The sequence below is a fragment of the Pongo pygmaeus genome, chromosome 15 (genome assembly GCF_028885625.2).
Source record: "Pongo pygmaeus isolate AG05252 chromosome 15, NHGRI_mPonPyg2-v2.0_pri, whole genome shotgun sequence".
In the NCBI taxonomy this organism is placed as follows: Eukaryota; Metazoa; Chordata; class Mammalia; order Primates; family Hominidae; genus Pongo; species Pongo pygmaeus.
The window spans coordinates 27034632-27106720 of NC_072388.2; the positions used below are offsets into that span (position 1 = coordinate 27034632).

General features: G+C 36.1%; 1 long non-coding RNA gene across 1 annotated transcript; it reads right to left on the reverse strand.

Annotated features, from left to right (window-relative positions):
* Positions 1-6745: 6745 nt before the first annotated feature.
* LOC134738105 (uncharacterized) lies at positions 6746-34952 on the reverse strand. Its single transcript, XR_010123647.1, has 4 exons — positions 34872-34952; positions 29739-29830; positions 24471-24548; positions 6746-6871 (listed from the first exon to the last, which is right to left on the reverse strand). It is a non-coding gene; the product is annotated as an uncharacterized LOC134738105 (long non-coding RNA).
* Positions 34953-72089: the final 37137 nt, after the last annotated feature.

Genomic DNA, 72089 nt, shown 5'->3' on the forward strand with positions numbered 1-72089 from the left:
CAGAAAAAAAAATTTAGCCATGAAAGCTACTAAAGAAAAGCCAGAAACAGCTTAAGAATACCCTACTCAAATATGGTTCAGAGACGAGGGTGGGGACTTTATTCCATTGGACTTCAGCCCCAGTGACAAGGCCACTACTATTGTGAATTAATATCAGGCTAATTAAACTTAATGTTATTAGGTGTTCTATCCATAAAAATTTTTCATTCAGAATTCATGTTTTTCAGACAACATTCTGGATTGTTATTTAGCTGTCAAAGTAGCTGTGTTCTTACAAAATATATCAGTCAGGGCTGGGTACAGTGGCTCATGCCTGTAATCCTAGTGCTTTGGGAGGCCAAGACAGGAGGATCACATGAGACCAGGAGTTTGAGACCAACTAAGTCAACATGGTAGGACCCTGTCTCTATCCCCCTCTACCCCCCAAAAAATTAGTCAGGCATGGTAGCACGTGCTTGTAGTCCTAGCTACTTGGGAGGCTGAGGTGGGAGGATCGCTTGAGCCCAAGAGTTCAGGGTAGCAGTGAGCTGATCGCACTACTGCACTCTGGCTCATGCAAGATAGGAAGATCCTGTCTCAGAAAAGATTAAAAGAAAATAAACTAATCACACAAATTTCAAATATACTATTTATAATGGTGGAAACATTTTAGTGAGCAATGATCCTGGCCTTTAGTGAGGTTTTTCTCGTAACAGTTAACTTGTCATAAATGAATAATTTCTGGGTAAAACATTATAATTTCATTTTTTCTTTCTTTCTTTATTTTATTTTATTTTTTTTGAAACAGAGTCTCGTTTTGTTGTCCAGGCTGGAGTGCAGTGGCGCCATCATGGCTCACTGCAACCTCCGCCTCCCAGGCTCCAGTGATCCTCCAGCCTCAGCCTCTTGAGTAGCTGGGACTACAGGCATGCTCCACCACGCTCGGCTAATTTTTGTATTTTTTGTTGAGAAGGGGTTGTGCCATGTTGTCCAGGTTCGTCTTGAACTCCTGGGCTCAAACAATCAGCCTGCTTTGGCCTCCCAAAGTGCTAGAACTACAGGCATGAGCCATGGAGCCCAATCTGTGATTTCTTTGCTGTGTACCCACATTTGATAGAAGGATAATTTTTTGGCATGTTGATAAAAGTCAGGGTGTAAAGTATCCAGTATGAGGGGTAAAGCCAGGATTATAATAAAGTTGTCAACTTCAGGTTTTCTTGCTAGCCTTTTCTGTGATACACAAAGTGCACATACAACTACATGGGCAGGAGAATCGTTGAAGTAAGTTATCATTGTTCAAACAATAATTTGTTGGAACCAAATATCACCCACAATGCAATTGTCTACCTTAAAAGAATGGCCATAGAGTCAAAAACTTTCTTTTGAATCCTGGATTCACTATTTATTTGATGTGAGATCACCTTTACTTTTATACCATCAATTTCCTCAGTGTAAACAGTGTATTATTAAAATTCCCTCATAGGGTCACTTCAAAATTAAAATAAATAATTCACATAAATGCTTAGCACTGTGCCCAGAGTATGGACATGAATGTAAAATAATGCCTTAACATTTTATCACTAAGAGTAATAATATTATTATCATAATAAGATGATGTTGATTCAGGATATGATTTGGGCAACAAAATTTTCACAGGGACCAATTGCAGAATACTCGAGATCATATAGTTTCTAGAAATTATTTCCACTCTAATATTTAGATCGATTACAGTCCCGCCTTTGCCATCCTCTGAAGTATCAGATCTTATATTTATTCTTTATAATTCATTATCATTTATAATATTTGAGGAATAAATTAATGAATGAATAATCTTCTAGACTCTCCCAAATCTCTCTCAATGACTTAATACTATCAAGATTTATTATTCCCTCATATCACATTCCAGTGCAAGTTGGGTGAAGAGTGGGGTGAATCTGTTTCATTGAGTCCCATTTAGTCATTCAGGAACCCTGGAAGTGACTCTGCCATTCTTTAGGGCTTTGGAGTCTTCCAAAGGATACACAACATTGGGTAAGGAGGGAAGAAAGCTTATTGGAGAGCCAGCAGGATAATTCCTTAATCCCATTGACTTGAAGTCAACCACATGGCCCAACCTAATTGCAGGGGAGGTGTGGGAATATAATTTAGCTGTGTATTTTGGAGGAAAAAGAAATGGGCTGGCACAGTAGCTCACGCCTGTAATCCCAGCACTTTGAGAGGCAAAGATGGGAGGATACCTTGCATCCAAGAGTTTGAAACCAGCCTGAGCAACATAGGGGTACCATGTGTCTACAAAAAATAAAAATTAAAAAACTAGCCAGACGTGGTGACATGCGCCTGTAGTCCCAACTACTCAGGAGGTTGAGGCGAAAAAATTGCTTGAGCATAGGAGGTTAAGGCTGCAGTGAGCCATGATGGTGCCACTGCACTTTAGCCTGGGTGACAGAGTGAGACCCTATCTGAAGGAAAAAAAAAAAAATGGGTTTCTTGAACACACAGCATTACTTCTGCCCTACTAATCAACCAAACACTGCCACTAACAAAATTAGTTTTACGATTCTTCTGTAAATTTTCAGTTACCTAAAGATGGTGAGGAACTCTTGCCTAGGAAATTAATTTGCACATAGTTTTATAGAACAATATATCTTATATTAGAAAGTCTTTGTCAACAAGGATTGGAAAGTATCACCTTTTGATAAGTCTTTGTTCTATAGGAATTCTCTGGATAACTTTTTGTGAAGCATTTATCCTACTTCATTTCTACTTAAAGCTCGTATATATGACAGAGATTATATCCTTAAATGAGCATTTCCTTGCTTTTATCATCTTGTGTCATTATCCCAACATTCTTTTATTATAGTTGTTATTGAGAGCATACTTTCAGTTTTAGCATAGAGATTAACTGTGAAATAAGTAAATAGTGAATTGTTTAGTTGGAATGAAGAATGCTTTTAAGAGGTTTTCTCTTTCAATTTTAACTGCTATTTCTAAGTGACTACAATACTCGAAAAGAAGTGGATTGACAATCTTAGATTTAAGATATTTTTCTATGAAGAATTGCTGTGACGTTAAACTTTACACAAAATGTAAACTTTACTATGATACTCCAAAATATGCTTTTTCAAAAGTTCCACTTTACTGATGAGAGTTCCCTATATTAAAACCCTTTCAGCTCATGAATTCTTGGGGTCTTTCCAAATGAAAGACTTTTAATGTTTCCATGATGGTGTTTACTCATTATGGTTAAGGAAAGAGATTCATATTGCCTGCTTATTTGACATTTTGCCTAATAAATTCCAAATAATAACAAATAGCACTCTAAACAATTTACTTATTAATACCAACAATCTATTGGAGACTGGTTGTGTATATTTAATGGTTTCCTTTCCACTGAGAGTATTTTCAACTATATTGATACTACTTTGTAAGAAATCACTATTTTAATTATTTTCTCATAATTAATATGCACATATGAAACTGGCATTATATTTTGATATTTTTGAGATCAAAATATCCTTTATTATCCATATTTAATAAAAGACGTGTTTGTGATACATATTTAGATACAGTTTTAAATGGCCATTTTAGTTATTCAGTGAAGTTAAAGACTGACTTTTTTTTCAACTTTTATTTTCGGTACAGGGTACATGTGCAGGCTTGTTACATGAGTACGTTGCCTCCAGTCAGTGAGCATTGTACCCAATAGGTAGTTTTTCCATCCACACTCCTGTCTCGACCTCCCCACTCTAGTAGTCTGCAGTGTCTATTGTTCCCATACGTGTTCAATATTTAGCTCCTACATAGAAGTGAGTACGTGAGGTATTTGGTTTTCTATCACTGCATTAATTTGTTTAGGATTATGGCCTCCTGAAATAAAAGAAACAAAAGACTGACATTCTTTAGATGATTATATATTCATGTACATACTTCTGCTTCTAGTGATTATAGCACTATTCTTATATAAAATATTTGTTGTTTTCCAACTGCTTTTTAGTGCATGCATTTTATAATTTTTCATATAATTACCTGTTTGCAAATTAAAGGAGGCTAGAGAGTTCATTGTAACATCATAATTTTGTTTTTTATGCCAGCCTAACCAACTTTAGCCTTTATTAAATAAATAAAAGTTGAAAATGAATGTTCATAAATACATTATTTAATTAGAAATGCATATTTTTAATTGAACAATTCTGTGAGAGAAAATGTTTGCAAATATACATTAACTAGTAAAAAATGGCATTTTAGTATTTTGTTAAGTAGAAATATATTAAGTATGTAGCCACATAAGAGCTGGGATAAGGCCAGGTGCGGTGGCGCATGCCTATAATCCCAGCACTTTGGGAGGCTGAAGTGGACGGATCACAAGGTCAGGAAATCGAGACCATCCTGGCTAACATGGTGAAACCCCATCTCTACTAAAAATACACACACAAAAAATTAGCTGGGCAAGGTGATGCACACCTGTAGCCCCAGCTACTCGGGAGGCTGAGACAGGAGAATTGCTTGAACCCAGGAGGTGGAGGTTGCAGTGAGCTGAGATCATGCCATTGCACTCCAGTCTGGGTGACACAGTGGGATTCCATCTCAAATAAATAAATAAATAAATAAATAAAATAAAAAATAAAAAGAACTGGGATGAAATATTTTTGGCCTTATGTATTATAAGCTCAGTGATCTTGCATTAGCTATCTTTGTATATAGCTTTTTGTTGACTATATTGTTTGTATTATACAAGTTATTTTCTTGATATTTAGGAATAGCAGTTGACTGATGAAGATGTGGTAGTATTTACTGAGAAAACAATTTGAGTTATTTTACCCTTTACACAACCATCCTAAAATTTTCATTTTCATCTACTCTAGTGAATGTGAGCCTGTTAAAGAATTTTAAAGTTTTCAGCCTACTTGGACATACAAGTTATTGAATATTCATATACAAAATTATTACCTTGAGTGCTGCATGTTCTGTATGAGATTTTATATCATGTGTTAAGTATTAAAAGGGTTTAAGTGCTCTAGACTTTAAACTATTTTATTTCTTTTGTTTCATATCTTAAATTGGCATTATAAATTCTACATTTTTATCATTAAACTTTTATATTATAGAACATACACATTTCAGCTTAAGGTTTTATGCATATTTGACAAAAATAATTTCAATTCTATAGTAGTTATGCAGAAATTATTTTAGCATTTGAAGTTGTGTGTAATGTAAATGTTAATTATAATTCATTGGCAAATCATTTAGGATTTTATGTAAGTTGACTTCAAGACATTTTCTTCCAAAACAGTTGTTATATTTCTCCATGTTTCCTGCATGGTGGATTTTGAATTTAGCATCTGACATGTTTTCTCAACTCTAGTTTATAATGAAAACATGTAGGTACTCAAGGGAATGTGTTAAAAGCAAAAATTCTATGATCCTTGAAAGGTAAATGACAGCGCTGAGATAGTCACATCTGGATCAGAAATGTTTCATTTGTTTATCTAACTAAACAAACACAAATAGAGATAATTAGGATGCTAGCAATGCATATTTTAACAAACAACTTATGGCTTTGATTAGGTCAGAACCCGGTTTTTGGTTTTTCTTTGTTCCCACAAATTTGTAAAAATGAATTGACCTGCAGCATTAAGTGGCTTTGAGTGATTACAGTAAATCTATTATTTTCTATGTTGAAGGCTGAAGATAAAATTAATTCCTGGAATTCAAAGAATCATGTACATTATATATTTAAATATATATTTTTATGCACACACACATAAACACACACACACATAATCATATACAGTATAGTATGCCTAATCATTCACTTCAATTTACCTCACCTTATTTTTATTCTTATTAGAATTGCACTAACATGTTTCAGAATTGCTAAGCTTTAGCTGTGAAAAATCAGTCACACACACAAAAGAAAAACGAATCTCTTGGTAAAATCACAACTGTTTATATTTAAAACGGTTTTTAGCATTATAGTGAACTGTTAATGACTTTTAAATTTAGTTTTGAGTGTAGATTAGTAGGTTGAAGCAGAAATTTTAATGTAAATGAATATTTTCTAAATCTTTTTAGTTTTCTCTCTTAAAAGTATTTTTTATATCCTGAAGACAGGAACTTAAAATATTCTGTTTACATTCTGATCATATAGCTCAATTTTAAATTAGTATAATCATATTTCTTGCTGAGTTGAAATGTTTTTTTAAATTCTAGTCAAAAGCTTTTTATTAAATTAATATAATCATACCCTCTTGTTCAGTTAGGAGTAAAGTAGTTGTTTAATTAAACATGATATTTGTTTATAATGTAATGTTTCAGAAATACTAGTTCAAAAGATAGGATAAGGATTTATATCAAATGTTTCAATCTGACAAGTAAATTACATTTCTTCCACCATAAAAAGGTAAGCAGAAAACTGTAGCAGCAATGAAAAGACATATTCTTACTATCTAGTGATATGATATGCACCAGTCTGCAAAATATGACCTTTTCCACTTTCAAGATTCAGCCAAAGTTTTACAACCACTATAATAAGGATCTTAGTTTTGGCTTTTAGTACTTTTAACGTGATGTTAAAACTGCCATTCCTTTTATTAGTCAACTCAGAGGACAAAAAAAGAACAGGATGGGTTTCTATATGAAAATCTGAATATATTAAAATCTAAGTTATTACACAAATATGAAAAATGGTAAGTCAGTAAATTCTATGCTCAAGAATGAAACATACAAAATGGCCCCCATTTGCCAAAGCAGAATCAAGAGGATAATGTACATTTTTAATAGGTTTTATTTCAATAAGTGGCCTTTGTTTTGATTTCTTCTTTCCATATGCTTTTGCTTTTATACCAGTTACCATTGCTGTTACATCAGTAGAAGGTATTCTCTTTAGTTAAACCTATGAAGTGAAAATAAACTCAATAAGAATTATATATGTAAAGTAAAATATTTATATAATGATTAATTTGCATGGAAGTCTGGATAATCTAAATTTGATGGAATTAGAAAACAGATTTTATATTTTGACTATTTTTGATATAACAAAAGTGTTATACATTTTTAGAGAACAATTTCCTGTATTTGGTTTTCCCGTTGGAATTAGAACACTGTACAGAAAAACTAAAAGGTTACAAAAAGTTTTACATAAATTTGTACTTTATCAGAACAAGACAAATTGACATTACTATGTCACAAAACATAAAAAATTGGAATTTCTTTCTTTTTTTTCCCCTGAGACAGAGTCTTGCTATGTCACCCAGGCTGGAGTACAGTGGTGCGATTTTGGCTCACTGCAACCTCTAACTCCCGGGTTCAAGCAATTATTCTGCCACAACCTCCCAAGTAGCTGGGATTACAGGCGCCCCCCACCACACCTGGCTAATTTTTGTATTTTTTAGTAGAGACGGGGTTGGTCTCAAACTCCTGACCTCATGATCCGCCCTCCTCGGCCCCCCAAAGTGCTAGGATTGTGGGTATGAGCCACTGCACCCCACCAACAATCTGACTTTCTCATGTTTGTTCAAAGTTTAGCTATCGTGAGCTTGTTAATGCTGAAATATTGCCTCCCTGTTCTATGAAATACAAAGTGTGTATAAACGCTTATTCCCTCAGTCTCTAATTGATTCTTTGTGCATTCCTCTGTTAGGTTTTCAAAATTATTATGATAGAAATATTGATATAACTAATGTTTATTTTATTTTTAAACTAGTATTTATTTAGTGATTATTATGTGCCAGACACTTACATATGTTTACTATTTGGATAAATTTGGTCACTTCTTTTAGCCAAATACACACAGACACACACACACACAGTTATATTCACAATACACTTGCATTTCATTCAGTAGGTTAAAATTATATATAAAAGAGAAATTGGGGACCAGTCCTTTTGAAATTAAGTTAATGAACAGGGATGTTAAAGTGTAGTAAAACCAATCTGGTATTATTTCATGTTGGCAGTTATATTTTTTCTCCCCTCAATGAACCACAAAGAAAGAAGATGGGTATGATTTGTACAGGGGTGAAATAGGTTGTCTGTCAGTTGGGGTTAGGCGACAGTCTGTCTGCAAGCCGTAAGATGATCTGCAGAGCGCCAGAGGAAAGCAGGCAGGATTCCTGGCTTTAAGAATAGATATTGATCTACCTTAGCCACCTAAACAATGCCTCACCTGTTTGCCTTGTCCATACCTTATTTTACGCAGTCTAATGCTTGTTTTGTTTGACTTTTCTTTTATTTCTCTGGATCTGAGCTTTGATACACTTTGGGGAGTACATAAACATAGTGTTGTACTTGAACATCACCATACTTCTGAGTCCTCTGGTAGTTTAAGACCACCCCTCCCTCTTGAATAGCTCTGTTATTGAAAATTATGAACCAGAGCTAAATTACTAGTCCGCATACAGAAGTGGCTGATCCAGCAGTCTAGTGTCCAATAACACTGAATGTGAGATGCTGCTAATTACTGCCCTATAGACCTCGTTTAAAATTTCTTAAATTTCAACTAGTAAAGGACTTTATTATTATTAATTCTTTCTTTCTCCAGCTGATAGTTGAAAGATAAGTTACTATAGCATTTAGAATTCTATCCACTTATTTTGGAGCAAAAAAGAATGTTACTATGTACTGCCTCAAGCACTAATGAAATACAAAACTACACTCAGCTTCCCAGTAAACTATAATATAAATATTTTACCAGCACTTATTATTAGTTTGCCATTTCCTGCTGACAGCTATTCCAACTTTGCCAGCAGGCACTGGGTCTCACAATTGTATTATGTTTTGAACAAATAGTGACAAACAAAAATTCTCACAAAATAAATGAACGAGATTTCCTGGGGAAAAAACCTATTCCAATGTTAAATGAATATTTCTTTTAAACTCTGACATGTAATATTATTTAATTTTCATATTGTGCATTTCACTTTTACTGGAAAACAATTAAGTTAATGAGGAACTAAATAATGTGCACCCAGAGATAATTTAATATTACTGGTTGTCTGATTTTAAGTTTGTTTTTTAACTTTCTGCTATTCTAGAGCAGCCACATCATAATACTTTTATTGATAATGGAGGACTCTGATTTTCAAATGAATCAATTTAAAGACCTGCAGAGAATAAAAGCAACTATTTTAGAACCACAAAATGAAAAGTTTCACATCAAACTGTGTTTTTTCCCCCATGCTGTTTCCCCATGCTATCAAGGAATACCATAAAACACAGCAACTGATGAAATCCAAAGATGCTTAAAATGTGTCTTGGTTTTAAACTGGTGTGACCTTCTAAAGACCTTATGTCAACGATAATCACTTCCCTGAAAACACCGCCTACCTCTTTGCTCCACTCTTGCTTCATTATGATCAACTGGATAAAATACAACTTTTGTTAAATCAAACCCTCAACCTACTCTGCATTTGCCCACTTGCAACTGAATGCAATTAGAGAAAAAATACAAAACAATACTGACCTCACCTTAAGTTTAGAATCACTCATCTCAAGTGGCTCCTCTATGCTGTCTAGCAATCACACTATATTTTTCTAGCTCCTTCCTAAAACTTAGATGATTATTTTATACCTTCTCTCATCAAATCTCCTACACCTCTTTCCCCATCCTTATCCTAAGTGGTTGACCATGATTTCCACTTTACTAAGAAATTTGAAGTAAACAGAAGAGACTTCACATGAGCTTCTGTATCGACATCTATTGACCTAAGTGTATTTGTGCTAATTTACTTGAACTACATTCAAAATGTATCCCAAATTCATCTACTTTTTACATCCACTGTTATTGCCACAACCCAAGTCCACATCATCATATCTTGCCTGGATTTTTACAATAGGCTACTTTCTGCCCTTGTCGTTCTTTAGGTTTTATTCAACTGGTAGCAAGTAAATGTTCAAATCTGACGTGGGTAATGTCATTTTTCTGCTCGACTTCTCACTATTTTTTTTTTCCCCATCTCACTCAGGCTAAAAGCCAAAATCATTGCAAAGATAGGCAAGACCCTACTTAACTTTCTGACTTTGTGTTCATTTACTCTGTTTCTTCATTGCTCTGTCTGGCCACTTTTGCCTCCTTTTCTCAAGGATATGCAAACTGTTCTTGCCTCAGGAAACTTGCATTTCCTGTTCTCTCTGCTGGGAACACTTCCCCTTCCACAGGCATATGAACATGCACACACTCCTCCTTTCCCTTATGCAGATACAAATGCATCATTCTCTAACCCACTATCAAATATTCAACCACTCCTTCGTGCTTCTAATGACCTTTCCTGTTTTATTTTTCTTCTTACCATTTAACATATATTTTATTTATTTGTCTTGTTTATTTTTGTCTCACTAGAATGCATGCTCCATGATGTCAATAATTTTGTCTTTTTAATCTTATTTTGTCAGTGATAAACTTCCTTGTTTGAAATTATAATTGGAGCCTGGCGCGGTGGCTCACGCTTATAATCCCAGCACTTTGGGAGGCTAAAGTGGACGGATCACGAGGTAAAGAGATCAAGACCATCCTGGCTAACATAGTGAAACCCCGTCTTTACTACAAATACAAAAATTAGTTGGGCGTGGTGGTGGGCGCCTGTAATCCCAGCTACTCAGGAGGCTGAGGCAGGAGAATCGCTTGAACCTGGGAGGCGGAGGTTGCAGTGAGCCGAGATAGCATCACCGCACTTCAGCCTGGCGACAGAGCAAGACTCCATCTGAAAAAAAAAGAAAAGAAGAGAAGAGAAAAAATAATATGTATAGTTGGAAGGAATGTGTGAATATGTCTTTCCCCTCTAGACCTTTGCACCTACTTTTCCCTTGGTACTGTGTACTTTTACTCCTTTTTCAACTTTTCAACCTCTGTTCTTGAAGTCTCAGCACAGATACTTTCTTAATAATCTTCTGACCACTTCCATCAACTGCAGGCTTTGTTAATTGATATACTTACCCGTACTCTGACACTTATCATACTTTGTAAAAGTATCTTTTTGTTTTTCAGCCTCTTATTACAAACACACTTTAAACCTACTGCAGGCAGGGTGTTTGTCTTATTCTGTTTTGTATACACATCATATAATTTAGTCCCCGAGGTATGAACATTAATAAGGGTCTACTCTGCTAGGCATGACCCCACCAGGGATGGGACTTCAACAAGGGCTGTGTCTACTTTGTTCATGCTTACATTTTGTGCTTGTGCATAATAAGTACTTAATACATGGATGTTTAATAAATGCAATTTTACATTGGAAAATTAAAAATGAATATAGGCACATAAAAACATAATATTTCTTCCTATGATCTTTAATGGTAAGATTCAAGAGGATTTCAAGAACCATCATCTGATAAACATATTCTGTTCTCATAAAGTAAGCATATCCTAGATTATGGATACTGTCCTAGATTACTGATACTAGACTATGGACACTGTCCTAGATTTTTGGTAGTTTCCATCATAAAAATCTTTATTTATTTATTTTTTTTGACTCTTGTTTCCTCCTAAAAGCCTGAGAATGTTTTTCATGAAGAAGTTGTATTCCTCTAGGACACTTTGAGGAAAATCCTTTTCCCGAAAGCTAATCTGAAAAAGCCTGATTTGTCAAATTTGCTTGTTTAATTCTTCAGTTTTAGTAGACAATTTTTTATTTTGTCATTACTGTAGCATTTTAAGAAATATCCAATTTTTTTTCTCTCTCAGCTCCCTACTATACTTCTGTAGAGTAAGGGGTAAGGAGTAGAGGAGACAGAGTAGAGAATGTGGAGATATTAAGGGGCATTAAAAATTTCTTTCCACCAACTTCCTATTGTTTGTGCTATCATATGAAAACCATCATAGCACTCAATTGCAGGAATTGGATTTGCTGTTGTTCTGTTCTTAAGAGCAAGTAGTTGCTGGATGAGTAAACATCCTCCCTAAATTCATACAAACATTGCACACACACACACACACACACACACACACACAAAATCACTTCCTACAGCTCTAGTCTAAAAATATAATTATATTAAATGTTTAGGTTAAAAGCATATTCTAACTCCTAGGTTAGGAGAAAATATTTATCAATTACATATATGTTAAGGAACATGCATCCATAATATGTAAAGAATTTTTACAACTCAACAATAACAAGTAACTCAATTTTAAAATGGGCAAAAGATTTGAATAGATCTTTCTCCAAAGAAGATATTCAAATGGCCAATAAGCACCATGAAAAGATACTCAATCTTCAATATCAATAGTCATTAGGGAAATGCAAATCAAACCATAATGAATTATTACTTCACACATACAAGGATGGCTAACATAAACAATAACAATATTGAGAAGGATGTAGAGAAAGTGAAACTCACACATCGATGGTGAGATTGTGAAGTCATACAACTACTTTGTAAAACAACTTGAAAATGTCTCAAAATACTAAAAATAGAATTATCATGGGACTCAGTATTTCCACTCCTAGGTTGTACCCAAAAAAAGTAAAAATATATGTTCATGCAAAAACATTATTTATAGTAGCCAAAAGGTGGAAACAGCAGAAATGTTAATCAACAGATGAATGGATAAACAAAATATGGTATATCCACACAAAGAAACATTTGGCAATAAAAATAAATGAAGTACTGATATATGCTGTGTATCAGTGTCTCAATGTTCAACATGTATGAACATGAAGGCATTGTGCTTAAGTAAGCCAGCCACAAGTGACCACATACTATGTAATTCCATTTATGAGAAATGTCAAGAATAGGTAAATCTGTAGAGATACTGAATATATTATTGGCTGCTAGGAGTCAGAAGAGGAGGGAATAAGGAGTGACTGCTAGTGGGTGTGGGTTTCTTTGTGGAGTGATGAAAATATTCCAAATTTAGATAGTGATGATGGTTGTACACAACTCTATTTGTATACTAGAAACACCAAACTGTAAAGTTCAAAAGGATGAATTTTATGATACATGAATTTTATCTCAATAAAGCTATTAAAAAAACAACATTCTGTGGTTATGTTTTTGACTATAAGTACTGTGTATAGCTTTTAAGTGTATGGCCCCTTGATTGCATTTACTTTCTAATACAACTTTTTGTTTTTCCTAGAGCTTGGTTCATAATTACATTACTTTACATTTGTTCAGTTTTTTTTTTTTATGTGACCATTGTTATTTCAGAGCCAACTTTCTACCAAAATTATAAATCTTGTTTTTTGTACCCAAATACATTACATAACATATGTATTTCCTTTTTTTATTATTGTTTTCTGAATATATCTATTCTTCTGGCCCAGACTGCTCTATGGCAGTTTTGTTTAGTTTAGTCAAGGCCTACTGTGTAGCTGTTTTTCTCAAACATTTTTTCATCATCCTGGAAATTACTTTTTTCTCTTTCCTAAATGTGATTCCCTTTTTCCTGGATTTGATATTCATTGACTTATTTCTTTGATTTGGTGGAGTATATCCTTTAATACCTTCCTGAGAATGAATGGCTACCTAGAAGAAAAACTATTTTAGGAATTACTTAAAAATGATTGTATTCTACTCTTGCTCTTGATTGATAGTCTGGTTGGAAATAATTTTCTCACAGAATTTGAAAATTATTGCTCCATGGTTTTCCACCTTCTGTTAAGAGTGATGCTATTGAGATGTTAGATATGATTATGTTTCTTGATTCTTTGTATATGTTCTATTTTCTCTCTTTTTCTTTCTCAGGGTTGATTCTTTTTTTTAGGATTTTTTAATGGTATTTTTTTCTTTTTAACTTTTACTTTGGATACAGGGTGTACATGTGCACATTTGTTACATGGGAATATTGCAAGATACTGGGGTTTGGAGTACCGATCCCGTCACCCAGAGAATCAGCATAGTACCCTACAGGGAGTTTTTAACCCAAATCCCCCACCCCCACTCTAGTAGTCCATAATGTCTATTGTTCCCATTTTAAAATTCTGTAATGCTATGTGTCTTTGGTGTGGGACTTTTTCATTAATTTTGCTCAACTCTTGGTTGTGACTTTCAATCTGGAACCTCATGTATTTTGGGTCTGGGAAATATTTTTGTATTATTGCCCTGATAGTTTCCTCTGTCATGGTTTTTTTTTTTTTTTTTTTTTTTTTTTTTTTTTTTTTTTTTTTTTTTTTCCTGTTTTGGAAATCCTGGTATTTGGTTTTTTACTTTCCTGAGCTGACTCTTTGATTTTAGGATTTTTAAAAAACTATTTTCTATCTCTTTGCCTTTTTGTTATGCTTTCTGAAAGACTTTTTCTTCTTTCACATACAGCCAAACTTGAATTTATGATAGTCTATTTTGGCTCTCTTACTTAATATTTCAGAGAACTCTTTCTTGGTCTCTGAATGTTTCATTTTTGGTTTATTGGTGTAAATATTTGCTCATCTTTCTCAGGATATTAATTATAGTAAAATTTTCTTCTCCTTGATTTTGTTTCCTCTCAGTAATACTTTTTTCTTTTTGTTGCAATTGTTATATTTAATATCAGAGGCTTTTCATTAATATTTGAGAACTAAAGAGCACCAAAATGCTGTTTGAAAACTGTATATTTGGGGAGTACTGTGTAGTGAGTTTCACATCAGTTGATAATGTAGAGATTAGGGCACTTCTGTGGGAGATCCCCAAATTTTAGTATTCTTTATGGAGGAAGCTTGTAATCTCCTACAAGAAGGGGCCAACCTGGGTTGTCAGCAAAGAAGAGGAAGCAGGTATGCAAAGTTTTAATTAATCACTCTCTTTTTAGTTCAGCAACTCATCTTGGCTTTGGCTCCATTGGATGTCTTGCATGTAGTCTAGCAAGTCAGTTTCTACCATCCTATTCTGTCCGCAATTTCTAAATTTCATTGGTATATTTTATCTTTTTCTTCTCCCATCCCATTGATCTTCTCATTAATAAGATTTTTGAAGGGAGCAGAAATACACATATGAATTCAATCAGATAGACGTGCATGTGTTAACATGAAAGTTATCAGTTATTTTAAGAAATGAAACCATTTTTAAGCATCTTCATCATCATCCAGAAATATATATTGAAAATTTTCTGTGTGTAAAATCCTGTTCCGGGCAATGTAGTGATGCTAAGGAACAAACATATCATCCCTATTTTAAGGGTTAGGATGACCAAAGTATTAGAACCTAAATATTTATAATAAGTAAATGTATGAGTGTTATGAGCAATGATACTAGAGTTAGACCGTTTAGGTTTAATCTTTAATTATTAATTGTGATCTTGGACAGATTACTTAAGCTCTTTACATCTTAATTTCCTCATTTATAACAAGAATGTATTAATGCCACCTATTGCTAAGGACACTGATAGGTAACAGTAAAAAAAATCTGTTATTCTCATATTCCTTGTTAACAGAGTCCTAATTTTGTTATGGATAGGTACACAGCTAAAAAAATCTGTGTAAACTCTTTGTCCCTTACAGCTAGCTGCGACCTTGTGACACAGTTGTGGCCAAATAAATTTAAGTAGAAGTCACTAGGCAAGGCTTCTAGTAAAGTTTATTAGAGCAGGAGGGTTTGGCTGGCAAGTGCTTTCTTCTGTCTCTCTTCCCTTCTGCTTGACTGAAATGTTGGATTTTGTATCCAGGCTCCTTTGGATTTGAAATTTTTCCATTCAGCCTTTCTTAACATGCCATTTTTGTTCCTGTGTTTGTCAAACTGAATTCTACTTGGTAGAACCAGGGAGTGCTTCCCAAAGAGGATGAAGTGAACTAGGTCTTCACATCTGAGGAGACATTAGTGAGGTAGACAAGATGAGTAAGAAAGCTCCAGACATAGGGACTGAACATGCAAAGTGGCAGAAGTGTAAGAGCTTTTGGCAGAAGATGAAGCTGGAGAAGTAGTCAAATGCAGTATCACGAAAACCCTCAGAGGCCATTTTAAAAGGTTGAGACTTTTCTTGGAGGGGATGATGAGCTATTGAAGTATTTTCAGCCAAAGTCAGAAGATCAAATTTACATGCTTGATAGAAATAATTCTGGCAACTGTGAGGATGTTTGCTAGGAGGTGATTCAAAGCAGAAAAACAAGCTAGATAGCTTTTGTAGTAGACCAGGCTAAACATTTTTGATGAGGGCCTAAACTAGGGTGCTGGCAATGGGGGTATTTAAAGTCACTTTAAAATAAATTTAGAGGTTGATTTGATAACATTTTTGACTTTATGCATTGTGGGTAGGGAAAACAAGAGGTGTAGGATGACTTCTAGAGATAAAAAAAATTAAATAAAAGATGATGAACTTAGTTTTGTGAAGTTGATTTTGAGATGCTCTTATGATATTTAGGTGTCAAATCCCAATGAGCCTTTGAACTCAAAAGAGAGATCTAGACTGAAGATAAATGTTTGATAGTGATTAGTAAATAGGTACTATATGAAGCTATGAGTACGGATAAGATCATTCAATATAGCTTTGTAACACTCCACTTCATATTCTCTGAATTCATTTGTAGTCCCAATGGATAGTTTTTATTATCACTGGCAGGTTTCTACTTCAAACTCTTTAATCTCCGCTTCTCTGACCAAGAGCTTCTTCCAATGCCATAAGAGCTTGCTCAGACATCATACAGGGTAGCTGGAATTTAATGTCCTTAGGGGCAACCTTAGGAAATGAGGATGAGAGGCAGGGGATAAACGCTCAGGTTCTCTCTCAGTTGAACAATTCTGAGACATACTCTACATGATACATTAAAGAGTTTTTAATGGATTCGGCTTCAATTTCCCACAGTGGAAACCCATTAATCCACATATTCTTTTATGTTTTGCTTTTTCCATTTTTTTTTAATTTGTGCTTTCTGGCATTACTAACAAAATAATTTGTTTGCCTTGAAGTAGCTGACTTAGAGTCTGCAATGGTGAAAACCAAATTAAGACATAAAAGAAGAATGAATAAAGTAATAAGCAAGAAAACCTAAGATGGAACTATAGGAAGTACCAATTGCAGGATGAGCAAAGAAAGAAGGGCCTATGAAGAAGGCTAGGAAAAAGCAGTGAGAGTAGGAGGAGAAAAGGCAGGAGAAACATGCATTGCAAGGCCTATGGAGAATTTCAAAAACAAGAGCTTAGTTAGCCTAACCATGATGAGATCAAGAAAAGTGAGGTCTAGAATGATTTAGCTGACCAAAATGAGAGAAATTTCACTGGAGTGGTAGTGAGAAGTGAGGGACACGTCTGGTAGTTGAAAATAAATTGAGTTGAGCAAAGCATTTTTAACTATATTAGCCCTATAAGGCACAGGTCATAGGTCCTATAAGCTTTTTAGAAACCTTCCAAAATGTTTGAAACAGAGAATCTGGTTAAAATGTCTACCCATACGCCCCACCAAGTGACCTGTTCTCCTCCAGAGATAATACAAGTTACCAGTTTCATCTGTGAATTTTCACTCAAATTAAGGAGTTTGTACCTAATTCATTTGGAAAACTGGGAGCCATTGAAGGTTTCTGAGAAGGGAGGCAAGATGACACAGACTTCAGGATAAATTAGAGTAATGAAAGAACTGGAGTCACAGATATCAGCTTTAAGGATGAAGAATGCTAGCTGACTACATCAAGGATGAAGCATGAACCCAGAGAAGCATAGAGACTTGAACAAAGCAACATGAAAAGTAAATAGCTTAATTGGCTAGAACCACTAAGGCCAACAGATTAAAATTAGTTGGTGGTAAACTGTCATTCCTTATAGGAAGAATTTTCTAGAACCAAGAGCTGCACAGAAAAATGGAAACATTTTATGGTGGTAATATCTTCTCCAACATTAGAAGGAATCAGACATACGATGGGGTACAACCTCTCAGTGATGTTATGTACTAGGAAGTGCGTAAATGAACTTATAATTTCTTTTTTTCTTTTCTTTTTTTTTTAAGGTGGAGTCTCACTCTGTCACCCAAGCTGGAACGCAGTGGTGAGATCTCGACTCACTGCAAGCTCCGCCTCCCGGGTTCACATCATTCTCCTGCCTCAGCCTCCAGAGTAGCTGGGACTACAGGCGCCCCATACCAGGCGTGGCTAATTTTTTTTTTTTTGTATTTTTAGCAGAGACGGTGTTTCACTGTGTTAGCCAGGATGGTCTGGATCTCCTGACCTCGGGATCCGCCCGCATCAGCTTCCCAAAGTGCTGGGATTACAGGTGTGAGCCACTGAGCCTGGCCCATTTTTTTTCTTTGTTTACTTGTTAATATTGCAAATGTAATTAATGCTCCTAATTCTTCTAGGGCAAATCTACTCATTTAAAGTGAGATGGAGTATTTCTGAAATAAATGGGGACATAGGATGATTTAGAATCCAGTTTAATACTTGAGACAGTGTATATTTCTGAATAAATTTATCCGATAAAAACAATCTGACTTTACTAAATTTTGCTTAGTTCATTATTAATAGAATTTCTTATGCTATACATTAGATACAATTCTTATTCTTAGAATTGTGGGCATATCCTCAAACTACAAAAATCTTAGAAGAAAACCTAGGAAACACCCTTCTTGACATCAGCCTTGGCAAAGGATTTATGGCTAAATCCTCAAAAGCAATGAAAACAAAAACTGACAAGTGGGACCTAATTAAACTAAGGAACTCCTGCACAGCCAGAGATGCTTTCAGAGCAGTAAACAGACAACCTACAGAATGAGAAAAAAGATTCACAAACTATCCATCTGACAAAGGCCTAATATCTGGAATCTATATAGAAATTAAATCAACAAGCAAAAACCAAATAATCTCATTAAAAAGTGGGCAATGGACCTGAACAGGCACTTTTCATAAGAAGACACACAAATGGCCAACAAACATATGAAAAAATGCTCAACATTACTCATCCTCAGAGAAATCCAAATCAAAACCACAACAAGATACCATCTCATACTAGTCATAATGCATGTTGTTAAAAAGTTAAAAAAGTAATAAGTGTTGGCAGAGCTGCAGAGGGCGCTTATACACTGTTGGTGGGAATGTAAACTAGTTCAGCCATTGTGGAGAGCAGTTTGGAGATTTTTCAAAGAACTACCAGTTGAACTACCATTCAACCTAGCAATCCTATTACTAGGTTTGTACCCAAAGGAACATAAATTATTCTACTAAAAAGACACCTGCACCTATATGTTTATTGCAGCACTAGTCACAATAGCAAAGAAATAAAATCAATTCAAGTGCCTGTCAATGGTGGACTGGATAAAGAAAAGCAGATACACATAACCATGGAATACTACACAGGCATGAAAAGAACAAAATCATGTCCTTTACAAACATGATGCAGCTTGAGACCATTACCCTAAACGAACTAACGTAGAAACAGAAAACCAAATACCACATGTTCTGACTTATAAGTAGGAGCTAAATGTTGAGTACACATGGACATACAGATGGAAACAATAAACACTGGGGAATACTAGAAGTGAGATGGAGGGAGGGGGCAAGGGTTGCAAAACTACCTATTGGGTACTATACTCACTTCCTGGGTGACGGGTTCAATTGTACTCCAAACCATTATCTCATGCAATATACCTTTGGAACAAACCGGCATATGTGCCCCCAGAATTTAAAATAAAAGTTAAAAGGGGGAGGTGGGAAGAATGGTCAGATGAGACTTAACACATAGTGGTGGATCATCAACTAAAATGAAATCCTCTTCTGTAAAACTATTTTCTTTACAATTACGGCAGTGTCATTTTGTGAAAAAACAAGCTTTCAATCACCAAAGTAAATGATCATGAAACAGAAGAGTAGATCTCAGCTAACTGCAACCTCAGCCTCTTGGGTTCAAGTGATTCTCCTGCCTCAGGCTCCCAGGTAGCTGGGATTACAGGCATGCACCAGGACACTCAGCTAATTTTTGCATTTTTAGTAGCGATGGGGTTTTATTGTGTTAGCCAGGATGGTCTCAATCTCCTGACCTAGTGATCCGCCCACCTCGGCCTCCCAAAGTGCTGGGATTACAGGTGTGAGCCACCGCACCGGGCCAAGAAGAGCAAATATTATAAAGAGAAGATAATTTTTTAACTGACAACCCCATTTGTTTATATTTATCATATAATTACCTCACCTCCTGCAACACTTTGTGAAATAAAGGATTGAAGAAATTAATTGGATTAATTCAGTCAAGGTAGTTGCCAATTTTTATTTAAATTGTTTCCAAAGGTTTTCTACCGGGTGAGAGAGTGGGTGGGTGAAAAGACATTATTTGTCCTCTTACCCTGAGAGTATATCAGAACCTCAGCTATAATGTTGAGACGATAGCTTTGTGTGGGTATGGGGAGATGGGGCATGCATATATTTTGTAAAAGATCCCCAGGGGATTCAGATTCTTCTGTCCTTATCATAATCCTGGTTAGGACCAATGCGGGCTTGACTTTTACTTTACAGTAGCCGTTTTTCTCAGCATTTCAATTGCTTTATAACAACCTAGCACCGCTACTCCCCCCACTTCTTCATTTTTGGAAGGGCAAATGATTGTGATGAAATGAGACATTTTGTAGTAAAAAGGATACAGTTTTAAATACCTTTAAAACATTTCAAAAAGCAATACAATTAGCTAAGCACTTATGTTTTATTAGTAATAGCAAGCAAAATTAATAAGTAAATTCAACTAAAAATGATTATGTGTCAAAGTGTATAGTTTTTACATTGACATTTCACATAATCTGACTTTGCTTAGAAGAGAAATCACTCGGCTGTTAAAATTACTTTTAAAGAGCTGTCAAAATTGGAAAACCTGCTGTCAAAAATATGATGAGAAAAGTTTAAAAATGGTAAAGTATGTTGACTTAGACAAAAAACATTACCTTCATGAAGGAAAACTTGAATATTTATCATTGTCTTCAAAAGAGATGATCTTATCTTCCTGAAATTGGACATCTTGGTTTAAAAATTTACATTCTGGGGCTGGGCCCGGTGGCTCATGCCTGTAATCCCAGCACTTGGGAAGGCCAAGGCGAGCGGATCACCTGAGGTCAGGAGTTTGAGACCAGCCTGGCCAACATGGTGAAACCCTGTCTCTACTAAAAATACAAAAATTAGCCGAGTGCCCTGGTGCATGCCTGTAATCCCAGCTACCTGGGAGGCTGAGGAAGGAGAACTGCTGGAGCCCAGGAGATGGAGGGTGCAGTGAGCTGAGATCACACCATTGCACTCCAGCCTGGGCAACAGAGAGAGACTCCATCTCAAAAAAAAAAAAAAAAAAAAAAATTCACATTCTGACACTATGTTTTCATTTTCACAGCAACATGAATGAAACCATTTACATTGGTACCAAATGAGAACATCTTTAAGTGCTAAAAAAAAACTAAAATCTTAATGTCATCTATAAAACAAAACGAAATAAATATTGGTAAAAACAAAGATAGATGGCATACACTTATTTTCAGCTTCTCTTATTTTATGTATAAATATATTAATGCTTATTAAGTAAGATATGTTAACTAATGGAAGAATGTAAATCTATGTTTTCTGGAGAGTTTGCTAAAGATTTCATATTTTTATTCTGCCTATTTAAATTATAAGCCATATCAGATGCTCAATTATACGCCATTGAGAATTTGAATTCCGAAATAATTTAGTTTTGAGGCTTTACACTAAACTTCAGCTTCTGAAGTTTATTTTCAGCTTCTCATATATATATATATGCTTATTAAGTAAGATATTTTAACTAATGGAAGAATGTAAATCTATGTTTTCTGGAAAATTTGCTATGAATTTTGTATTTTTATACAGCCTATTTAAATTATAATCCATATCAGATGCTCAATTATATGCCTTTGAGAATTTAAATTCCAAAATATTTTAGTTTTGAGACTTCACACTAAACTTCACTTAAAGATTGATTCTTCTGTCCCTGTCATAATATAATTCCAAAAGAGACAAATCTTAGAGAGCATTGCATTTAAGGACAGATAGATTAGTTAAAAAAAAAAAAAAAAACCTCTCTTAAACTCTTTCCATTTTACAATGAGCAAAATATATCAATAATTTAAATCTCAAAAAGTTCCATTTCTCTTTGAAATAGAGAGCCAATAAAATTCTTCAGCATATCCTAAGCATTCAATTGTCAGTTCTCAATAAAAATGCATAGGTGTTTACCTCTAGATGAATAAAATGTGTGAATATGAAATAAAACATAAGATTTCTCCCCTAGTCTTCTTCATCTACTACAAACAATGTAGGACTTTAATGTTAATATCCTGGGTGACTACTATATTGCCAGTTTATCATTGTTGTGTGACCTTATGTGTTTGCATCCTTTTCCATATATAAAATACAATTGTAGTTATCACTCATCTGGCACAGTCACAAAAATCTTATGAATATTAGTATATAAATGATTGTAAAATTCTTTGTAAATGTAAATGTTTAAGTAGCCCTATTTTGTTTATAGAGAAGAAATTCAAAATAAAAATATAGCTATAATGGGATACATTATTTGAGCTAGAATTAGAGAAGAGAAAAATTTTCTTTCAAAAAATAATTGCCCATCTTTAACAAAGAATATTATTGTGTGGCATCTATTATTTTACTGTTTATGTGAAAAAATTTGGGGCTGGCTACTAAATTTCCTAATTTTCAAATAAGTTTATATTTTAACATCACTATATTTAATCATCAAAGTTTTTAAAATTAAATTTCACATCCACATGACGTGTATCCTAAAACATGCAAGCTAAAGAATAAAAATGCTTACAAACATTGCCACAAATAAGATCAGTGTGACTTTTAATGAAATTGATCTAAAATGCCAGCATATTTTTAGGGAATGTCAACTAAATAGAAAATTAAGTTTGAAGGTAGCAAATCTAAACACAGCTGAATGTGACTATATAAATCTTATTGTTCTCAGAACCATGTTAATATGCCCTTATTACACAAATACACAGTTAAGAAACTGTAAATTAAAGCTCTAACCAGTAATCCAATGTACAGTGTGTGTACGTTGGAGAAAAGTTTGTGTTGCTATGGGAACTTTGGTTTTTGTTTATATTATATGGGAAACTATATTATGTGCCTTGGTTCACCTTAATGACTACCTTCATATATTGCTAATTATACTATTTTCCCTCATTCACTCTGATGATTAACTCCTTAAGGTTAATATTGCTCATCTTTATTGAGTTAGTTCATATTTTTCTTGAATACAGAAATATGAACTCATATTTAACTTCATTTGTGAAAATTGCATTATGCATGCCACCATCACCTATTCATTACATTATGTAAAAGGAGTTTTAGTTTTTATGAGATTTGCAAAATTACATTTATGAAAATTATAAGCTTGACCTTGTTTGCCTATAGACACATTTCCAAATTGTGGAAAATAAAATTTGTGAACACATTTTTGTTTTGGGCAAAAAATGTATAATTTCCTTTTCCTTTTTTTTTTTTTTTTTTTTTTGAGATGAAGTTTCACTCTTGTTGCCCAGGCTGGAGTGCAGTGGCGCGATCTCGGCTCACCGCAACCTCCACCTCCCAGGTTCAAGCGATTCTCCTGCCTTAGGCTCCCGAGTAGCTGGGATTACAGGGATGCGCCACCACACCCAACTAATTTTGTATTTTTAGTAGAGACAGGGTTTCTCCATGTTGGTCAGGCTGGTCTTGAACTCCCAGCTTCAGGTGATCACCCACCTTGTCCTCCCAAAGTGCTTACATGCGTAAGCCACGGCGCCTGGCAAAAAATGTATAATTTTCTTATTCAAAATCGCCTACAGCATTTTAAATGGGGAAACCTAAACTATTAAGAAAAAAGTTGTTCACAATTTCAATGCATAGGCAAAGACGTGTCGAAATATTCATTATGTGTGTACAGAATTCCCTGAGTTAGTAGGGCTCTACAGAGACAGTTAGTAAGTGAATGCATTACACTGTCAATATTAGGACTTTTTTTCTAAAGGAGATGAAACTATCACGTATGATACTCAAGTGATGGATACACAACAGCATGCATTTGTCAAGACCCATACAACTTCATAGCACAAAGTTTGAATTTAATATACGCAAATTTAAAAAATTATTTGAAAGGTTGGGAGTTCTCAAATGAAATGCATACTGTGACAAAAGAATCTAACTGCATATCATGTACAAAACAATCTCACTAAAAAAGTAAGGAGAAAAGGTTCTGGCTTAAGAAAGTTTGAAAATGAGTGGAGTCTGTAAGACTAACAGCAAATAAACTTCATGTAAGTATTGAACTTTAGTTGATATTTGTTTTCTGTGGTAGAATGGGTTAACGATTCTAAAACCACTACACATGTATATTAGAATTAAACATTTAAGTCAATGGATGTTTGAATGATGGAAATCATTTTCTCACTGTTGAAGCTAGAGGATACAGACAAATGAGAGAAGGCTGGAATGATCCATTGGGTAATATAAACATCAGCATGAACTCATTTTTAGCTTAATATAGATTCAGATGGATACACCTAGAAATATTTACAGATATATGTATATACAAAGGTCAATATACTCACGTATATTTCCTTATTCTATTAGCTGAGAGGGTCTAGAAACAAGGATACTCAGGAGCAACAAACGTACCTCAGATTCAAATACTGGTTTCTAGAATTATCCAATTAGAGGAAGTAGGGCCTCTTAAAGAAACGCCTGATTCTAGGGCTGAAGCAGAAAACATACAAGATGAACTGAGAGAACCTTGTAGTGTCAGAAAGTAAGAAAGTGCTCAAGACACACACACACACACACACACACACACACAGAGTCAATCAGTCAATGACGGGAGTAAGTCAAGAGGAAACATAAAAGTTCCCAATGGGCAAAGCTGGAATGATTTCAGCAACAAAATTAATACAATAGTATTGGATTATAGCCAAAAGTATAAGATAAATATCCAGGAGTCCATATTGATATAAATAAATGAGTAAACAAACAAATAAAGAATAAACAAATATTCTGTGCTAATAATTTATGTAGATACTCTACCTTCAAGGAGATGGAACATAACTCTTCCTCAGTCCTTAAGTGTGAACTGTGCATAGCGACTTCCTTCCAAGGGGTACAGTATGTAAACGGGGGAAAAAGAGTAACTTTATGGCCAAGAAACTTGACAAACAGCTAAGTGATCAAGATTAATATTAACAGAGACAACTCATGTTGATAATACCTACTCTTGATATGATGTAATGAAAAAGGCAGTTCTATGCTCTTCCTCTCCAAAACACATAATTCCAGTACAATTGTAAGAAAAACATGAAGCAAATCCCCAAAGGGGGACATTGACAAAATACCTGACCAGTACTGCTCCAAACTGTCAGGGTCATTGAAAACAAGGAGTCTGAGTAACTGTTACAGCCAAGAGGCGCCTGAGAACATGTGACAAATCAATGCAGCATCTTCGATGGACTCTCAGTCCCAAAAAGATCATTTGATGAAAACTAAGGAAATTTGAATAAAATATGGACTTTAGTTAATAATAATATATCACCATTTATTTATTAATTGTGATAAATGTATCGTACTAATAAGATGCTTATAGTAGGAGAAACAGTATGAAGTATATGGGGGTTCTCTGTATTACCTTTACAACTCTTAAGTAAATTTAAAACTATTCTAAAATAAAAAGTTTATTTAAACAAACTCTTATTAAGCACTCTACTTGCTACAATTCCTGCATTCTACAATGCCAGACTGAGTTTTCCAATTTTTTATTTTCAGCGAACCTCTATTACTACAGGTCTAGCTCAGTCAGAATCAACTCTCACCAGCTTAAGGATAATGTGAGAGCAGCTTAAGCTGACAGAATCAATTGCTTCAGGTTGTCTTTGCAAAAATCCCTGGTGTTATGTATCTGTCCTGTCTCTTCTATTTGTCTACCTCAGCTGCTATATAATTTCTTATTGCTTATTTACTTGTCATAGAATATTTGCCAAGATCTACATCTACAGCTCAAATAGTGACTATTTGCAGACTTCAAATGCATCATATGGTTTATTTAAGTAGGAGTGTATGTGTGTGTGTTTGTGTGTGTATGCACAGATGCACACACGTGAACATTTTGCCAATGCTTTGTTTTTATTTTTGTTTTTAATTTTTATAGATTCAGGAAGTGCGTATGCAGATTTCTTATAAGGATATATTATATAATGGTGAGGTTTGGGTTTCTGGTATACTCATCACCCAAATAATGAACATTGTATCCAACAGGTAATTTTTCAATTTTCAATTACCTCCCCTTCTTTCCGCCCTCCCTCCTTTTGGAGTCACTGGTGTCTATTATTTCCCTCTGTATGTCTGTGTGTACCCATTGTTTAGTTCCCACTTATAAGTAAGAACGTGACGTATTTGATTATCTGTTTCCAATATATTTCCAATGCTTTATTTATTTAAAGTAGGTCTCTCTCCAACCTCGCTCCATGACAAACCCCCACCACAAATTTGAAATATTTTTTTCTAATTTTTATTATCTCAACTTCGCCAAATAGATATGTATCACTCTATGTTTTCATATAAAACTTTATGCCATAGTTTATTAAATTCTTGATATGAAAGAGAAGAGATTTAGTGCAAGTAATGTATGCCCCAAATATTGTTTCACTTCACATTACATTTTTTAGTTTTATTATGTTATTATTATTATCACAGTATTATTTACAACATTGACTATTTGTCACATATTTGTAAATGACATGATACCAATATATTTTTAATTTTTTAATTTTGAAATAACTTCAAATTTACAGCAATGTTGCAAGAATATTACAGAAAGCTCCTAGATATTCTTTTCCAAGCTTTACTGATTTAAGAAATTTTAATAATTGCATCAAAAACAATACATTGGTTAGGAATTAATTTAATCAAGGAGGTGAAAGATCTGAACACTGAAAACTATAAGATATTGAAGAAGACACAAATAAAATGGAAAGCTATCCTATGTTCATGGCCTGGAAGAACTACTATTGTTAAATGTCCTTACTACCCAAAGTGATCTACAGATCCAATGCAATCCTTATCAAAATTTTAATGCCACTTTTCATAGATATAGAGAAAACAATTCTAAAATTCAAATAAAACCACAAAAGGCCCCAAATAGCCAAAGCAATCTTAAGAAAGAATAAAAAAGCTGGAGATGTTATACTTCCTGAATTCAAACTATATTACAAAACTATACTAATCAGAACAGTATGGCACTTCCCTCAAACAGATACACAGACCAATGAAATTGAATTGAGAGCTCAGAAATCAACTCACACATATATCATCAACTAATTCTTGCCACTGTTTAAAGAATACACAATGGAGAAAGAATAGTCTCTTCAAGAAATAGTTTTGGGAAAACTGGATATCCACAAAAATGAAACTGGACTCTTGTCTTACACTATCCACAAAAAGGAGCTCAAAATGGATTACAGATTTGCACATAAGACCTGAAACTATAAACTTCTAGAAGAAAACATAGGGACAAAGTTTCTTGACATTGGTCTTGGCAATGATTTTTTTGGATAGAACAACAAAAGCTCATGCAAGAAAGGCAAAAATAGACAGGTGAGATTACATCAAATTAAAAAGCTTTTACACAGCAAATGAAACAACCAATGGGATGAAAAGGACACCTACAGAATGGAAGCTAATATTTGCAAACCATATATATAATAACGAGTTAACATTAAAAAATACAAGGAGCTTATACAATTCAATAGCACAAAAACCACTCATTTAGAAAATGGGTGAAGAGCATGAATATACATATTCTCAAAGAAAACATACAAATGACCAACAGGTATATGAAACGGTTCTCAACATCAACGAGCATTAGGGAAATGCATATCACCTCACACTTGTTAGGATGGCTATTATAAACAAGACAAGAGATAAAAAGATGTAGAGATGGTATGTTTCCCTTGTACACTTTGGTGAAAATGTATATTGGCACAGTCATTGCGGAAAACACTATGGCGATATCTCTAAAATTTAAAATAGAACTATCATATGGTCCAGCAATCTCACTACTGAGTATATGTCCAGAGAAAATGAAAACAGTATCTCAAAAAGATACCTGCACTCCCATGTTGGTTGCAGCATTATTTACAATTGCCAACATATGAAAGCTACCTAAATGTCTATTGATGGATAAATGGAAAAATAAATTATGGTACATATTGTATATACAATTGAACATTATTCAGCCATAAAAAAGGAAATCTTGCCTTTTGTGACATCATAGATGAACCTGGAGGACATTATGCTGTGTGAAATAAACCAGTCATAGAAAGACAAATTGTATTATCTCATTTGTATATTAAATTTAAAAAACTCAAACTCACAGAAGCAGGGAGTAGAATGGTGGTTGCCAGAATTTGTTTGGGTCAGAGGTGGAAAAAGCGAAGATGTTGGTCAAAGGGTACAAACTTTCAGTAATAAAAGGGACCTAATGTATTGTGTGATGACTACAATTAATAATACTGCATTGTTTACATAAAATTTGCTAAGAGAGTATATCTTGAGTGTTCATACACAAGGTAACTGTGAGATGATGAATGTATTAATTAGCTTGATTGTGGCAATCATTTCATAATATATAAATATATCAAATTATCACATTATACATCTTAACTATATGCTGTCTTGTCAATTATACCTCAATAAAACTGGAAAAAAGAAAAATAAATTTTAACATTTTAGTACATTTATTAAATTAGTAAATGTAATCTTAGAACATGTATTAGTACTTGTACAATTAGTAACACCACTTTCTCTATCTGTAGAGATATATGTGTATGTATAATTTGTATTTATATGTGATTTATTTTTCTTTTTTGTTTCTATAAATTTTATTTGAAACATTGTTGATTCTTTACTTAAATGTTTTGTTTTCCAATTTAAGAAAATACTCTCTTTTAAGCTATGTATAGTTTACAGCAATTTGGTTAAGTATACTTTTGTGAAAAAAGGTGGAAGCATTTTCTTTTTGTCCTGATTCCTTCAAAATTTGAAAATAATTTATGAATATTCTTGTGGCAAGGTGGTTTATCTATGTAAGCCCAATAACTAGTTGTGATTTAATTTTCTAACTCATTTGAGAGTCAGTTGCATGTATTAACACTTTTTCTCACTTAAAACTTCAGTAGTTAGAGTTGATATCCTAAGAAAAAGATATTCTCTTATGTAATCAAGGTGTAGCTATCAAATTTAGAAAATTTAACTTTGATAGAAAATTCTTATGACTTTTAACAAAATATTGCCAATAATGTATTTTGTAGCATTTTAAAATACAAGTACAGTATCTAATCCAGGATTACATATCACATTTAATTATCATTTCTTTATTTTAAGCTGAGAACTTTCTCAAACATACACAAATCTTTCATAACATGGATTTATTTCTTTTTTTCTTTTCTTTTCTTGTCTTTTTTTTTTTTTTTTGAGACAGAGTCTCACTTTGTCATCAGGCTGGAGTGCAGTGGTGCGATCTCAGCTCACTGCAACCTCCGACTCCCTGGTTCAAATGATCCTCCTGCCACAGCCTCTCGAGTAGCTGTGAGTACAGGCACAGGCCACCACGCTCAGCTAATATTTGTATTTTTAGTAGAGACAGGGTTTCACCATTTTGGCCAGGATGGTCTCAATCACCTGACCTAGTGATCTGCCCTCCTCGGCCTCCCAAAGTGCTGGGATTACAGGCGTGAGCCACCGCGCCCTGCAACATTGACTTATTTGAAGAGTACAGGTCAGTTATTTTATAGCGTGTTCCTCAATTTAGATACGTTTTATGATTAGACTCAGGTTAAGCACACTTGGCTTGACTAACACAAAAGTGATATTGTTTTTACGGCATCATGTCCATAAGCTCACATTATTGATATTAATTTTGATCCCTTGGTCCAGATGTTGTCCAGTCCTCTACTTTCTGGATACTGTTTCCCCTCATGCAGCTAATAGGCATTCTGTAGAGAAACATTTAAAAACCATGTAAATAACCTGCTTTTCATTAAAATTTTACTCCTACATCCAGCATCCATTGATGATTCTTGTCTGACCCAATCTTAACTATGATACTTGAAAAATAATGATTTTTTAACTCTATCAATCACTCTCTTCATATTTGTCAGTCAAAGCTTACTATAATGAAGATCCTTTTCTTCCTCTTTCCTTCCTTCTATCTGTCTTCAGTATAGACTTATGGATTCCTATTTTAATCTTTGGGTTACACTCTATTACCACCTTATTTGTTTTGATGCTCAAATTTTCCTGGATTTATTCAGTGGAAGACCCTACAGGCTGGATTCTATGGGTTCTTGACATCACTTTTTAAGCACTATCCCCCTCACTCAACAAGATCATCCAGACTCATGTTGAACTTCCCCTTACCTTCCTCTGGTATCTTTAGTGGAAAATAGCATTTAGAAAACAAGATCTGGGCAGAAATTTTGTTCATTATTGGTGTGTTATTACTTCTTGACCTCTCCAACAGACAGAGCTATGATATTTATATGCATGTGTGAATGTATATATCTAAGTAAAGTAAAAGTTCATATTAATACTTTCAATTGCAAACCAAACCTACAAGATTTTTCTATATTTCTATCTCCCTGCCTCCACAGTGGAAACCCTCACTTGCAATAACATCAGCTCATTTGTTCAATCATCTGTACTACAACAAACCTACTAATAAGAGTTCAAGATTTCTTAACAGTTCTGTTTTTTTTTTTAACCTGGATTGAGAGTATATAATCAAAATACTTGTGATCAAAAGTTACTTGTATTGGTTCTTTTATTTTTTCTTTTCAGTGTATTTAGTATTTTTTATTTGGAATTACAGTTGGGTTCATTTGTTTTTGTTTGCATTAGTTTTAGATCTTTTCCCCATTCTTGTTAAATATTGATTTAAAGTTTTTGAATATGAAGAATACTTCCAAAATGAAAATTATTCAAAAAGACATAGTCAGAATAGTGTTACTTCCTTTCATATCCCTTCCATCTGCTTCTTTACACAACTAAACACAACAGATTTTAATGTTTTCTTTATATTATACTTAACGCTGTACAAACTTTATCTTATACTTACTCTATATGGTTCCTTTGACGTGACTGAACCATGACTGATACACTTTTATCACAGAGTATCTTCAAATAATATTATACCATTTCCATCCCACCCTTTTTTGTGCCATTTTTGTCTCACATTTTATTTCTATATAAAATTTCAATCAATTTTGTTTCTATATTTGCCTTACATACTCAACTTTAAAGAAATTAAAGAAATCTTTAAAAAGAAAAGTACATTCATCAAAATATTTACCCTTTCAAGTACTCACCATTCTTTTATATAGGTACAAGTTTCCATTTGGTATATATATATAGATGATATAGATATAGATATAGATATGTGTATATATATATATGTATTTTGCTCCCTGAAATCTTTTATTAACTTAAAAAATATATAGATTAACTCTTTGCCTGAAGAAATATCCATTTTCCCTTTAATTTTGAAGGACTTTTTTTCTGGGGATATAGAATTGTAACTTGAAATGATTGTTTTTTCTTTCAGCACTTTAAAATGTTTTGCTGTCTTCTGATTTCAATAGTTTCTTACTGGAAGTCTGCATTCATGTTTGTCTTTGTTCTTTTGTATGCAATGTGTCTATTTTCCTCTGGGTGCTTTTAAGATTTTCTTTTTATTACTGGTTTTAACAACTCCCTCCTGTTGTACTTTGGTATGTTTTTCTTTGTGTTTATCCTACTGGAGTTTATTAATTTTGTTCCTGAAGATTTCTTATTTTTATTAAATTTGTGAATATTTTGGCTATTATTACTTCCAATATTCTTTCTGACCCTCAGTGTCTCACCTCTTCCATGAATTCCAATTATACTAATGTTACAGCAGTTAATATCATTTTCCAAGTTACTGGGACTTCATTACTTATTCTTTTTTAGACTTCTTTCTTTCTGATCTGTACTTAGGATAGTTTCTACCACTGTCTTCAAGTTCATTGATATTTTTCCTATCATGTCTAATCTACTGTTAATTTCATCCAGTGAATTTATTCTTTAATACATTTATTTCTCCAGAAGTTTGACACTTTTGTCCTACATTCTATGTGTTCCTTCATTATGTTCATGTTACTCTTTACATGCTTGAGCAGTGTTTTGGTAGGTTTTTGAAAGTTGGTGTCTGCTAATTTCCTCATTTCTGTCATTTGTGATCTATTTGTAGTGACTGGTTTTTCTCCTAGATGTGGATTTAATTTTCCTGCTTTTCCACGTATATAACAGTATTTGATTGAGTGCTGGACATTATGAATTTCATGCTGTTGAGTGTCATATTTTTTGTCTTCCTTCAAAATATGTTTCTCTGTCAGGTAGTTAAGTTTCTTGCAGTTCAGTTTTGTCCATTCTAGCCTTTCTTTGAGGCTTTAGTAGGGTGAGTTTAGAACAATCTTTACTGTATGCTTGCTATAGCCCTCTTGGTATTTCTACAGAAAGTTCTGAGTATTTAGTGAATAATGTATAATCTGGCTTCTGGGAACTTGAACTTTTCCCAGACCTGCGTAAGAGCTGGAAATTGACACACGGCTTCCTTTTTGCTTTTTGTCTTGGCCTATATATGCATGACTTAGTGTTCAGCAGCTGACTCCGAGATGATGGTAAAGATTTCCTGATTTACTTATTTATATGTTCTCTCCTTTCCTGTTGTCTTCCATTCAAAATTTCAGGCTCAAAAATTCTAAGCACTCTGATCTCTGTCTACACAACTCAGTGTAACCACCTAGCTCTGCTTGGAATCTACCTCCTGACAATGTGGTTCAGAAAGTTCTTCTGCGGAGAAATCCAGTTTGATTATAAGACTCACCTAAGCTGTTTTTTTTTCTCTTACTGACTATAATCATATAGTACGTGTTGTAGGATGTCTGCAAACCCTTTATTTGCATTATGTTTTCTATTTTTCTAGTTGGTTATAGTGCACAATTAAGTCTTGCTCCATTCACCCTATCATGACAGAAGTATAAACCCCTTGTACTGTACTGAATTCTGTCATAATCAGTGACAGCTTTTTTTCTTCTAATTCTTTTCCAAATCCTGCCAGTTTGCAATTTATTTTCTTTTATTGTTTCGCTGTCTATTCTTTGAGTTCTGTCTTTCTGCTTTGTGTCTTCCTTCATAGTGGAGTTTGCTTTATAAAATATTTTTAAATGCTTGCTAAAATATTTGCTATGATTTTACTTGCTCTGTATCACGCTTTCCTGTTAAGTATTCTTCTCTTTTGTTGCCTATACTTTACTTTCTTCCTCCTTTAATGTCTTCCTGATTTTCAATATCTATTGTTGAATTATTTTGTGTTTCTTAAACTATGTGCAAGAGATTTTTGTGCCAGAGAACAGTAGGAATTGATATGTAAGTTTTCTGGCTTTCACAACAAAAAGTCTCCTTTCTACTCAAATACCACAGAAAAACGCCTTTAGAACATGTGCAGTGTCTGTGTCATTATTTGTATATTATTGCTTCCTCTATTCTTGGAACCAGACTGGGTCCAGTAATGCTATTGCTGCCAGTCTATCTTACTCCAGTTCATGCACCCATAGCAGAAATAAGATGATAGATTTTTGCATTTCTGGGCCTATCCCTCCTCTTCAGGAAGTATATCTTTTGCCAGAAAATTTGGAGATTTGATATTATAAGGCTCCCTCTTTGCTTATATTCCTCTCTACAGTTTTTAATTTTTGCTTTATCCCATATAGCTTTTGTGATCTCTTTCATCAATTTGGAATCTATAGATTGTAAATGTCTACCAATTTGCCAAAAATTGGAGTTTCACATGATTATTAAAAACTTTTTCCTATTTTCAATTATTTTTGAGAAAAGAAATGCAGAATCCTGATTTATGCAGCTATATTAACACCAGAAGTATTATTCGTTGATTCTTTAATGCCTTTATACAGTTGCAACTTAGAGAATTTTTACCTCCATGGAACTTATAACTTGAATGTACTGTAGGAACTGGATGATCAGTGCTGTGAGATTAAAACTATAGATTCAAATATCTCAGATAGAGATTTGTAATCACTTGCATAACCAGGATGAGTACATTGTCAAAAATGAGGGAGAATGTTAAGGATACTGGTTAAAGAGGAACAGAAGTGTCAGAGTTGAGTGACTGCTTAGAAACTGAGAAACATGCAGAAACCAGTTATTCAGATGGAGCAATTAATCCAGGGCAGGTAAGAGGCAGAGACACTATGCTAAAGATGAGAGAATCCTGGCCCGGCGCGGTGGCTCACGCCTGTTATCCCAGCACTTTGGAAGGCCCAGGCGGGCATATAACCTGAGGTTAGGAGTTGGAGACCAGATATGACCAACATGGAGAAACCCCGTCTCCACTAAAAATACAAAATTAGCCGGGCGTGGTGGCGCATGCCTGTAATCCCAGTTACTCGGGAGGCTGTGGCAGGAGAATCGCTTGAACCCGGGAGGTGGAGGTTGCAGTGAGCCGAAGTCGCGCCGCTGCACTCCAGCCTGGGCAACAAGAGCGAAACTCGGGAAAAAAAAAAAAAAAAAAAAAAAAAAAAAAAAGACAGGAGAATCTTAAAACCGAGAGAAAGCCTGCTCTCTCTCTCTCTCTCTATATATATACATACTTATTTTTCTTCTTTGAAACGGAGTCTCTCTCTGTCGCTAGGCTGGAGTGCAGTGGCATGATCTCATCTCACTGCAACCTCCGCCTGCCTGGTTCAAGCGATTCTCCTGCCTCAGCCTCCCGAGTAGCTGGGACTATAGGCCCGGGCCACCACACCCGGCTAAATTTTTTTTTGTTTTTTTTAGTAGAGACGGGGTTTCACCATGTTAGCCAGGATGGTCTCTATCTCCTGACCTCGCGATCCGCCCGCTTCCGCCTCCCAGCGTGCTGAGATTACAGGTGTGAGCCACTGCGCCGGGCTGAAAGCCTGATATATCTTTCTACCATAGCAAGAACTAGCAGCACCTTACCCATTATGAGACCGACACAGGTCTGCCTTAATATATATACCTTAATATATACCTAAAACTTTTTTTTTTTTTTTTTGAGAGGTAGTCTCGCTCTGTCGCCCAGGCTGGAGTGCAGTATCGCGATATCGGTTCGCTGCAAGCTCCGCCTCCCGGGGTCACATCATTCTCCTGCCTCAGCTTCCGGAGTAGCTGGGACTACGGGCGCCCGCCACCACGCCCGGCTAATTTTTTTGTGTTTTTAGTAGAGACGGGGTTTCACCGTGTTGGCCTAGCTGTTCTCAAACTCCTGACCTCGTGATCCCCCTGCCTCAGCCTCCCAGTGCTGGGATTACAAGCGTGAGCCACCGCGCCCGGCCAACACTCTTGACAACAGTGCTGTGCTAAGAACTTGGGGGACTTCAAACAGTTCACTAGTTCCTGTGTCCATGGTAGGTAAACATTTTTAAAAGTACCTTTTAATTTATCTTTTCATATATTTATTTCGCTCTGTCGTAACAATAAGCTGTATACTTCATATGTACAAGTCAGTTGCCTTTTGGTCTGATTTTCAGACTAATAGAGTCATATCAGATTCTTACCTTATGATATTGCTCAGGAAGATTAGCTGAAGTTCAAGGCAAGAGCAAGTTAAGTAGGACGGATCTTTGAAAGATTTTTCAAAATCCATAGGAACAATAACTCAAGTAAGGTAAATCTCTATAAAATTCTGGAAGATGTGTGTCTATAATTTAGGAGGCCAAAGGCATTTTTAAGAGAAGGAAATAAAACTCTATAGCTTAAAGTTTGGAAGCCTCAGGAAAAAAGTCTATAATTTCAATGGGATTTCTTAATAATAGCATTTTAGAGAACAAGTTTACAGCTACCTTTAGACAACATGAAAGAAGCTCACAAGTAATCTCCCAGGAGATGACATTGAATAGATTGGGACACCAAGGAAGATACTTAACTTTAACGAGTTTAAGTATTATACATATTTACTTTTAAGGTGTTCATTTCTTTAAAACAATGTGATGAAAATATAGCATAATAGGAATATATGTCCTATTTTAGAAGTAGGGCAAAGCAGGCTGTTCAATACAAAATTGTTAGTGAGATAATTTGAAGCTAAGAAAACGTGAATACAGTATGAGCCCACATACCGTGAAAAGGTAACAAATAGGGAAGGGAAACAGCGGGGAAAACCCCAGAGCATTTAATCTTATTTTATGGTGGCATTCATGTACTGAAAAGAGTGAAAGAACAGCCCCCACACTTCCAGAAATGAGTCAGTTTCATGTCTCAAGCTGATTATAAACCATTCAAGGGCGGTAGCCTCCCACAGCTGACTTTAACTGTGATTAGAACAGAGGATGGTCGTTAGTTTGGGCATGCCATATGTGCCCTGAAGTCTCAAAGCCTGATCATCAGGTAAACTTGAAGTTTCTCTAGGACCAGCTTACAAATAACTTTTCATATATGTATCCTGAAAAAGACAGCTCATCAACAGGCCGGTCACATATGCTTAAACCATACTCCAAACCATTTGGCATGCACTAGAGCAATTTTACAAGTTTAGAAACTCCATCTTAATTTTAAACCACTTCAGTTCTCCAATCCTTTTCCCATCACAAAGAAAAGTATTCCATCTGATGAACGTAGGTCATACTGTTTCGTACAAATCCCCAGACTCTTGTGAGAATCAGAATTTTTATCAAACAGTATGGATTCAGGACCGCTTATGGTCTGAAAGAGGAAAAAAAAAGTCCTAGTTAACGTTATTGTCTTTGATTACAAAGCCCCGAGTGGAGGTGCTTGTAAAAATCATTTTTTCTTATTTTTTTCTTCTTTAATAACACAAGGGATTTAATACTTAGAGAAATCCTTTTAATCCTTTCATTTGAACAGAAGTTTATTTATAATACCTATAATAAAGCATTTAAAATTTCTGTTTGCAGGGTGAAAAGATTTTCTACATCTTTCTTTGACTAGAAACAGAAGTCCTGAAACAAGGTATTCCCAGTTACGTTGCACATTTTCAAGTATTTAGATGCAGCTATGAAATAACTTTTTTAATTCTGTGGTCAAGTTTGATTAAAATAATTATGATAGTATCAGAACCACAAGATAGTGTGTTCTCTCTTAGCTGGCAGACAATTAAAAACAATATATATGGGATATTTTTATATTAGGTATATCCCAGTATATACAACAGATTACTAAAATTATAAATTGTAGATTTAAAACATTGCAGACTGTGATTAAAGAAAAAAATTTCCTCTTCCCAAAGTTATCATCTTATTTAAAACAAAATGTGGAAACATTTCCCAGTATAATTTATGACTACTTCATATTAACAAACAAATATACTTACTTATTTGTGGAAAATTAATTGAAAAAATGGAATGTTGAATTTAAGATAAATAGAACTTAGTATTTTAAATAATTATCTTTTTCCTGAGCTCAATTTAACCTGTTAAACCTCGTTTAAAATTGATACATTTGAAATAATTGTAATGGAGGATTTGGAAAGAAAAATCCTTTTCCTCCCACACTTACAGAAGTGCAAACCATAATTAAAAGAGCATGTAACCCAAAGTTGCATAGTGATATATTCAAAAGGAAATTTCAAAATTTGAAGATGTGGATCATAATACAGGAGTTATATGTGTTCATTTTTCACAGTATTTCCTTAGCTTTGCTCTCAGATAGATTTTAAAAGTAAGCTGAATTATTAAGGCTGCAGGATGCTTCCCACTCCAACCTCCACTATCATGACAATAATGAAATCTACTCCAATACAAATTCGCATTCCATTTTCTCCTAGGATGTTTATGGCAAAATTAAATTTTAACTTATTTTTCATGTGAAGTAAAAAGTAAGAATGGTCACTATGCCACTTCATTTTTCTTCCAAAGAAAAACAAATACAGCACATAATTAATCCAGGACAAGTAATCCAGGATTAACATAAGTGGCACTACGCATTTCTGAAATGTCCTCCCAACTAAAGGTTTATAATGAGTGAGACAAGAAATTATAATTCACTCTATCAAAAATCTGAAGAGGGAGGGAATATTTTTGCTATGCACAAGCTGAATCAAGTTAATGAGGCATCTAACATTGCAAAAAGAACGTTGTCTATAAATAAATTCAGTCTGATTGGGATGTATTAGTTGTCTGATAATATTCTGTAGCCTACAGATGCTTTGGGTGGAATGTAGATTTCTTAAAAGAGAAAGGCCAACGGAATTACTTCAGCAAAGCTCCAGGTCATTTTCTTTAAATGGCATTAAAAGAAAATGTCCCTTTAAAATATTTTGCAATCACAACAATATTTTCAAAGTAATACATTTAGCATAAGACAAAATATGCTCAGCAGCTGAAATCCACCGGAACTTTAGAATTTGGAAAAAATATCTTCTCACTCACTCATATTTTTTTTCCATTGAAATCTGTCTCTTAAGGTACTACTCATGGGCAACATACCTAAACTGTAGAGAATAGGAAGAACATGCACTTAGAATCTCTGCTGTTGCTCAGCCTAGACCTAAACCTAGTACATGTACTTATGCTTATTGTTTATGGGAGGGCTAGACTTTTATTAATGAGTACAAGTTATTTCTGACTAGTTACCAGATGTTCCTACAGAGTGGTGAGAATCTAATTGTTCCAATCAAATTTAAAGTTCAGGTTAATGGAACTTGTTTTTTTAATAGGATTGTAGAGTCTAGAAGTGGAATACATTTTATATTGTCTATTCTGTTACCTCCTTCTTAGAGAACTGTTAATTTGCTTGTTTACTCAAATTTATAATAGCTCTAAAGATATGTCTCCTTTAAATCATTTTCCATATATTCAGCATAAAATTACTTTCATCATTTTTATCCCTCTGAAATTAGTTTTAAAATGTAAACTGCATGAATCTTTACTGAAAAAAGCTCAAAGAGTAGAGAAAGGTATGAAGTGAAATTAGAAGTACTCCCTTTTCTACACACCTAACCCATCTCCTAAAATTTTCAACTATTAACATTTTCTTGTGTATTATTTCAGAAATATTTTCAGAATTCTGTGAATTCTCAAGGAGCTTATTCTCATGATCATTTCCTCACATCCTGTTTTCCCTAAATTAGTTTCCATGCCTCATTCTTCCCTGTGTTTTAGAATGAGTCCTTGTAGGTAAAGGTTGACTGGTTATCTCTCTGCCTACATGAAATCAGGGGACGTATGTATCAACTCTTGGAATTCTCCCTTAATTTTACTGACAGATTTTACAGGTTTTTGACTTGCAGTTCTGGGAGTTTTATGGACTTTATAGATGATATTGTTTTTCTATCATTTTATTATTTTTTTGTTTTATATTAGTGTCAGACTGGGGAGTAGAATAATATCTTCATATTGACATCTTACACTTAATAATTACCTTTATTCTCTTGGATAAAAGTTTGCTAAATTACACATTTTTGTTGTTCAGAAGTTCTCTCTAGCCACACTCAATTCACCTACTCTTTTCTGTCTTCAGATTCTTTCCAAATGGAACCCCAGATCTTAGGGTTGAAAGATATTTTTAAAGTATATAATCCAGCTTTCAATTGATGAAGAAATCCTTCCTGTGATATTCTCCGTAACTGTTTTCTATTCTCTGTTGGACAACATCAAGTGATGAGAAATGCACTACTTCATGACATGTGCATTTTATTGTCGGCTTCTCAATAACCACCTCTTATTGCTCCTAGGTACACCTTCTTGAGGCTTACTTGGTGAGTCTAATTTGTCTTCTGGCACCACTGTGAATTTGAAGGCTTATGTCTTCTTCCCCGGTCATATGTTTTCTATATGTCAGGGTAAAACATTTCTATTTCTTTTAAACATTTGTCAAATGTAATAGCTGTCTATCCCTTCATGATTTCAGTTCATTCAACAAATCCTTCATTGAATAGCTACTATTTGAATGGTCTATGCTAGGTGTTAGGTCTATAATGACTATATAGACTAAAAGCCCATCTTGGTCACTAACAGTTTCCACCTTCCGGTCTAATGCAAGGGGCTCAGCAGAGGGTAAAGCAGCATAACACGTTTCTTTAAATATTATGAGAATAAATAGGATTGCGGCCAAATACATTTATTGTCAGGCTGACTATTTCAATGGCTTCTGTTTCTATTTAGAACAAAAATCCAAATTTCTTTTGGTGATCTATTAATTCCTGTTTGATATGGCCTTTGCCACCTTCTACAACCTCATCTCTTACTGTTCTTATGTCCCTACTATACTTTAGGACTATTAGCCTTTTGTAAATTCTTCTAACAAGCCAGCTTTTTCTTGACTCAGGCCTTTGCATGTGCTCTTTCTTTTGCCTAGAAGACCTTGAATTTGCTGAGGGTTTAATGCATATTTATTGAATGAATGAAAGAATCAATCAATTTAAACATAATTTTCTCCCTTTAAATCCAGGACTTTGCAGAACTTTTAGTATGTAACTAGACAAGCTAAATTTCTAAGAGAATGATATAGTATGTAATGACTCCCAAATTTATTTGACCATAGTTTTTTTCATGCAAATCTCTAAGGACAAATTTATCATGTACAGACTTTAGGAATTATGGAAGAGCAAAAATCACATTGAATCCTGGCTGCCACCAACTAATTGATGTAATCTTGGGCAAGACACTTAATCTCTCACAATCTCATGTTTGTGCCTCTGACAGAGATCAGCAGAATCTACTTTTATTTTTCCAGGTTTCTGGAAAAAATAATAAATAAAATAACTGCCAGATAGAAATTAAAACATTTTATTTCTAATGAATGTCAGTGGGAGGACAGAGCTTAGTGTGAAAGATAAATGAACCTGCAAACTGGACCCCAGAGACAGGTTTGGTGGACTATTTCAGGCTGTGCACAGTTTTTTCATTTATGAAGTATTCTATCTGTGGCTGGAGAAAACTGCCCATGGGAAACTCCAGCCCAAGTGAAACATTTTATACCATCGCAAGGAAGGAAACTTACTAAAGGGGAAGAGACTTTCTATTCTTAGTTTTCTCATGTGTGCAATGTTGAAACTACCCTATTATACCTGTTCTAAAGAGTAAATAATCTATGTGGAGGACCTGGAATACTTAACGGAGGCTACTTTGTAAGCATCAGTTCCCCTTCCTTCTGATTTTACACATTCAAATACCTCTCTAGGTAGAATTTCAAGAACTGGAAGCCTTTAAACTAAGTCCCTCTCATCAAATACTGAATCTGAACAAGTCTTACAGAAAATAGGTTAGAAGCCATTACTAAATTTAAGTGTGCTGTCCAGAATTTTGTAGTTTTCCATATATATATGGCATATATATGGCATCTGACCTTTCTAATGTACACCCTAGGCACCAAAGTTCCAACTAATAAACAGCTTTTTCTCACCTTCCTTGGGTTTACCCAATTTAGACAATTAGCTTTCTGTCTTTATATCTTGTTTAGCACATGATTTCCATTCTAAAATTTGTCCTGGTATATTTGTTATTTAATGTGGTCTTGATCTTCTTAATCTCCATATCTGTAGATAGTTATAAAATAGTTTTGAGGAGGAGATGACATAATTTAACTGTGATGTTTAAGTGATAATTGGAAAAGTGGTAGCTGGTAGATGCTGATGGTGAATAGTAGGTCTCCCTTCAAAAGTTAATCTCTTCAGAAAGGCATTTATGACCATCCTATCTAAAATAGCTCTACATCTTAAATCACAGTCTACCTGCATGCTCTGTTTTCTTTTCTGTTTAAGAAGATATTCTCTGCCAAGCGTGGTGGCTCACACCTGTAATCTCAACACTTTGGGAGGCCAAGGCGGGTGGATCACCTGAGGTCAGGAGTTCGAGACCAGCTTGGCCAACATAGTGAAACCCTAGTATCTACTAAAAATACAAAAATTAGCTGGGCCTGGTGATGGGAGCCTGTAATCTCAGCTACTTGGGAGGCTGAGGCAGGAGAATCGCTTGAACTTGGGAGGCAGAGGTTGCAGTGAGCTGAAATGGCACCACTGCACTCCAGCCTGGGCGACAAGAGTGAAACTCCATCTAAAAAAAAAAACAGCAACAACAAAAAAGAAGAAGATAATCTCAAGAAACATATTTTATTTCCTTTAATTTTTATATCATAATCTGAGAATATATTATTGATTCGTTTGCTTATTTATTATCTCCTGTTATAGAATATAACGTCATGAAGCCAGAGGCTTTGTCCTGCCTAATGCGTTATTTCCAGACTGAATAAAAGCACCTGAGTCCTGATAAGTGCTCATATGATTGGCTCAATAAAAGAATAATAAATGAATTGGAAAGGGGAGACAGTGAAGGATATAGGAGATGTACCTGATAGCAACTTACTGCCTCTCAGCACAAAATTCACCCTTCAAAACCTTTTCTACACCAACAGATAGAATTCCTGTCAGCATTTCTCTTTTATGTTGAACACAATGTTAAGCTTCCTCAGTGAAGGACCCTAGATGGACATTGCAGGAAGAAGGGACTTCCCCTGTTGGACCTAGAGGTTGTACCAGCATTGTAGGTGGGAGGACATCCACTGGCTCTTTGCAATAGCCATGTGTCCATAAAGTATAGTTCCTCAGCAATCTCATTGCCCAATCTAGGCTTGGCAATCACCCTCCTGCAGCCTTATCAACACATTGTTCCAAGCCTCAAGCCCACATGGCATCCTCTCACTCTGTATGTCCTCATACCTGACTGATTCGTCTGTGCCTCATGTGTTTGCTTCCTGCTTGCCTAGTAACTATAGATCAGTTCTGTCTTTGGGAAATCAGAAAACTTCTGTGCCTTCCATTGGGATGCTTCTATGCCTTCTCCAGTAAAGTGTGAAGTGTATTTTTGTGGATAGAGCTCCTTTCCATGCTTTTCCTTATTTTGGTCCTCTCCGTCAGGCCTAGGGAGACTTATGGTATTTTTAAAAATCTTATAGTTACTCTAACTTTGTCATACCTCAGTAATTATTTATATTAAACTTATGTTTAAATCACCGCAGGCATTTTTTTTTTTTTCTGAGACAGGGTCTGGCTCATCCAGGCTGGTATGCAGTGGCTTCAGTCATAGCTCACTGCAGCCTCCAACTCCTAGACTCAAGGGATCCTCCTGCCTCAGTTTCCCAAGTAGCTGGGACCACAGGCATGCACCACAGCATCCAGCTAAATTATTATTATTATTTTTTTCTGTAGAAATAGAGTCACACTATGTTGTCCAGCCTGGCTTGTACTCCTGGACTCAAGTAATCCTCCCATCTTAGGCTCCCAAAGTGCTTGGATTACAGATGTGAGCCACCATGCCTGGCTGTTGTTTGAATCTCCTGAATACATCCAAACTGATTCACATTTGATATCAGAAGTGGTTGGGCCGCAAGAGGTAGATCTTTGAAAATGGCATTTTGAGATTGTTTGGCCATGCCCTTGAGCTTTAGCATGGTGCTGAGCTTCCTTTGCCAATGGGAAATGGGTGCAATGTCATCACAGTTACTTAAGCTACTAGCTGTGGATTGAGATAAAACACCAACTGAAGCACATGCTTTGGGAATTCAAGTGGTTATTAAACATGAGCAAATGGCAGGACTGAATCCGATAATGACAGGAATGTGGGATGAAATTTTGTTTTGTGTGCACATGAGTGCTTATAGAGTAAAAACACCAATCCCAAATCCATTATTGTTCAGCTTAAATCACAGCCTGAGAACTAGAATGCTTTAGTAATATTTATAAAAGCATCTTATTTCTTATAGCCACAGGACTGATATTGGTGAAAACCAAACACAAAATTTAATTGTGTGCAAAATTACATTGTTAAATTGTAACGATAGGTAAATCTACACTATTGCTAACTTTCTCATGTAAAAGTTAGAACACTGACAGGAAAAGAATGGGATTCCAACATCTGCAATGGAGACATTTTGTTGGAACCAAATGAAACTGACAATCTTGAATCCACATGCCATTCCGAGCCTCTCTTATCAGTGAAAGTGGCTTGTCCTCCGGTGTCCAAGGAGACTAGCTTTTTCCTGCTTGAAAAGCCATGTGATAACCACACTTAGATGCCCTGGGAGGGAATGCTTATTCTCTTCAAGATTATTTCATAAGATGTCTATTTCATTCAGGCATTAATAGTAGTGAGAGGAGTACCTACAGCCTTGAAAAGCTTTGTGCTTGGTCTCATTTTTAGACCCAATATGACTGGAAGGAATTTCAACATTGGGATGGGCTCCCTAATTTTAATGGGGATGATGTAAGCCCAGAATAGCTAAGCCTAAGGGGCCACACAGTTGTCAAAGACAAGATATGGATGTCAACTAATAAAGGGCAGCAGAGACTTACAAAAAAATTAAAATGTCTTTGCTCATAGAGATCTTTGTTAGTGACTAATTGATCACAGAGTTCCTGGGAAATAAATAGATAGGCATCCTATCAGACTATTTCTTGAGCTATGTAATGGGAAAGACTCTAAGTCTGGTATCCAAACATCTGATTTGAGTTGTCATAGTTTTCTCACCCAGTTTCAAGAAAGAAGTCAGTTCACAGATTCAGAAGCCCTTAATTGAAAGATAAGCCAGCTCCCTTTGAGGAAGGACCCTGCACCACTGCTACAAGTACATACTGTAAATCTCCCTCCAAGTTTTCTCCAAAGGGACCAGCAGCAAATATCCCTTTACAAAACTCAAATGTTACATATTTGAAGAACCAGAGGACAGAGTTTAGGGCAACCATGGCTACTGGAAAGTAAGGAGAGAATGTACTAGAAGAAAGCAGCTGGAGAGGGTAACCCCAAATCAAATTTTGCATAAAATTTGCATAAATCTTTGGCTGATCCAAGCACAAGGCAAATTCCAAGCAAAATGAGACATGATTAAAGGGAGAAATAGACAATTTCATAACCATAGGTAGAGATTTTAACTCTCTCTCAGCAATTGATAAAACAGACAAACATCAGTAAAGACCTAGAAAATTGGAACAACACTATCAATTGCCTTTATCTAATTGGTACAAAACAGGGGTGTAATACACAATCTTACTACTGTACAGAATATGTTCACCAAGGCAGACCCAATGCTGGGATATAAAAAAAAGTGTTAATAAACTGAAAAGGATAAAAATCTTACAAAGTATGTAAATAACAAACTATGTAAGCATAGTGCCTAGAACATTTTGGTACTTAATTTTAAAAAATCTGTTGATTGAGTGAATTTACGCATGAATAGATCAGGGATCTTGGTTATGTTAATTAACCTTTTGGCACAATATAAAGACACAATATAAACTGTGGGAGATTTGGTAATAGCAGCCATGTAGTGGATGGTATGAAGTGATGCCAAGATCCCCCTTCTGGAATGAAGGCCTTAGTCCCTCTGCTGCTATAAGCGCTGCCAGGAAAAAAAAAAAAAAAAAAATCCCTCAAGAGATCACCTCCACTGTAGAGAGTACTCTTGTTCAAATTCTGATAAACTCAATGACTGCTTGAAGTGACTATTTGGGTGTAAAGATCCAAACCCTTCACCCTGTCTCAGAATAATTCTGATGGGTCATTCAGCTTCAGAATTCCCTGTAGTTTTCACTGAGGCTTCCATTTAGACTCCATTAGAGTTCAGTTTCTCCCACTGATCAATTCTACTTGCTTCCATTGCCTTCTGCAGTGTGGTTACCAAGAGTACTCCTAATAAACCTTTTGTACACTAATCTCCATCTCTTTCTTTTTTCTTTTTCTTTTGTTTTTTTTTTGAGATGGAGTCTCGCTCTCACCCAGGCTGGAGTGCAGTGGCACAATCTCGGCTCACTGCAAGCTCTGCCTCACGGGTTCACACCATTCTCCTGCTTCAGCCTCCCGAGTAGCTGGGACTACGGGCACCTGCCACCATGCCCAGCTAATTTTTTTGTATTTTTAGTAGAGACGGGGTTTCATTGTGTTAGCCAGGATGGTCTCGATCTCCTGACCTCGTAATCTGCCCCCCTCGGCCTCCCAAAGTGCTGGGATTACAGGCATGAGCCCCCCCGCCTGGCCACTAATCTCCATCTCGTTCTAGAGACAACTTGCAACAAACCCTTAAAGAGAAAAGTGCTAATTGACAGAATTAGTGTATCTTCAATGGAGAAGATACACTAATTCTGTCTGTCCTTTGTAGGGACATGGATGAAATTGGAAATCATCATTCTCAGTAAACTATCGCAATAACAAAAAACCAAACACCGCATATTCTCACTCATAGGTGGGAATTGAACAATGAGAACACATGGACACAGGAAGGGGAACGTCACACTTCGGGAACTGTTGTGGGGTGGGGGGAGGGGGGAGGGATAGCATTGGGAGATATACCTAATGCTAGATGACGAGTTGGTGGGTGCAGCGCACCAGCATGGCACATGTATACGTATGTAACTTACCTGCACGTTGCGCACATGTACCATAGAGCCTAAAGTATAATAATAATAATAATAATAATAATAATAATAAAACAAAAAAAACAAAAAACAAACAAAAAAAGCAACAATATTTTGTGAATTGCTAAGTAATGCTGCTAAATAAATAAAATACTCTTTTCTTTGAAAAAAAAAAAAGAATTAGTGTATCTTCTTGTGAATTATCTTCCACTTTCCTAGCCATTATGTTGTTGTTGTTATTGTTGTAAATTCTTTGCTTCTGCTCTAGATCCTTGAAGTTTCCAAAGAATCTTCTGAGCAAGCCTTGGTCTATTGGTTTTCGATCATTGCCATAACAAATTACCACACATTTAATGGATTAAAACAGTATACATTTATCACCTCACAGTTCCATAGGTCAGAGGTCTGGTGGGCTCAACCAATTTCTTTGATTTCACAAAGCCGAAATGAAGGTAAAAGCCACTCTGGGTTCTTAGCTGGAGGCTCTTTCCACTAAGAATCAACTTCCAAGCTCATTTGGGATGTTGGCAGAATTCAGTTCTTTGTGTTTCTAGTAATGAAGTACTATTTCCTTGCTGGCTATCAGCAGGGAGTCTCTTCTTAAGGCTACCAGCATTCCTTGTCATGTTTCCTTCTCCATCTTCATATTCTGATTTGTCCTGCTGCATCTCCTCTGGCTTTAGCCAGAGTAAGTTCTTTACTTTTAAGGACTCATGTGATTAGATTTGACCTACTGGAGTAATTTAGGATAATCTCTCTGTCGAAGTCTGTAACCTTAATTACATCTGAAAAAAATTTCTTCTGCATGTAAATTAACATTTTCACAGGTTCTGGAGATTGGGGCATTGATATCTTCCTGGGGCCGTTATTTGTCCTGCCACTTGGAATAGGTGCTTATAAGCCATCTCTAAGATAATGTATAACTTGCAATTTGATCCGTGATTTACATAATGTGTATGTTTTTCCTGTTTGCAAAGGCATATGGCAAGGGAGTAAAGCCAACCTTTTTACCACATGGCAAAAATAATTGTATTTTGCAACAGACTAAAAGCTTAATGCTATACAGACTTTGGGTTGGTGGAGTTACTTGAGGATTTACTCCAGCAAAACAAAAAAAAGAATGAAAGAAAGAGAAAGATAAAAATATGAAAGAAGCAACAGACCTATTCCAGAAATGTAATGAAAAAAGGCCACAAAGTTTGACCACTATGTATTAAATTTACAATCAGTCCAAATTAGACTGGTAGTCAGATTGATAGGAGAAGTACATTTTCAAAAAGATGTATTATACCAAATAATATGAGTACAAAACTCTGGATGATTTTAGTAATAATGTGAAGACACATATTTCTTTTGACAATTAAAAAAAAAGAAGAAAATGAATTGGAAACTCCAGGAAACTTCAGAAAAGACAAAATGCTCTGTAGGAAGTAATTGTCTAAATGAGAGGTGAAGCCAGCGGGACTTCCTGGATTGGGTGGGGACTTGGAGAACTTTTCTGTCTAGCTAAACGATTATAAACACACCAATCAGCACTCTGTGTCTATCTAAAGGATTGTAAACGCACCAATCAGCACTCTGTAAAAACACACCAATCAGCACTCTGTAAAAATTCTGTGTCTAGCTAAAGGTTTGTAAACGCACCAATCAGCACTCTGTTAGAATGCACCAATCAGTGCTCTGTGTCTAGCTAAAGGTTTGTAGACGCACCAATCAGCACTCTGTAAAAACGCATCAATCAGTGTTCAGTGTCTAGCTAAAGGTTTGTAGACACACCAATCAGCACTCTGTGAAAATGCACCAATCAGCACTCCGTAAAGTGGACCAATCAGCGCTCTGTAAAATGGACAAATCAGCAGGACGTGGGCAGAGCCAAATAAGGGAATAAAAGCTGGCCACCAGAGCCAGCCAGTGGCAACCTGCTTGGGTCCCCTTCCACCCTGTGGAAGCTTTATTCTTTTGCCCTTCACAATAAATCTTGCTGCTGCTTACTCTTTGGGTCCGCACTACCTTTATGAGCTGTATCGCTCACCATGAGGGTCTGCAGCTTCTCTCCTGAGGTCAGCGAGACCATGAACCCACTGGGAGGAACAAATGACTCCAGAAGTGCCACCTTTAAGAGCTGTAACACTCACTGTGAAGGTCTGCGGCTTCACTCCTGAAGTCAGCGAGACCACGAACCCACCAGAAGGAAGAAACTCCGGACACATCTGAAATCTGAAGAAACAAACTCTGGACACACCATCTTTAAGAACTGTTAACAATCACCGCGAGGGTCCCCGGCTTCATTCTTGAAGTCAGTGAGACCAAGAACCCACCGGAAGGAACCAATTCTGGACACATAAATATGCAGCAAAATACAATATAGTATGATTTTGAGCGATTGATGAATATGTAGAAAAATTACTCAATCCTGATGTTTGAAATATGCTACTTTGAATAGCAGTCTCGTAGTGACCTAAATGTATTTCTGTAGATACAATTGAACTATGTGGTACTATAGTGAATAATGTGTGTTACAATATAATAGCATGCACAATTGTATACATGAAGTTTAGAACACTTCTACATTTTAATATATGTAATATGATTATACTCATATATGTGTAATCAGATTTTAAAACATAATAAAATATAAATGTTATTGTTTGTTGTTGTCTTTCTAGGAAGATGGTGAGGTTTTTTTTTTTTTTTTTGAGTCTCACTCTGTCACCCAGACTGGAGTGCAGTGGCATGATCTCAGCTCAATGCAACCTCTGCCTCCTGGGTTCAAGTGAGTCTCATGCCTCACCCTCCCTATTAGCTGGGATTACAGGCGTGTGCCATGACACCTATCTAATTTTTTGGTCTTTTTAGTAGAGACAGGGTTTCACCATGTTGGTGAGGCTGGTTTCAAACTCTTGGCCTCATGTGATCCATCCACCTCGGCCTCCCAAAGCGCTGGGATTACAGGCATGGGCCACCACATCTGGCCGATCGTGAGAATTTGAATAGGCCACTGAAATAGATAAACTTTAGTAAAACTGATAAACTAAAAACAAATTATTTAGAGTCTGTTCAATGTCAGAATCAAGAATACAGAGGATGAAAGCACAGAGCATAAGTTAAGGAATTTACCTGATACTAATTCTGGTAGGGACTTTGCTTTGAAAGCTTCAGATTTCTAGATTGAAACTCCAATTAGAGGAAAGAAATATTTTGGTTAGTATGAAAAAGTGTTGATAAAATTAAAATAACATTATTGTGTGAGTTAAAATGACCACAGAATTATCAGTATCTGATTTAGGAATGAGAGGAAACTGCTTGTGCATGAACTCTCCTTGGATGATCATATAAGCCACTTGGCACGTGAATGTGTGGGATTAGGAAGGTCAAGAAAAGGGCAATCTCATTTGCTTCAGTTGAAGTTGAAGTTGGAAACGGATCATGTTGGTGAATGAGATAAGCACTAGTATTTAAAAAAAAATAAATTCATTTTAAAACTAACCCCTTTATTGAATTATTTTTAAAGTATTCACGGCACTAACCATTTTTCCTTTTTTTCTTTTGACTTATAACTTCTCTAAAAAGAGAAGCAATAATTTCAAATGAAAAAGTTTCTATTTGCAGTAGAGGAATTATACCACAGTCTGTTGGTACAGTGGTATGTACTGTTGACATAAATCAGTGCAACTTCATTCTTTGAAACAAAAAGCCCTGATGGTATTTCTCAATACAGGTTAAGAATTCTTAATTTAAAATCTGAAATATGGCCCACATAGCATATTATGGATTTACTAGCCTCCATAATAGTGTGAACCAATTCCTTATAATACTCTTACACACATACACACAGAGACACACACAAACACACACATATATCCTGTTGGTCCTGTTTCTCTCGAGAACTCTGTTTAATACAGAAGGTCATATAGGTTCTTGACTAGAAGACAATTCAGAGCAATTGTTGCCTATTAGGATCATCACCTTCTTGAGGTTGGCGATTGGTGTCTTTCTTCCTCAAGTTTTCTTTTTATTCTTTTTAATGCTGCAGTCATCAGCCTTCCAAAACCTCTATGATAAATGCAAGAGTAATGTTCTGAGGTCAAAAACAAAACAAAACAAACCTTCCTTCCTTCCTTCCTCCTTTCCTCCCTTCCTCCCTTCGTCCCTTCTTTCCTTCTTCCCTTTCTAACTTCCTTCTGTTTTAGCTTGTTTTTATTTAGCACTCTGAGACCACAAAGGTCTTATTACTTTTCTATTACCCTTTTTTCTACAGAAAGAAATCATTTTAGTGGATATTGACAGCTTGTATATAATAATTTATATAGACAAAATATATTCTAAGTATGTGCCTCCTTTTACTTCCTGCCTCATACATTTTTGTTTCCTTCTTCAAAATTTTAGGACAAATGCCATGGACTCATTCATGATTTTGAATTACTTGAATTCAAAATAGACTGAAACAAATTTTTGTGTTTTTATTTGTGTGATGAGATACTGCTTTGCCTGGGGTGCATATAGACAGGAGGATGAGGGAATATGAAGAATGTGGGCAGAGAAGAAAGGAAGAGAGAAGAGTTAGGAAGAGATAGAGAAGCAGGCAATTATAAACAAAAACAAGTTTGAAATCTATGAAGCAAAAAATGGGTATGTGAGTTAGAGATGAAGAGAGAGAGTTTATTTTTCTAAGAGATGGTATCCCTTTGGTAGACATGTGTGGCTATCCAGAAGTGCCATGAGTATCCACTTGAATAAAGCCCCATCCCAGACTCCCTTCCCACTACCATAGACTTTTTCATAGGTGCCTTTGAAGTTTTTTCCTATACTATGTAACCACCTCAAAATGACTTTATCCATTAAAGCGTTTATCCTTCAGTGTTTAAAGAAAATAATAATGATTAAAATTTTAATTTAGTCAAATTTTATGATGTGTAAATTCTTTGAGGTTTCTTTGCATACCGTTAGATTGCCCCCAAATAACTTGACATTTGAAGTATTTATCGAGGTCTGTTCCAAGATGGCTGAATAGGAACAGCTCCCGTCTGCATCTTCCAGCATGATTGACACAGAAGACGGGTGATTTCTGCATTTCCAACTGAGCCTCCCCTGGTGATACCCAGGCTAACCGGGTCTGGAGTGGACCTCCAGCAAACTCCAACAGACCTGCAGCTGAGGGGCCTGACTATTAGAAGGAAAACTAACAAACAGAAAGGAATAGCATCAACATCAACAAATAGGACATCAACATCAAAACTCCATCTGTAGGTCACCAACATCGAAGACCAAAGGTGGATAAAACCACAAACATGGGGAGAAACTGGAGAAGAAAAGCTGACAATTCTAAAAACCAGAGCACCTCTTCTCCTCCAAAGGATCCCAGCTCCTTACCAGCAACAGAACAAAGCTGGATGGAGAATGACTTTGACAAGTTGACAGAAGTAGTCTTCAGAAGGTTGGTAATAACAAACTTCTCTGAGCTAAAGAAGCATGTTTTAACCCATCACAAGGAAGCTAAACACCTTGAAAAAAGGTTAGACGAATGGCTAACTAGAATAAACAGTGTAGAGAAGACCTTAAATGACCTGATGGAGCTGACATGGCAGGAGAACTTCATGACGCATACACAGGTTTCAATAGCCGACTTGATCAAGTGGAAGAAAGGATATCAGTGATTTAAGATCAAATTAATGAAATAAAGCAAGAAGAGACATTTAGAGAAAAAAGAGTAAAAAGAAATGAACAAAGTCTCCAAGAAATATAAGACTGTGTGAAAAGATCAAATCTATGTTTGATTGGTGTACCTGAAAGTGATGGGGAGAATGGAACCAAGTTGGAAAACACTCTTCAGGATATTATCCAGGAGAACTTCCCCAACTTAGCAAGGCAGGCCAACATTCAAATTCAGGAAATACAGAGAACACCACAAATATACTCCTCGAGAAGAGCAACCCCAAGACACATAATTGTCATATTCACCAAGGTTGAAGTGAAGGAAAAAATGTTAAGGGCAGCCAGAGAGAAAGGTCGGGTTACACACAAAGGGAAGCCCATCAGACTAACAGCAGATCTCTTGGCAGAAACCCTACAAGCCAGAAGAGAGTAGGGGCCAATATTCAACATTCTTAAAGAAAAGAATTTTCAAACCAGAATTTGATATTGATCCAAACTAAGCTTCATAAGTGAAGGAGAAATAAAATCCTTTACAGACAAGCACATGCTGAGAGATTTTTGTCACCACTAGGCCAGCCTTACAAGAGCTCCTGAAGGCAGTGCTAAATGTGGAAAGGAACAACTGGTACCAGCCACTGCAAAAGTATGCCGAATTGTAAAGACCATCGACGCTAGGAAGCAACTGCATCAATTAACAGGCAAAATAACCAGCTAACATCATAATGACAGGATCAAATTCACACATAACAGTATTAACCTTAAATGTGAATAGGCTAAATGCCCCAATTAAAAGACACAGCCAGGCAAATTGGATACAGTCAAGACCCATCAGTGTGCTGTATTCAGGAGACCCATCTCATGTGCGGAGACACACATAGGCTCAAAATAAAGAGATGGAGGAAGATCTACCGAGGAAATGGAAAGCAAAAAAAAAGCAAGGGTTACAAACCTAGTCTCTGATAAAACAGACTTTAAACCAACAAAGATCAAAAGAGACAAGGCCATTACATAATGGTAAAGGCATCAATTTAACAAAAAGAGATAACTATCCTAAATATATATGCACCCAATACAGGAGCACCCAGATTCATAAAACAAGTCTTTAGAGACCTACAAAAAGACTTAGAGTCCCACACAATAACAGTGGGAGACTTTAACACACCCTACTATCAATATTAGACAGATCAATGAGACGGAAGGTTAACAAGGATATCCAGGACTTGAACTCAGCCTGGCACCAAGTGGACCTAATAGACATCTACAGAAATCTCCACCCCAAATCAACAGAATATACATTCTTCTCAGCACCACATCACACTTATTCTAAAATTGACCACATAGTTGGAAGTAAAGCACTCCTCAGCAAATATAAAAGATCAGAAGTCACAACAAACTCTCTCTCGGACCACAGTGCAATAAAGTTAGAATCCAGGATTAAGAAACTCACTCAAAACTACACAACTACATGGAAACTGAACAACCTGCTCCTGAATGATTACTGGGTAAATAATGAAATGAAGGCAGAAATAAAGGGGTTCTTTGAAACCAATGAGAACAAAGACACAACGTACCAGAATCTCTGGGACACATTTAAAGCAGTGTGTAGAGGGACATTTATAGCACTAAATGCCCACAAGAGAAAGCAGGAAAGATCTAAAATCGACACCCTAACATCACAGTTAAAAGAACTAGAGAAGCAAGAGCAAACACATTCGAAAGCTAGCAGAAGGCAAGAAATAACTAAGAGCAGAACTGAAGGAGATAGAGGACACAAAAAACCCTTCAAAAACTCAATGAATCCAGGAGCTAGTTTTTTGAAAAGATCAACAAAAGTGATAGACAGCTAGCAAGACTAATAAAGAAGAAAAGAGAAGAGAATCAAATAGACTCAATGAAAAATGATAAAGGGGATATCACCACTGATCCCCACAGAAATACAAACTACCATCAGAGAATACTATAAACACCTCTAGCAAATAAACTAGAAAGTCTAGAAGAAATGGATAAATTCCTGGACACATACACCCTCCCAAGACTAAACCAGGAAGAAGTTGAATCTCTGAATAGACCAATAATATGCTCTGAAATTGAGGCAATAATTAATAGCCTACCAACCAAAAAAAAGTCCAGGACCAGATAGATTTACAGCTGAATTCTACCAGAGGTACAAAGAGGAGTTGGTACCATTCCTTCTGAAACTATTCCAATCAACAGAAAAAGAGGAAATCCTCCCTAAATCATTTTATGAGGCCAGCATCATCCTGATACCAAAGCCTGGCAGAGACACAACAAAAAAAGACAATTTTAGACCAATATCCGTGAAGAACATTGATGCAAAAATCCTCAATAAAATACTGGCAAAGCGAATCCAGCAGCACATCAAAAAGCTTATCCACCATGATCAAGTCGGCCTCATCCCTGGGATACAAGGCTGGTTCAACCTATGCAAATCAAAAACGTAATCCATCACACAAACAGAACCAATGACAAAAACCATATGATTATCTCAATAGATGCAGAGGAGGCCTTCGACAAAATTCAACAGCCCTTCATTCTAAAAACTCTCAATAAAGTAGATATAAATGGAACACATCTCAAAATAATAAGAGCTATTTATGACAAACCCACAGCCAATATCATACTGAATGGGTAAAAACTGGAAACATTCCCTTTGAAAATCAGCACAAGACAAGGACGCCCTCTGTCACCACTCCTATTCAACTTAGTGTTGGAAGTTCTGGCAGGGGCAATCAGGCAAAAGAAATAAACGGTATTCAATTAGGAAAAGAGGAAGTCAAATTGTTCCTGTTTGCAGATGACATGATTGTATATTTAGAAAACCTCGTTGTCTCAGCCAATAATCTCCTTAAGCTGATAAGCAACTTCAGCAAAGTCTCAGGATACAAAATCAATGTGCAAAAATCACAAGCATTCCTATAAACCAAGAAGAGGCAAACAGCCAAATCATGAGTGAACTCCCATTCACAATTGCTACAAAGAGAATAAAATACCTAGGAATACAACTTACAAGGGATGTGAAGGACCTCTTCAAGGAGAACTACAAACCAGTGCTCAATGAAATAAAAGAGGACACAAATGGAAGAACATTCCATGCTCATGGATAGGAAGAATCAATATCATGAAAATGACCATACTGCCCAAGGTAATTTATAGATTCAATGCCCTCTCCATCAAGCTACCAATGACTTTCTATACAGAATTGGAAAAAACTGCTTTAAAGTTCATATGGAACCAAAAAAGAGCCCTCATAGCCAAAACAATCCTAAGCACAAAGAACAAAGCTGGAGGCATCACACTAGCTGACTTCAAACTGTACTACAAGGCTACAGTAATCAAAACAGCATGGTACTGGTACCAAAACAGAGATATAGACCAATGGAACAGAACAGAGGCCTCAGAAATAACACCACACGTCTACAATCACCTGATCTTTGACAAACCTGACAAAAACAGGAAATGGGGAAAGGATTCCCTATTTAATAAATGGTTCTGGGAAAACTAGTTAGCCATATGTAGAAACCTGAAACTGGATCCCTTCTTTACACCTTATACAAAAATTAATTCAAGATGGATTAAAGACTTAAATGTTAGACCTAAAACCATAAAAACACTAGAAGAAAACCTAGGCAATGCCATTCAGGACATAGGCATGGGCAAAGACTAAAACACCAAAAGCAATGGCAAGAAAAGCCAAAATAGACAAAAGGGAACTAATTAAACCAAAGAACTTCTGCACAGCAAAAGAAACTACTGTCAGTCTGAACAGGCAGCCTACAGAATGGGAGAACATTTTTGCAATCTACCCATCTGACAAAGTGCTAATATCTGGAATCTACAAAGAACTTAAGCAAATTTACAAGAAAAGAAACAAAAAACCCCCTCAAAAAGTGGGCAAAGTATATGAACAGACATTTCTCAAAAGAAGACATTTATGCAGCCAACAGACACATGAAAAATGCTCATCATCACTGGTCATCAGAGAAATGCAAATCAAAACCACAATGAGATACCATCTCACACCAGTTAGACTGGCGATCATTAAAAAGTCAGGAGACAACAGGTGCTGGAGAGGATGTGGAGAAAAAGGAACACTTTTACACTATTGGTGGGACTGTAAACTAGTTCAACCCTTGTGGAAGTCAGTGTGGCGATTCCTCAGGGATCCAGAACTAGAAATACCATTTGACCCAGTCATCCCATTACTGGGTATATACCCAAAGGATTATAAATCATTCTACTATAAAGACACATGCACCTGTATGTTTATTGCATCACTCTTCACAAGAGCAAAGACTTGGAGCCAACCCAAATGTCCATCAATGGAAGACGATTAAGAAAATAAGGCACAGGTACACCATGGAATACTATGCAGCCATAAAAAATGACGATTTCATGTCCTTTGCAGGGACATGGATGACGCTGGAAACCATCATTCTGAGCAAACTACCACAAGGACAGAAAACTAGACACTGCATGTTCTCACTCATAGGTGGGAATTGAACAATGAGAACACTTGGACACAGGGCGAGGAACATCACACACTGGGGCCTGTTGGGGGGTTGGGGGCTGGGGGAGGGGTAGCATTAGAAATACCTAATGTAAATGATGAGTTGTTCAGTGCGGCAAACCTGGCACATGTATACCTATGTAACAAACCTGCATGTTGTGTACCTGTACCCTTGAACTTAAAGTATAAAAAAAACCAAAAAACAAAAAACGGCTGGGCGCGGTGGCTCACGCCTGTAATCCCAGCACTTTGGGAGGCCGAGGCGGGCGGATCACGAGGTCAGGAGATCGAGATCATTCTGGCTAACATGGTGAAACCCCATCTCTACTAAAAATACAAAAAATTAGCCAGGCGTGGTGGCGGGCGCCTGTAGTCCCAGCTACTCGGGAGGCTGAGGCAAGAGAATGGCGTTAACTCGGGAGGCGGAGCTTGCAGTCAGCCGAGATTGCGCCACTGCACTCCAGCCTGGGCAACAGCGCAAGACTCTGTCTCAAAAAAAACAAAAACAAAAACAAAAAAAAAAACTTGAAAAAAAAAAGAATACCTATTTTTTGAGAACAAAACATAAAAAAAAATGTTTATCATTTAAAATGTTAAAAGGAAAAAAAGAGAATGATTAAAAATTGAAGTTACTTAGATTATAGGAATTACTATTTAAAAATGTATTAATGCTTTGGATACTTTATGTATTCTTAAGACCACACATTGAAACACATTTCTCCCTTTAATACTTACACACATGCACAGAGACTGTTTTACATAAGAACAAAAAGAGTGTAAATTTTTCTTTGCTTTGAACATGGTCATTTGTATCAGTCCAACTAAATACGGTGGTGTCATGAGAGTTATGTAGTATACTCTGTGGGTGGTAGTGCATATGGCTGGAAGCATTCAGAATCTCTGGTGAGAGGCATGTGGCTGGGCAGACCTCTGCCTCATGCTGTGTTGATCTGGTGAAACTGGCTGGATTCTCTTTCTGCTCTTCTTAACTTACTGTGGTGTTCTCAGGGCTTCTTTAAAGTTCCTGTATGCCCATGGCCAACTGATTGTTGCTTAGGAAGGTCTTTGGTTTATTCCCTGTTCCAGTACTTTATCTTATTCTGTCAGCATAGAAACACTACATTTCTATTTGGTTTTGCTGGTACTTCTGGGAATCTCAATTGCTGTGGTATGAGGAGAGTTCCTGAGAATATTTCTACTTCAGCAGAAATATTGGAGGGAGGGTTAAATACATTCTGTTGTTTTAGTTTTGTAAAGATAATGCCTCTGACCCTTGAACACATGAAACCGTGATGATGACCATTTTCTCTCTGACATCCAGAACTTCTGCTGCGACAATGTTGATAGAAGCCCAACAAATCTCTTTAAATATTTTAATGTGTTGACCCATTTTTCCCAGGATGTCTCCCACAGCCCAGATGAGATGGAGAGATTCCAGTATCCCATTCTGGATAGTAGTGATGATGAGGAAATGGGCTGATGTGGTGAGGGGAAAATGGAATGTAGAACTTTTAGTATATATATGTGTATGTGTGTGTATATATATGTATGTATATATATGTGTGTGTATATATATGTATGTGTGTGTGTATATATATGTATGTGTGTGTGTATATATATGTATGTGGGTACACACACACACACATACACACACATAGTGTAGTGTATGAGGTTACTCCAGTCACAGATTTTGAATACCAAAGTCATGAGATTCAACCCTGGGATCAGATTGGCCTGTTGATAACAAGTAGCACGTAGCTTTCAAAGGTTTTATGCAGCTTCTTAATACCGTATGCCTCATCATTGATGTGGGACTCAAGGATTTTTTCAGGGTTTAAAATGTTCGAATCCTGAAACAGTATGGTTTTTATCTTGTCTCAGCATCATGTTCAGTTTTCTTCAAGCATCCTTCTCTTTTTTTGATATATCTTCAGACAAATAACTGTAGGGTGATATTTTCAGAGGAATTTTTGCAGTTGGTTTGGTCTCATCACCCCCTTCCTACATGATTTCAAGAACTGTAAGGCATGCATCAGAGGTTCCACCTGAGGTGATAGTTCCACCATAACCATGGATAGAGACAGGTTTTCCTAAATTTCAGAATTCTCATTTATATAGATGCTAATCCAGGACAGGTTTGTTTAATACTAACCTTTTTCATCAAGTCTTGCTTTCTAATGATTGCAACAACCACTCTGTGGGGTCTGTGATCTACAGAAGGGGTCCCCAACCCCTGGGCATGGACTGGTAGTGCCAGTCTGTGGTCTGTTAGGAACCAGGCCACACAGCAGGAGGTGAGTGGCAGACAAGTGAGCATTACCACCTGAGCTTCACCTCCTGTCAAATCAGTGACAACGTTAGATTCTCATAGGAGTGCAAACCCTATTGTGAACTGCGCACGTGAGGGATCTAGGATGTGTGCCCTTATGAGAATCTAACTAATGCCCGATGATCTGAGGTGGGATGGTTTCATCCTGAAACCATTCCCTACACCCTGTACCGAAAAGGTTGGGGACCACTGATCTACTGGGCAAAGAAATGTGTTTGGAATAAAGTTCCCCAGGAATATGATCTTGCTTCAGGTGTTGTCTTCATACTAGAAAGCATAATATTGTACCCAAGATGTAAGAAATCTTGACAGAGCAGTTCCAAAGCTGATAAAATCTTAGCTTCTCAAGGTGTATTTTTTCTTTTTTATCTGTTGCATATATTATAATACCAGTGACCATTTCTATATATATTGGTACAGATTTGATTGACAATGTTTATTCCATTGAAAGCCATTGCAGGAATCCATGCAACATGTCCCAATTCAGGTAAAGTTTTTAGTTTTTTGTTTGTTTTTGTTTTGTTCTGTTTTGTTTTGTTTTGAGATGTTTTGTTTTGAGACAGAGTCTCACTCTGTCACCCAGGCTGGAGTGCAATGGCATGATCTCGGCTCATTGCAACCCCTGCCTCCTGGGTTCAAACGATTCTCCTGCCTCAGCCTCCCGAGTAGCTGCTACTACAGGCACGCACCACCATGCCTGGCTAATTTTTTGTATTTTTAGTAGAAACGGGTTTTCACTGTGTTAGCCAGGATGGTCTCGATCTCCTGACCTCATGATCTGCCTGCCTCAGACCCCCAAAGTGCTGAGAACATAGGCGTGAGCCACCCCGCCTGACCTTGAGGATTTTAAAAACAACTTTAGTAGCCAGGCTTGCTGGTGACTGACTGTATTTCCAGCTACTCAGGAGCCGGAGGTGGAAGGATCGCTTGAACTCAGGAGTTCCGTGCTGGCTTTTATAACATTAAAAAACAAAACAAAACAAAAAAAACCTCCCAGCATTATTGAGTTATAATTGATAAACAATTGACACATATTTACCATGGTTGATTTAAAGTTGTTTTTTTTTGTTTTTTTATTTTTTTTATTTATTATTTATTTTTTTTAGATGGAGTCTCACTCTCTTGCTGTCAGGCTGGAGTGGAGTGCAGTGGAACAATCTCGGCTCACTGCAACCTCCGCCTCCTGGGTTCAAGCGATTCTCCTGCCTCAGCCTCCTGAGTAGCTGGGACTACAGACGCCCGCCACCATGACCAGCTAATTTTTGTATTTTTAGTAGAGATGGAGTTTCACCATGTTGGCCAGGATGGTCTCGATCTCTTGACCTCGTGATCTGCCGGCCTCGGCCTCCCAAAGTGCTGGGATTACAGGCGTGAGCCACCACTCCTGGCAGATTTAAGAAGTTTTAACATAGGTCTGCATCCAAGAAACTATCACCACAGTCAGAATAATGAACATAATCCAACACCACGTGAGGGAGGAAACATCAATCTAAACATTTCCTCATGCCATTTTTGAATCTAATTTTTTGTTCTTTAACTTTTCAGAGACTGAATAATCAACTTCTATAATTTCTCATGTAAGTCTACATTATCCGAGAAAGTCTTAATAGATCAAACGGTACAATTCTGATGGACATAGGTAGATTTAGCAGAACTCATTCTGCCAACAGAATCTTCCTTTACTTAACTTGGACTCTTTATCTTCTCTTTTGCCCTTTCTTCTTTCTTGTTCTCATTCTTGTTCTTATTTTTGTTGTTCTTCACTTTCTCACCCTTCTCTTCCACTGTTTTTTCTTCCTCTTCTTCTCTCCTCCTCTTCTTATTCCACTTTTTCTTTCTCTATCTTCTCTGCTCACCTCCCATCCTGGCCTTTTGTCTGTCCACCATCCATTCATTACGCCTTTGGCCTGGCTATCTCCAGAACAACAAACCAAACCTCTTTCTATATTGACATAGTTTGGATTTGTGTCCCTGCCCAATTTTCATGTCGAATTTTAATCTCCAGTGTTGGAGGAGGGGCCTGGTGAGGGGTGACTGGATCATGGGGCCAGATTTCCCTCTTGCTGTTCTTGTGATAGTGAGTTCTGACGAGATCTGGTTGTTTAAAAGTGTGTAGCACCCGCCGCCTTCATTCTCTCTTCCTCCCGCTCCAGGCATGCAAGATGTACCTGTTTTCCCTTTGCCTTCTGCCATGATTGAAAGTTTCCTGAAGCCTCTCCAGTTATGCTTCCTGTATAGCCTGCAGAACCATGAGCCAATTAAACCTCTTTTCTTTGTAAATTACCCAGTCCCAGGTATTTCTTTATAGCAGTGGGAGAATTGACTAATACATATATTTTATACTGTAAGAATAGTAGGTGCTCAAATCTGTTTCCAAAAGATAAATTAAAAGTACCATGCTTCCCAGAAACAAGCACTCCTAATACTATTTTGAACAAATGGTGTCATTCTCTACACAGTTCTGCAAGAAGCTTTGCTTGTTTCACAATATCTTGTACACTTATGTTTGTCACAATAAATACAGCTATGTCATTTATAATTTTAAAATAGCTGAATAATGTTCATCAATTTTGTGTCACATAACTTTTTGCATTAAACAAAGCTGCTACTAATATATTAAACATATATCTGTGTATGCATATATCTGTCATATCCAATTCAAACCCCTCTTGAATTACAGTAGAAATATATATTTCTTTAGAGATATGGCAGATTTTTCTCTCAAAGATGTTGTACAAATGTTTAACAATATTTGTGAAGAATATGCAGTATTCCATCATTTCAAAAAATATTGAACTACATATGGTGGGTGCATCATAATAATTTCCATTAAGATAAAATATTTTGAATAGAAGAAAACGTTTCAATTATTTACAAAAGCAAGCCAGGCAGCTACTTCACTTTAACAAGTATTACATTTTTGAAAAGGCAGATGAGACATGGGCAAACATTTCTACTTGCAGGTCTTAAAACATACCTAAATGGTGGGATTTGTTGGATTATATTTGATGAAACAAATTTATTTTTTCATTGTTTTGGTTTGTTTCATTTTGTTTTTTTTGTTTAGAAAAAAGGGAATTGTGTTATGGGCAAGTTTTATAAATGAATTTTGGTGAACAGAAAATGTTTAGCTTACGGGAAAGAGGTTTTGGTTGGTAGCAATAGCTGAACCAAAAGTCAACAGTAGGAATTTGATTGTGAACCATCAGGCAAAAGAAACAATAATCTTTGCAGGTGGGTTTGAATTTTCCAAACCTTGTAGCAAATATTTAGAAGTTCATATTAGAAACAAAGGAAGCTTAAAGCTACTGTAGCTTTCAGCTGTTTCCTTTCTTAAGTTGCATTTCAATTTATTGCCTGATTGCAAGCAGCGTTTCAAAATATGGCAGAAGAAACATTTGAGAAATTGATCGAAAGTGTTTCATCTGTTAAAACAATAACATATTAATAAAGTATATTATGTATATAAGATAAATTAATATAAACATTAGGATAATATGATTATCCTCTATGTTCCTCAGAATAGAAGTGTAAACTAGGCAGTGCTTCTGCAAGATTTCCTTCTAAATTACACGTATAGTAAATAAATTTTGCCCTCAAATACACTCTGTGCAAATACAGACCATAACAAGTGCCCAGTATAGACCTTATCTCCAGTTTCAAAGTAGAGAAATTTCTTGGAATTACCTTCTACACATTCCTTTAAATGAAAATACTATAGGAGTAACTTTGCTTTATTTCAGGCCTCCCCACATTCCAAAAATACATTTTGGAACAGATTGTATTCCTGTTCCAAATCTAGATAGAACTATTATTTACAATTTATAGGGGCTATTTGATTAAATGTATTCACACCTTTAAACATGTTCACAGTCACTTACTGTGGGCTGAGTTGTGTACCCTCAAAAATTTCATGTTGAAGTCCTAACTTCTGCTACCTCAGAATGCAGAAGAGGCTGCTATGTACTGGAGCATCTTCCAGGAAGTCTTGCTGTAGAAATGATAGAGCTAGTTCAGAATGGCAATCTTGATCATTATCTCAATGGCCATGTCACAGAGGCAATATTCAGAACTTGCCCAACCCCGTGGTGGTGAAGGTATTATACAAGTCACTGTGTCACTGGGACCCTTTCAGTGCTGGCTGGAGTGAAGACACAGATAGAGGCCCTTACTGAAACTAGGGTCATAAGAATCGTGTGGACCACCACTGTCTGTGTCTTCCTGTTTTGCTAGGGAATTATCAGGGTTGGGTTCTGCCTGCCTCTGCAATGGCTTTGACTTGTCCAGCTCCATCCTGTTTGGCAGTGACCAGCTTCATCAAGTTCTGGTGGCACACATTGGCCACTCCTTGATGCTTTTCTTGAGCTCATTGCAGGACAAACAGGCAAGATTGCAGTCAGGATGCCAGAAGAGTGGGGCAGCATGGTACTGCCAGTGTTAAATGAACTCTCGCATGTAGCACATGGCTGTCAGCTGGATCAGATTGTCTGCGATCTGGCAGTGCATCACCAGGATGCTGATCATCTCATCTTAACACGAGATTCTTTCTGATTTCTTTCAAGAATTCTCCAAACACGACCTCACACAGTTTTGGAATTTCTTTGTCTTTGTTTCCCAGAATTTGGAAGAGTTCATCTAGTCTCTGGTAGGTAATCCAGCAGGTTAAAATCTGGTACAGGCTCCAGAACCAGCATCCAAAGTGATGATGAACTGACAGGCCTACTGGTTGTTGGACCAAATCCGCTCTGGCAACAAAAGATTGGAGCCTACTATGTCAAACTTGTTTTTCTCAATCACAATGTTCTTTAAAAAAGGAAGTGTAGGAGCTCAGATTTGCTTTTCATATTGTGTGTGATTAGCAGCCAATTTAACCCGTCAAAGAGAATGTTGAGTGTGGCAGCACGGTGCCTGGGGCGACCTTGATGAAGTTGTAGATGTACTAAGCTCCAGTTTAGTTGTGCAGTCTGCTGTCTATGTCATTGAAGCAGGTCAGCATCAGATCAATCGACTTCTTCATGTAGAACCCTGAGTTCCTGTTCAGTGGCATAGAGCTGGTGATCAAACCAATGGGCCCCTTCTAGCTATGGGGATGCTAAGACAGGGCAAACTCCTGGGGCAGAGGTGATCTGCCCTGTGTTCTGGGCCATGAACTCTCAGACGACCTTTCAGATCTCCAGTGCTGCTACCTTCTTCTTCTCGTACAGCTTGTCAATGAGGACTCAGATGATGTTGGGCGTGATTAGTGTGAAGTCTTTCTCTGAGTTTATGGTGTCAGCTCACAGCACACCCACAAGCCCTCTCAGCAGCAGCTTCCATCTTCCTCTGTGAGACCCCAGTCTCTTTTCCTTTTTTTTTTTTTTCTTTCAGACGAAGTCTCTCTCTGTCGCCAGGCTGGAGTGCAGTGGCATGATCTTGGCTCACTGCAACCTCTGCCTCCCGAGACAAGCGATTGTCCTGCCTCAGCCTCCTGAATAGATGGGACTACAGGCGTGCACCATCATGCCCAGCTAATTTTTGTATTTTTAGTAGAGACGGGGTTTCACCACATTGGCCAGGATGGTCTCGATCTCTTGACCTCGTGATCCGCCTGCCTCAGCCTCCTAAAGTGCTGGGATTACAGGTGTGAGCCACCGCGCCTGGCCCTCCTCTTCCTTTTGTTAAACAAGTTGTTTTATCAGAATGTGTATATCCCTATTTGGTTTTTCCTGCCTTGAGCGTTATAACAATGAAATAATTATGTATATCATCTGCTATTTGTTTATAAAAATTCAACATTATGTTACTTGGAGTTGTTTACGTTGATTTGTGTAGTTCATTTATTTTCACTACAAATAAGTTGTGTGAACGTAACGAATTTTTTTTATCCATACACCTGTTGATGAACTTCTGGTGGATTCATATTTTTTGTAAATTTTTGAGAAGTCTCAGCTGTTATCTCTGCAAATTGCCTCTCATCCATTTTCTCTTTTTCTAGGATTCCAATTAGATATGTGATGTAGTCTCATTCTATCCATATTTAAAATCTTTCATTCATATTTTTCTCTATTCTGCATTTTAGATAATTTCTTCTGATCTATCCTTGCACTCACTAATTCTCACTTTAGCTTTATCTAATATGCTATAAAACATGATATTTGGGTTTTTAACTACAAAATTATATTTTTTATTTCTAAAATTTCCATTTGCCCTCCCTTTCAAATCTATACTCATTTTTTATTACTCTCCTGCAATTTTATAATTGCATCTTCTATTTTCTTAAACATTTCATTTGTAGAAATTTCAGATTTTGATTTTCATAATGTCAATATCTGAAATATTTTGAAATAAATCAGTTATTTGTTTTTTTCTACAGACCCACTTATGATGGCTTGTTTTTTGTTGTTGTTGGTTTTTTTTTGTTTTGTTTTTTGTTTTATGTCTGGGGATGTTTGATTGAGAGCTCGTTTGTTTGATCTTAATTTGTGAGAATCTTGGATACCTCTATGCAACCACAACATGTCGTGAGTGTTCAGCTTCTCCTATTAGAGCAGATTGTATTCATGTCTCTCTACTGTTGAAACCTAAGACTCTTCATAGTACCAACCTCTTCTTTCCTTCATTAAATAAGCATTTCATTATTTAGGAGAAGATTACTGACCTGAGACCACTCTAGGTTTTTCCTAGAGTGCTTTTTTAATATAAGAGTCTAAGTTTCAGGTCCCCTTCCTTGAAGTTAGATCAAGATAGTTTCCTGATGCAAAGAAAGTATCAGCCTGAAACTACTTAAACTTTTCTCTAGAGCCTCTGGCTAATACAAGAGCCCTGGGTTCAGTACTGCTTCCTTAAGGCTTGCTCAAGACTTTCCTGATAAGAATGCTAATATTGGCATTTATCTTCAGAAAGCTCCTCAGTTCTCATTTGAACCCAATCCAAGTTTAGCAAACAGATTTTTCTCCCATAGAAGGATGACCTTGGTAATTTCCCTTACGTATACTGTGACCTTGCAATATATAGAAAAGTAGGTTTTATCATGGATCTGGTTGCTTTGTAGGAAGAAGGTTCTTTGGGCTATTTTTGGGCCATGATACTGTACATGGACTTGGATTTTGCATTTTAAGTAAGTTCTTCTCCATATTTTACACATGCATACCAAAATACGAGAATCAGTGGTATAGACTAGGCATGAAAATGAATGGCCTCTTCCAGCAATGGTGAATGTTCCAGTCTGACAGAGCCCCAGCCTATGTAGGAGTACATTAAATTGAAAATGTTGATTAGATTCAGAGGCTTGATGGTCTTTAAATGTAATCCTAAGGAATTTGAATTTTTTCTGGCTATGGAAAGTAACTGAAGTGTTGTAAACAGAATAATTATATTTAAAATTTGTGTTCTAGAAAGATAAGTTGGCTTAAAGAAAATAGAGACTAAAGGCATAGAAGTCAGCTTGAACAGTGTTTCTTAACTTTGGCTTCATGTTAAAATTACCTTGCAAACTTTAAAAGATACTGATTTCTGGGCACAGAACTAAATCAATGATTGTATTGTGCAACAATGGTTGTGAACCACTGAGCTAAAAGTCTACATGAGATTTGATGAGGAACATGGCAATGAGAACTGAGAAGTGAGGCACACTGAAGAAGCATGGACAGGACTTTGTGACTGATTACACATGAGAGGGCAGGAGAAGTTAAAGATGACTCCAAGCCCATACACTAAAGCTGTTATCAAGCAAGGTGCGGTGGCTCACGCTTGTAATCCCAGCACTTTTGGAGGCCGAGACGGGTGGATTACTGGATCACGAGGTCAGGAGATGGAGATCATTCTGGCTAACATGGTGAAACCTCATCTCTACTAAAAATACAAAAAATTAGCCGGGCGTGGTGGCACACACCTGTAATCCCAGCTACTTGGGAGGCTGAGGCAGGAGAATCGTATGAACCCGGGAGGCGGAGGTTGCAGTGAGCCGAGATTGCCCACTGCACTCCAGCCTGGGTGACAGAGAGACTCCGTCTCAAAAAAAAATAAAATAAAATAAAATAAAAAATTAAAAAAAAGATAAAAAGATTTTCTTATGCCTGGACTGTGTTTAACACTTCAATCATGACTTGATTATCTTGGGGAGAAATTTGTAATTCCCCTTCTCTCTCAAGAAATACAGTCCTACTCAGTTTATCTGTTTTTCCTTGTGTGAGTTTAACTAGCACTTCCAGTCTGATGTTTAGTAAGACTAGTGAGAGAAGACATACTTGTTTTGTTCCTATCTTTGGAAGAAAACAACTAATTTCTTACCACTGTGCTGTTAGCCATAGTTTTTTTGTGTGTATCTGTCTATGTTCCTTATCAAGTTGAGGAAGTTACCCTCTATTTCTATTTTGCTAAGACTTTAAAAAATCATGAATGGGTGTTGGCCAGCAAAAAATGCTTTTTCTGCAAGTATTTAAAATTTTTGAAATAGATTTATGGGTTATAAGTGTAGTTTTTTCTAACATGAATATATTGTGTGGTGCTGCAGTCTAGGCTATTAGTGTAACCCTCACCTGGATAGTGTACATTGTACCCGTTAGGCAATTTCTCATCCTTCATCCTCCTCCCACCTTTCTGAGTCTCCAGTACCTTTAATTCCACTTTTCATGTCCGCATGTACACATTATTGAGTTTCCTTATATATGGGAACATGTTCTGCATGTATTAATAAGATTATAATAGGATTTTTCTTTTCTAGCCTGTTAAGGTAGATTACAGGAATTGACTTTCAAATGTTGAACCAGCCTTGCATACGTGAAATAAATCCCACTTGTTTGTAGTGTATGATTCTCTTTACATATTGTTGGATTTGATTTGTTAATATTTGACAGTTTTTGTATTTGTGTTCATGTGAGTTAATGCTCTACAATTTTCCTTTCTTGGAATATCTTTGTCTTGTTGTAGTGTTAGAATAATGCTGGTCTCATAGAATGAGTTAGGAAGTTTCCTTTACTTGTATTTTTTTGAAAGAGATTTTAGAGAACTGGTATTATTTCTTCCTTAAATGTTTGGAAGAATTCACTGGCGAAACCATCTGAACCTGGTGATTTTTGTTTAGGAAGGTTACTAATTGCTGATTCAATTTCTTTAACAGGTATAGAACATTCAATTTATTTTTTTTTCTTCTGTAAGTTTTGATAGATTTTGTCTGTCCAGGAATTGGTCCATTTTATCTAAGTTATCAAATTTGTGGGCTCAGAAATGCTCATAATATTTCTTTATATCCTTGCTATATGCATGGTATAAGTAATGATGGTCCATTATTTATTTTGGAAATTAGTAATTGGTGTCTTCTTTTTCATTGCTTAGCCTGGCTAGAAATTTATCAATTTTGTTTATATTTTTCAAAGAACCAAACAAAATTTTGTTTTGCTGATTTTCTGTATTAATTTTTGTTTTTAATTTTTATTGGTTTATGCTCTAATTTTTGTGATTTCCTTCTACTTGCTTTGGATTTAATTTGCTTCTCTTTTTCTAGTTTTCTTATGTGGAAGCTTAGGTTATTGATTTTAGATATTTCTTCTCTTCCAACGCATGCATTCAGTGCCATAAATTGTCTTCTAAACATCGCTTTTGCTGAAATCCAAAAGTCTCTGTTAGTTGTATTTTAATTTTCATATTTGATTTAATTTTACTATATTCACATATGCTAAGAAAATTCAGAGTCATTTAAAAATTGTATTTCTAGATCTGATTCTATGTCAAAGTCTCCATTCTGCTCCTGGCCTATGATAGCTGCACAAAATCTGTGTTGTGGAGTTACTTTGCTTCTCACCACATAGGCCCACTTGTAGGTATCTAAGTATCAATTTAGCTGTTTTCTTTGTCCCTATCCAAAAGTTAAAGGAAACCCTGAGGACTTTCTATGTTATGTAACAGCTCAGAACAACTCCAAGGTATTAGCTCAGGTCTTTACTTCTATGTAGTCCTACCAAGATTTCTTTGTTGGGGCCATCTTAATACTGGCATACTTCCATTTCTTTGTAGACAAGACACTGGGTAGAAACTCTAGATAGTTTAGGTGGCTAATAACATCTATATAACGTATATTTCAGTATTTTGTATAATGATCCTACAGAGTGTAATATTTTTTAAATGTCTTACTGTATGTTTCTCACTTTATGTAGTATTTCTAATCTTGCCCAAAGAGGAAAGAAGAGGACACATGTCTGAATACCTGCTTTCTCTTGCACTTTCTCCTTCATCTCACAATTCATTTGTGTGAGAAGGAGATGATTTATTCGTAATCCTCCTATGAAGATCTCCCTTATATTAAGTTATATGGCCAAGCGGGCAGGCCTGTCTTTTAAAAAGCCAAGAGAGAAACTTGAAAAATTAATAAAACCTTATCTTTCTCTTAGTGTATTCATTTCAAACCTACTTTAAAACTTGAAAATAGCTTTTAAACACATTTTGAAATTAAAATTTTATTTTAGATATCATCAGCTGAAGCTCTTTCTTTCTCTATGCATTTCTGTTATTACAGCTTTTATTTCTCATTGCTCTTTTTCTGTTTATCTCTCTTTTCTCCTTCCTGCAGATGGCTGCCTTGATTCCACTGGAAAGAGATCATCTGCAGAAAAGTACAAAAGCGAAGAGCATATTAAAATATTTTTTGAAAAAACAACCCCATAGTTTAAGCAGGCAAAATACTAAAATTTATGTTCTAAGGATGTCATTAGCCCCCTAGACATTATACAGAGAGAGTGAGAGGAAAAGAGAAGTTTTGGACATGTTATCACGTATTTTTATGTGGTGAACTAATGATTTTTATTCTGTAGCATGGACTTAGATGATCTCACTGTGACCCACCATGCTTTGTGCTAGAAAACAAAGGAAATAATGACATAGAAGAGATGGGCTGCAAAATTAAGAGCAGCATCAGGTTTTTCTTTCTTTTTTTATTATGTTTTAAGTTCTGGGGTACATGTGCAGAATGTGCAGTTTTGTTACATAGGTATGCACGTGCCATGGTGGTTTGCTGCACCCATCAACCCATCATCTACATTAAGTATTTCTCCTAATGTTGTCACTCCCCTAGACCCCCAAACCAATACAGGCCCCTTTGTGTGATGTTACCCTCCCTGTGTCCATGTGTTCTCATTGTTCAACTCACACTTATGAGTGAGGACATGTGGTGTTTGGTTTTCTGTATTTGTGTTAGTTTGCTGAGAATGATGGTTTCCAGTTTCATCCATGTCCATTCAAAGGACATGAACTCATCCTTTTTTATGGCTGCGTAGTATTCCATGGTGTGTATGTACCACATTTTCCTTATCCAGTCTATCATTGATGGGCATTTAAGTTGGTTCCAAGTCTTTGCTATTGTGAATAGTGATGCAATAAACTTATATGTGTATGTGTCTTCATAGTAGAACAATTTATAATCCGTTGGGTATATACCCAGTGGATTTATAATATCCTTTGGGTATATAACTGGTGGACCCATAATTGGATTGCTGGGTCAAATGGTATTTTTAGTTCTAGATTCTTGAGGAATTGCCACACTGTCTTCCACAATGGTTGAACTAATTTACACTCCCACCAACAGTGTAAAGTGTTCGTATTTCTCCACATCCTCTCCAGCATCTGTTGTTTCCTGACTTTTTAATGATCGCCATTCTAACTGGCTTGAGATGGTATCTCATTGTGGTTTTGATTTGCATTTCTCTAATGACTAGTGGTGATGAGCTGTTTTTCATGTTTGTTGGCTGTATAAATGTCTTCTTTTCAGAAGTGTCTGTTCACATCCTTTGCCCACTTTTTTGATGGGGTTGTGTGTGTGTGTTTTTTTTCTTGTAGATTTGTTTAAGATCTTTGTAGATTATGGATATTAGACCCCAGTTTTTCTCCCATTCTGTAGGATGGGAGATTCCTGTTCACTCTGATGATAGTTTTTTTTTGCTGTGCAGAAGCTCTTTAGTTTAATTACATCCCATTTGTCAATTTTGGCTTTTGTTGCCATTGCTTTTGGTGTTTTAGTCATGAAGTCTTTGCCCATGCAAATGTCCTGAATGGTATTGCCTAGGTTTTCTTCTGGGATTTTTTATGGTTTTTGGTCTTATGTTTAAGTCTTTAATCCATCTTGAGTTAATTTTTATATAAGGTGTAAGGAAGGAGTCCAGTTTCAGTTTTCTGCATATGGCTAGTCAGTTTTGCTAACACCATTTATTAAACACTGTCTCTAATTGATTTCTCTTAAAAAACAGAAACAAACAAACAAAAAGCTCAGAAAGGGAAAGAAAGTCATTTGTCAATCAATTTACATAGAACAGGGGAGCAGAAATAGTGGTTACAAACACATTATGGAGACAGAAGAGCTGGGTTTGAATCCTAGCTTTGCCACTCGCAAAATGTGACACCTTAGACAAGTTATTTTCTCTGTTTCTACTTCAGTTTTCTCATCTGAAAAATTGAAATAATTTAAGAAAATTAAATGAGCTTAATTTATGTGACACACTTAGAAAACAGCCTGACTCATAGTGTATGCACACACACACGCACACACACACACTCATATACACAGACAGAGCATCTTCAACTTATAGTGGTTTGACTTATTTTTCCAAAGTTACCATGGTACAAAAGCAATATTCATTCAGTAGAAACTTTTCTTTGAGCACCCACATAACCATTTTGTTTTTTACTTTCAGTACAGTAGTCAATAAATTACATGAGATATTCAGCATTTTACTATAAAATAAACATTTTATAATAATAAATATTTCTTATAAAATAAATTAAATGCTGAATATCTCCTGTAATATAAAAGGCTTTGTGTTAGATTATTTTGCCCAACTATTGGCTATTGTAAGTTTTCTGAGCATGTTTAAGGTAGGCAAGGCCAACCTTTGAGGTTCTGTAGGTCAGGTGTATTACATGCATTTTTGCCTTAAGTATTGTCAACTTATGATTGGGTTTATTGGGATACAACTCCATCATAAGTCGAGAAACATCTCTCTCTCTCTCTCTCTGTGTGTGTGTGTGTGTGTGTGTGTGTGTGTGTGTGTGTATCCATGTTTACGATGATTATTACTGTTGCTATCATAATGTAACAAGGGATTTGAGGGATTACTAATTGTGACGGTATGCTAAAACGAGCTAAAGGGATTTTTTAAAATGATGCTATTAAAGATTGTGAGACATCTCTTTAATCATTTGTTGTATAAATTTGGTTTATTTTAACTAGTAGGAAGAATTCAGACTAAAATCCCTTTGGGTACAGCGCTCATATTTTCTTTATTTCAATTACTTAAGGTATCCTATTTAGAGCACTGTGTACTAAATGATAGCATAATTTAAAGAATAGAGCACAACAACTCCGCA